The 72,089-nt window shown below is 42.4% G+C and overlaps 1 protein-coding gene and 4 non-coding genes across 5 annotated transcripts; 1 reads left to right on the top strand and 4 right to left on the bottom strand.

The window, feature by feature from the left end:
* Positions 1-9,665: 9,665 nt before the first annotated feature.
* Positions 9,666-9,771, bottom strand: LOC120264056. Its single transcript, XR_005537237.1, has one exon. It is a non-coding gene; the product is annotated as a small nucleolar RNA R71 (small nucleolar RNA).
* An 8,445-nt stretch (positions 9,772-18,216) lies between these two features.
* Positions 18,217-18,323, bottom strand: LOC120264050. Its single transcript, XR_005537231.1, has one exon. It is a non-coding gene; the product is annotated as a small nucleolar RNA R71 (small nucleolar RNA).
* Positions 18,324-36,707: 18,384 nt separating this feature from the next.
* On the top strand, positions 36,708-37,673 carry LOC120263169. The gene is made up of 2 exons (XM_039271058.1): positions 36,708-37,127; positions 37,557-37,673. The coding sequence occupies exons 1-2, from the start codon at positions 36,708-36,710 to the stop codon at positions 37,671-37,673; spliced, it is 537 nt and encodes a 178-aa protein (XP_039126992.1).
* A 17,773-nt stretch (positions 37,674-55,446) lies between these two features.
* On the bottom strand, positions 55,447-55,553 carry LOC120264177. Its single transcript, XR_005537349.1, has one exon. It is a non-coding gene; the product is annotated as a small nucleolar RNA R71 (small nucleolar RNA).
* Positions 55,554-64,957: 9,404 nt separating this feature from the next.
* Positions 64,958-65,064, bottom strand: LOC120264017. Its single transcript, XR_005537201.1, has one exon. It is a non-coding gene; the product is annotated as a small nucleolar RNA R71 (small nucleolar RNA).
* Positions 65,065-72,089: the final 7,025 nt, after the last annotated feature.

Genomic DNA, 72,089 nt, shown 5'->3' with positions numbered 1-72,089 from the left:
AATCCCAGATGAGCGGGTATCGTATCCACAGGGAGTAGGGAATAAAACCACTCAATTCACTTCTTAGCTATATGAAAGATGAATAGTGATATGTGTGACAATGATTCAATTCTCAAAAGTAAAAACAACAAGTAAGAGAGCACAAGTAAAGGAGAAGGTAAGGCAATCGATAAAGATGGGTTACCCGGATATTGCTCCGCCTAAGACAATCATTTCAAGTGCAAGAACCCTCTATTATGCTTCCTAATCAATGAAAGTGAGTTGTGGAAATCCTTAATTACATAGTCCCAAATCTAAGGTCAACTATACCTAACTCTATACATGTCCCGGAGGAGAGATTGAATAACCTCTCAACCTCGCACTCGTATAGAATTGCAATAAGTTCTAGGGATTCTAAGTGATAAATCTATTCCTAATCGTAGACCTAATCCTTTGGTCTAGGTGGAAGGTCCCTAACCACAATTAAGCCCTAGATACTAAGATCATTTCTGCGCTTCACTCTGTTGCACCCGCAACTAAGTCCCAGCAGAAGGTCATCCCTTATACCATTCACTCTATTGTAGCTGCAAAAAACTCAAGGAATAGAGGTAGAATCTTACACATCGGAGGGGAAAAGAGATGCTCCTGTACCTCTCGACTTACCCTCTCAACCCTCTCCAACCTAGTTTTGTCTAACACTCGTGGTGTGTCACTCACTCACAAGGTTACCAACAAGAACTCTCAACCCTAGTGTCACTCTAGGGGAGTATTCACACAATCAAGCATTCAAAGTTGGAACTCACAATAAACATCAATTAATTGAAAGCATAATAAAGAGATTCAAAGAAATGAATACATCCTAGGGTTCACAAATACCCAAGTACCCACTAGGGGTTTAGCTCTCCATGGAGCTAAGCACAATCAAAGAAATAGAATGTAAAAGCAATGAATCTATAGAAAACTACCTCGATAGTCATGCCGATGGTCTTGTGGAAAGTCCTCTACTCGTCGTCCAAAGATACCCTTGTCCGGTATAGGATACGCCTCAACGGAAGCTCCCCTACCAACCTTCTTCCAAAGAGATGATGATGTCGGAGCCGTAGAACCTTTCCAAAACCCTAGCCAATACCTCTCAAAACCCTAGCCGAAACCCTTTCTCAAGTTGGGGAAAAGATGGAGAAAAGAATATTGAAATCAGGGCTAAATCAGCTTTAAATAGGGCTGGAATCGGGGATCCACACGCCCATGTGTACGCCCCTGTTGATTTTTCACACGGACGTGTGGAATTTCCACACGCCCATGTGGATTCTCTATTCTGCAGCTTTTCTCGGCCAGCTGTGAACTGTGTTGCTACAGTACTTTGCATAAAAGTAACATAAAAACTCACATATTAGTGTAAAAACCCGAGAAAGGTAATGCTTAACATAAGGAAAGAATGCTTCGCATTCATATCGCACAAGCACTTATCATGGTCCCAAGCCTAATAACTCTCCCTCTACCCTCAAGAGACTTTTGCTCATCATGCTTTCAAGCCATGGGTAAGAGGGAAACATTCATCTATGAGCCCCCGTGAGGTAAGGACGAGGTACATCAAGCTTAGTAATGTAAAACAAGCGCTTCTTGGGAGGCAACCCAAGTGTTTACTATTTTTCTTAGTTGTTAGTTTAGTTTTCGCATGAATAACTTGTTGAGTGTTGGTGTATTGATTTTTAGATGCTTCTACTGTGTATTATATTGTGGATTTTGATGTCATCATGTGTATTCATGAGGATTTGGCGAAGTTTAAGTCGCTTGAGCTTGTTTTTAATGTTTTCCACTGGTGTATTTTGTATAAAAGAGCAGGCTCTCAATGTGTAAACATGTTCAAGAAATTTCTGCAGAGCCTGCACGGCCGTGGAGTTGTATTGCTTGCTCATCCAGAGAAAGCACAGGGGCGTGGACTCATCCCTGTGAGCAACCTTGAGATTTTCGCGCACCCGTGGGTAAATTCCGCACGGGCGTGTCTTTTTCTTCAGAGATTTGGCAAATTATCCCGAGAGCACATAGTGGTGTGGACTCGCCCCTGTGGGCGAACCTGTAAAAAATGCACGGGCGTAGGAATTTTCCGCACGCCCGTGCGAATCTCTGCAGATGAGCTCTTCCGATACCAAGAAGACACAGGGGCGTGCGGCTGCTCCTGTGAGTTGGGCTTGCGAATGTCCACACCCATGCAGAATTTCCGCACAGAGCGTGTGAATCACTTAGTGATTCTTCTTGGTTTGACAGAGAAGCCACAGGGGCATGCTGCTATCCCTGTTGGTCGGGCGCACAGGTGCGGATATTTTCCGCACGGCCGTGTGGTTGCGTTCAGAGAGGTTGAAGTGTTTTCCCGAGAGCGCACAGGGGCATGCGTCCGCTCCTGTGAATCTCTCATGTGAAAGGACACGGGCGTGTGTAATTTTGGAACACCCATGTGGATGTGCAGGTATCATGAAGCTGCGTGCCTTCTTTTATAAATCTTATAAGCCTATCTCCTTAGCACACCTTCGACCACTTAGAAAACACTCTCCAGCATTCTCCCAACCTCTCAACATTGATTTTGAGTCGATAATTTCAGATTTTCGCCGATTTTAAAGACTTTTAGTTTCATCTCATCAGTAAACCCTTGTTTTATCTTGAGGACACCCTTATTTGATTCTAATTGATTTTTTTCGATTAAACTAGCAAATATGCCTCGGTTTCATGCTAAAATGGTTGTGATATGTTTTTCAATAAGCTCTTGGAGTGAGGGAGAGTTGCATTCGTGGGTTTTCCTCACAAGGGCCGTGAGGTTTTCATGCCCCGTGAATCCACACGGGCGCGTGGAATTTCCATACGATCGTGTGGAATCCTACAGTATTAGACTATTTATGAATTTGATGGATCTCCTCTCCAATACATGCAGGTATGCCCCTCGATCAAAAAGAACATCTGGTTAGTGTCCTAGAGAGCCTACCCCTGAACTGAAAGCATGGAATTTACCCTTCCTGAACATCAAACTCGATTTGAGCGACTAGCGAAGCTTAAGTTCGGTCAGACACGATTCTCAGACGTGAGTTCACTTAGGGAAGTGCAGGTAGCAGATGACATGGCCGATGAGGTTGAGGAATTACTATCGGTGGATAGTTGGTGCAAGCTATTGATTATTCATTGCCCTGCTATCCGCCTGCTTACATTAGAGGTGCTAGCCTCTTTTGAGTTTGACCGCTCTTATGCTGATTTTGATAGTGTCGGTACAATTCAGTTCCGAGCTTTTGGGCAGTATCATAGTATGAGCCTCACACTGTTTTCCATTTAACTTGGGTTATATGATGAGGAGTTCACTAAGACAGAGGAGTATGATAAGGTGCCGACTGGCTATTGTGGAAGCTTGACTCCCCAGAAGGCCTATAGTGTACTATGTGGTAAGGGTCGGTATGAGCCAGGAGTATCCAAGGCTACGTGTCTTTCTAGACCTAGTTACAGATATCTTCACGCGATCCTGAGTAAATCATTGAACGGTCGTGGTGACGACACGGGAGTCCTTAGCAAGCATGAACTTTTATATTTATACTCTATGGTGCGGAATGATCCGATTCATTTGGGACACATTTTAGCGGAGTATCTGAGGCATCAGGGACATTATTCCAGGCTTGCTGTCATTTTTTCAGGTCCATACATCACTAGACTCATCCTTAGGATGGGCTACTAGATACGATTAGAGGGGATGAGAAAATGATAATACCAGCATCTCTTTGGTTAGAGAAAATGAGGCTCATGGGTATGATCAGGAAATATCGGGATGGTGTTTATGTGTTGAACATGCATCCACTAGAGCGATCTATGTCCGAGGAAGTTGCAGTAGAGGGTTCCCAGCTAGCTTTAGAGATACAGCCGGAGCGAGAATAGACAGAGGCGACCCTTCTAGCGCATAAGCCCCCACCAGTGCTGGTTTTCTCTCCGACTCGAGACCATGATCATCTTGAGAGGCTCGAGAGAGCTGTAGGGATATTGCAGCAGGATGTGGATAAGATTCGTGCTACACAGATCACGAACCACACAGAATTCATGGCACGGTTTAACGTCATACATCAGTTGCTGGAGCGAGACACGAGATTACCATTTGAGATGCGACCCCGCCCCTCTCAAGCACCTCCAGCATCACCATCACCACCTCTACCGGCTCCCCTTGATCTAGCACCAGTATCAGTAGCGAAGCAGAGACCTGATGACACCGACACTTGATTTCATTTTTCATTTCTTTACTTTTTACAGTTCATTTTGGACTTGTATACTCAGAAAGGACTTTCCTTCTGAGTTTATGTTTCGTTTTGTTGTCTCGAGTTGTATTCATTTCTCTATCTTTTATTTACTCAAGTTGTTTTTGTTTTATGGAGCTTTATTGAACCCCCTTGTGTATGTGTGCAGATGGTCTTGTTATCATGGGAATTGAGAACTTATCATAGATACGCCCAAGATGCTTCGGCACTTGGTCGTGTATGCTTCACAACCGATTGGGACACCACTCCTAATGAATTAGCTCCAACGAATGCAACACTAGGAGTCAGGGGAGTATTGCTTTGATTGCATCTCTCACATTTATTCTTGACTGATTTACATTTTGAGTGAGCTTGTACATTGAGGACAATGTACAACTTAACTGTGGTGGGTGGGGGAGTTTCATAGTGCACATACCTTTTATATTAGTCTTGATTGTTATATATGCTCACATAGCCAATGGCGGTTTACCTTAGTTGCAATGATTGTATTCTTGAGTATAGAAGAATTTTATTGTTGAATGTCTTCATGCTCTAGTTCTTGCTTAAATGTTTAGGAATTTTTGCCCGATTGACATTTGTGGACTACTCACTCTCTAAACGTTGTTTGAAATTCAAGTTTGATGTTAAAGGGACTAGTTTTAGTTTTGTTTCTTATGTTATTTTGCTAAAAAAAATTAAAAGAAAGAACAAAATAGTTTTGATGTGTAGTTGTGCTTGTTGGATGGAAAGAGTGATAAGTGCTTGTGTACTTTTTTAAAGGTTGGGTTGTGAGGCCGATTATTTGTGAAAGAAGCCATTGTAGATCATTTTATGCATTATTTGGAGGAGATCTTGAGAAAGCTCAAACGCGGAGACATGAGTCGTGTGTAGAATGCTAGAATATATGCCAACCTCCTTGTATTTGAGCTAAGGCAATGATTCGGAGGGACACGAAGGCAGTTACATCCCAGTATTTTGGCTTGTGGATATTTAGCAAGATCTCCACCAACATGACCGTTTATTGAAGAACCAAGAAGATCTACGATGTGAACGTGTGCCCGTTTATGTTACCTCAATGAAAGCATGGATTCGAGAGTATTTCGGGCTGTCACTGTAGTAGGTACTGTTCCATCCGGCCGAAGAAGGAGCAAAACAGAGGAGCCAAATGGGCGTGTGGAAATTCCGCACGCCCATGCGTTAATTCCACAGGCCTGTGTCGAATATCCACAGGGGCGTGTGGAATCCCGATTCCTGCCGTATTTAAAGCCGATTTTAGCCCCAATTTCAACATTCTTTTCCCCATCTTTTCCCCAACTTGAGAGATGGCTGCGGCTAGGGTTTTGAGATTTATTGGCTAGGGATTTAGATAGGTTCTACGGCTCCGACATCGTCATCTCTTTGGAAGAAGATTGGTAAGGGAGCCTCCGTTGGATTGATTCGGCGAGGAGTATCTTATACCGGACAAGGGGATCTTGCGACGAGTAGAGGACTCTCCACAAGACCATCGCCATGACTATTGAGGATATTTTTCCTACGGATTGCATTCTTTTACATTTGATTTCATTATCGTTTGTATTGTGCTCCATGGAGAGCTAAACCCCTAATGAGTACTTGGGTATTTGTAAACCCTAGGATGTATTAGTTTCGTTGAATCTCTTTATTATGCTTTCAATTAATTGATGTTTTTGTGAGTTCCAATCTTGAATGTTTGAATGTTGAATACTCCCTTAGAGTGACACTAAGGTTGAGAGTTCATGTGGTAACCCTTATGAGTGAGTGACACACCACGAGAGTTAGACAAAGCTTGATTGGAGAGGGTTGAGAGGGTGAGTCGAGAGGTACAGGAGCGTCCCCTTTCTCCTCCAGTGTGATAGATTCTACCTCCGTTCCTCGAGTTCTTTGTGACCATAATAGAGCTAATGAGCTAAGGGATGACCCTCCGCTGGGGCTTAGTTGCGAGTGCAACGGAGTGAAGCGTTGAGGTGATTTTAGCATCTAGGCTTAATTGTGGTTAGGGACCTTTCTTATCGACCAAAGGGTTAGGTCTAAAATTAGGAAGAGATTTATCACTTTGGAATCCCCAGAGCTTAATGCAATCCTTCTTATGAGTGCGAGGTTGAGAGGTTGTTCAACCTCTCCTCCGGGACTAGTAGAGGATTAGGCTTGGTTAACCCTAGATTCGGGACTATGCATTAAAAGGATGCCGCTGACTCACCATTGCATTAGTTAAGAAGCATAATAGAGAGTTCTTGCACTTGAAACGACTTTCCTAGGCGGATCGATACCCGGGTACCCCATTTTTATCGATTGCCTTACCTTCTCCTTTACTTTTGCTCTCTTTCGGGTTGCTTTACTTTTGAGAATTGAATCTTGTCACACATATCACTATCCATCTTTTATATAGTTAAGAAACAAATTAAGTATTATTATTCCCTTTTCCTTGTGGATAAGATACCCCACTCACGTGGGATCTATTACTTCGACAAACAAGTGCACTTGCGGGGAGCATTGTCAAAGAGCTACCACTAATGATGTATGAAGCTACTCTTATAAGTCGGATACTAGTTATGCCCTAATGAGAGAAAGAGCTATTTGATGGGATGTGTGAAAGAACCCACCCCGGTAGAAAGAGCTACCACCTTGAAAGTGTGAAAGCCACCTTAACGGTCTCTTTGGAAAAGGCTGCCTTAGAGGATGTGTGAAGCTACTACCCTTGCTTTTGAATTTTTGTTACCTCTTGTAGATAACTAAGTCCCTTTTACGTAGAACTTTGAGGAGTATAATTTTGGTTGACTTGAGTGAGTTCACATACTTACAAGATTTCGGGTTTGTTGTCCTTTTTTATTCAAGTTTTTAGCTAGAGCATTGATTTTCCATATTTAGTGTTGAAATTTCCCTTACTTGTAAAATGCTCTCTTTGCATGCTTTGGTGAACCTAAGGCCAAGCACTTCCAATATTTCCTTCATATATGCGTACAATGTTATAAGTTTTGCTTGAGGACAAGCAAAAGCTTAAGTGTGGGGAGTTTGATAAGTGTTTGTGTGATAAGAATGAGAAGTATTCTTTCCTTATGATAAGCATTACTTTTATCGGGTTTTAACACTAATATGTGTGTATTTATGTTACTTTCATGCATATACAGTTGTGAAGCCGAATCTTAGAGAAAGAAGCCAATGTAGATTGTGAGTGCACCATTTGGAGGAAATCTTCAGAAAGTTCAAAGGCGAAGATATAAGTCGAGTTCAAGATGCTAGAATGTGTGCCAACCTCCGTGTATTAAAGCTAGCGCAATGATTTGGAGGGGCACAAAGGCAATCACATTCTAGGTATTCCAGCTTGTGCATGTGGAACAAGATCTCCACCAACGCGGTTGTTCATTGAAGAAGCAAAGCTATCTACGACGTAAACGTGTGCCCGTTTATGTTACCTCGATGAAAGCATGGTTTCATGATTGTAATGGACCGGTACTGTAGTAGAGCATTGTAGCAATATCGTGGCAAAATACTATAGCAGGTATTACTCACAGTCGGCTGAAGAAGGTGTTTTCTAGAGAAGCCAAAAGGGTGTCTGGAAATTCCACGCACCCATGCGTTAATTCCACACGGGCCGTGTGAAATATTCACACGGGCATTTGGAAGAAGGTTAGTGGGAGAGCTTTCATCGGCACCGATCCGGTGAGGTGGATCCTAGGCCAGACAAAGGGACCTTTGGACGAGTAGAGGACTCTCCATAAGACCGTCATCATGACTATGGAGGGGGTTTTCTATGGAGTTATTACTTTTACATTCGATTTCATTGATTGTAATTAGCTCCATGGAGAGCTAAACCCCCTAGTGGGTACTTGGATTATGAACTCTAGGATGTATTCGTCTCATTGAACCTTGTTATTATGCTTTCATTAATTGATGTTTTTATAGAGTTCCAATCTTGAATGCTTTAACTGTATGAATACTTCCTTAGAGTGACACTGGGTTGTTAGTTCTTGTTGTTAACCCTTGTGAGTGAGTGACACACTACAAGAGTTAGACAAATCTAGATTGGAGAGGGTTGAGAGGGTGAGTCGAGAGGTAGCGGAGCATCCCCTTTTTCCTCTGGTGTGATTTATTCTACATCCAATTCCTCATGTTCTTTATTGTCATAGTAGAGTGAATGGGCTAAGGGATGACCTTCCGTTGGGGCTTAGTTGTGAGTGCAATGGAGTGAAGCGTTTAAGTGATTTTAGCATCTAGGGCTTGATTGTGGCTAGGGACCTTCCGCCTTGACCAAAGGGTTAGGTCTACATATAGGATGAGAATTTATTATTTGGAATCCCTAGAACTCATTGCAATTCTATATGAGTGTGAGGTAGAGAGATTGTTCAATTTCTCATCCAAGACATGTATAGGGTTAGGCATGGTTGACCTTAGATTTGGGACCATGTATTAAAGGATCTCCATGACTCATTAATGCATTAGTTAGGAAGCATAATAGAGGGTTTTTGCACTTGAATCGATTATTCTAGGCGGATCAATATCCGAGTACCCCATCTATATCGATTGCCTTACATCTCCTTTACTTGTCCTCTTTCTCTTGTCTCTTTTACTTTTGTTTTGCATTACATCTGGTCACACAAATCACTATTTATATTTCACTTAGTTAAGAAATAATTTAAGTGTTTTTTACTCCCTACTCCCTGTGGATACGATACACACTCACCTGGGTTTTTATTACTTTGACATACCCATGCAATTGCGGTTTACACGCATATTCGGTCGTGTCAAGTTTTTGGCGCCGTTACTGGGGAATTAGGCGTTTAGAGATATTTTGCACTGTGTTTTCTTAGCTATTCATTTATTCATTCTATTGCACAATTTCTTTTCTGTCATCATTTTGATTTGTTTTCTCTATTTTTGTGCAGCTCCAGGTTCATGACCCGAGGGAACCCCTACATATTGAATGAAAGTGACCCCGAGCTCGAACGTACACTTAGAAGAAAAGGGAAAGTACTTGTGCAAGAACAGTCTAATCTATCTGATTTAGAGGTTGAAGGGTCGGATAATATGGCGGAACAAAATGAGCAATAGAGGACATTATCCGATTATACTAGACCTTCCATATTGGGGAGACAATTGAGTATTGTGCATCCTCCGATTACAGCTCAGAATTTTTAGCTGAAGCCAGTATTCATCCACATGTTGCAGCAATCCACACAGTTCAATGGCTTGTCCAATGAGGATCCAAACAGTCATATAGAGAACTTTCTCGAGGTGTGTGATATACTCAAGATAAACGGGGTGACGGATGATGCCGTCAAGTTGAGAGCCTTCCCATTTTCCTTAAAGGGGAGAGCAAAGCAGTGGCTATACTCATTACCTAGAGCATCAATTACCATATGGGAGGAGATGGTAGAAGATTTTATAGCCCGTTATTTCCCTCCCGGGATATCTGCAAAGCTTAAGAATGAGATCTCGTCCTTTGTACAGTTGAAATTGGAGTCTCTATTTGAGACGTGGGAAAGGTTCAAGGAGCTCCTAAGAAAGTGCCGCAACATGGATTCTCGGAGTGGATGATTGTTCAGACCTTTTACAATGGGTTGAATTTGAGCACAAGGCAACTTTTGGATGCGGCAGCAGGAGGTACCTTAGGTAGCAAGACCCCCGGTGAGGCCCGCCAACTAATTGAAGAAATGGCATGAAATAGCTACCAATTGAATGCTAGGGAGAAGAAGAAGGTGGCCGGGCTTCATGAGATAGATGCAGTAACTTCATTGGCGGCTCAAGTGGAATCATTGAGTAAGAAGTTAGATGTTCTAACTTTGAATAGAGTGGCAGCCGTGACTACTTGCAGCAGGTGTGGTGGAGGACATGCTCCCTCCGATTGTTTGATCTTCATTGGTGATGCATCTTCTGATGAGAATATGGATTTTGTGGGTAATGTAATGAGGAATCAAGGGAATTCATATAGTAACACCTACAATCCGGGTTGGAAGAATTATCCCAATTTCTCGTGGAGTAACCAAGTTCCCCAAAGAGGCCATGGGGCCACCGGGTTTCCAACAACAATCCCCAAACATGGAGAACCAAGTTTCCGATTTGGAGACTCGAATGACCGATTTGGAGAAGGCCTTGACTAGATTCGTGCAATCATCGGATACAAGGTTTCAATCAGTTGAGGCTACACTTTGAAACCATACCACTTCTTTACACAACCTTGAGAATCAAGTGGGGCAAATTGCGAAGTTTCTATCATAGAGACCACAAGGAATCTTGCCAAGCAATACTGAGACCAATCGTAGAGATCATGTGAAAGTGATCACTTTGAGAAGTGGTCGTGAGGTTGAAGGTAGGTTTTCGAGTAAGAAGCCCATTGAACATGCACCCGAGGTCATAGAGGTTGAAGAGGGAACAAGCAAAGAGAAGAGGGTGGCATCCTCACCTTTCAAACCAAGAAACCCCTATCCCTCTAGGTTGAAGAATAACCAAGTGGATGAACAATACAAGAAATTCCTGAGTTTATTCAAGCAACTCCACATCAACATTCCTTTTGTTGAGGCATTGGCTCAAATGCCTAAGTATGCAAAATTCTTGAAAGATTTATTTACTAACAAGAGGAAGTTAGAGGAGAGTGCTTCAGTCATCCCAGATGCTTCTTGCTCGGCGGTTTTGCAAAAGAACATGCTGAACAAGAGGAAAGACCCAGGAAGCTTCATCATTCCGTCCAACATTGGCAATTTAGGTGAAGAAATGGGATTGGTGGACTTAGGGGCCAGTATTAACGTCATGCCATACACCTTCTTTCAGAAGCTAGGCTTGGGCGAGCCAAGGCCTACTTGGATGACTTTGCAATTGGCGGACCGAACAGTGAGACATCCGAGAGGTATCATTGAAGATGTGCTTATCAAGGTGGACAAGTACATATTTCCTGTAGATTTTTTGGTGCTAGACATCGATGAGGATGCAGATGCACCCTTGATACTTGGGAGGTTGTTCTTGCGGACTTCGAAGGCATTGATTGACATGGATGGCGGGGAGCTAACTTTGAGAGTTGGAGATGACAAGCTCACAAAATGCCTTGCTGAAGCAATGCAGCATTATCTTGATTTCGATGATACTTTGTATTTTCTAGACATTACTGATGAGATTGTTGATGAATATATGCAGGAAATGTTCAATCTGGACCCCTACGAGGGTTTGTTCAACCAAGAGGAGGAAAATGATGAAGTAATGATGCTTGGTTCGAAGGAAGAAGTACCGTCTACTCAGGGGATCCTGAAGAAGGTGCTTCAGAAGATGAAGAGGGTGAGGAGATGCCACCGGAAATGCTCCAAGGCTGTTGGAGATGAGCATGAACTGAACAAGTTGGATGAACCATTGCTAGGTGGTCCCAAGCCCGATAACTCTCCCTCTACCCTCAAGAGACTTTGGTCGTCATGCTTTCAAGCCATGGGTAAGAGGGCAATATTCATCTATGAGCCCCTGTGAGGTAAGGATGAGGTATGTCAAGCTTAGTGACGTAAAACAAGCGCTTCTTGGTAGGCAACCCAAGTGTTATTGTTTTTCTTTGTTGTTAGTTTAGTTTTTGCATGAATAACTTGTTGAGTGTTAGTGTCTTGATTTTTAGATGCTTATGCTGTGTATTATATTGTGGATTTTGATGTCATCATGTGTATTCATGAGGATTTGGTGAAGTTTAAGTCGCTTTAGCTTATTTTTAATGTTTTCTGTTAGTGTATTTTGCATAAAAGAATATGTTCTTAATGCGTAAACATGTTCAGGAAATTTCTGCAGAGCTTGTAGAGTTTTCTATGTCATCCAGATGAAACACATGGGCATGTGCAATTTTCGCACGCCCATGGAGTTGTATTGCGAGCTCATCTAGAGAAGGCACAGGGGCGTGGACTCGCCCCTGTGAGCGACCTTGTGATTTTCGCACGCTCGTGGGTAAATTCCGCACGGGCGTGTGTTTTTCTGCAGACATTTGGCTAATTATCCCGAGAGCACACAGGGGCGTGGACTCGACCATGTGTGCGAACTTGTGAAAAACGCACGGGCGTGGGAATTTTCCACACGCCCGTGTGAATCTTTGCAGATATGCTCTCCCCATTCCGAGAAAACACCGGGGCATGCAGCTGCCCCTGTGAGTTGGGCCTGTGAATGTCCACGCCCGTGCGGAATTTTCACATAGGCATGTAAAACACTTATCGATTCTTCTCGGTTGGACAGAGAAGAAAACACAGGGGCATGTGGCTGGCCTTGTAAGTCAGGCACACGGGCATGGGTATTTGCCGCATGCCCCTGTGGTTGTATTCAGAGAGATTGAAGTGTTTTACCGAGAGCGCACAGGGGCGTGTGTCCGCTCCTGTGAATTTCTCGTGTGAAGGCACAAGGGCGTATGTAATTTTGACAAGCCCGTGTGGATGTGCAGGTATCATAAAGCTACGTATCTTCTTTATAAATCTTATAAGCCTCTCTCCTTAACACACCTTCAACTGCTTAGAAAACACTCTCCAGAATTCTCTCGACCTCTCAACATTGATTTTGAGTGGATAATTTGATATTTTCGCCGATTTCAAAGATTTTTAGTTTCATCTCATCGGTAAACCCTTGTTTTATCTTGAGGACACCCTTATTTGATTCTAATTGATTTTCTTCAATTAAACTGGCAAATATGCCTTGGTTTCATGCGAAAATGGTTGTGATATGTTTTTATTGAGCTCTAGGATTGAGGGAGAGTTGCATTCGTGGGTTTTCCTCACCGGGCCGTGTGGTTTTCACGCCCCGTGAATCCACATGGGCACGTGGAATTTCCACACAACCGTGTGGAATCCTACAGTGTTAGACTATTTATGAATCCGATCGATCTCCTCTCCAATACATGTAGGTATGGCCCCTCGATCGAAGAGAACAGCTGGTAAGCGTCCTAGAGAGCCTACTCCTAAACCGAAAAGCATGGAATTTACCCTTCCTGAATATCAAACTCGATTTGAGCGACTAGCGAAGCTTAAGTTCGGTCAGACACAATTCCCGGATGTGAGTTCACTTAGGGAAGTGCAGGGAGCAGAAAACATGGCCGATGGGGTTGAGGAATTACTATCGGTGGGTAGTTGGCGTAAGTTATTGATTATTTGTGACCCTGCTATCTACCTGATCACTTTGGAGGTGCTCGCCTCTTTTGAGTTTGACTGCTTTTATGCTGATTTTGATAGTGTCTGTACCATTCAGTTCTGAGCTTTTGGGCAGTATCACAGTATGAGTCTCACATAGTTTTCTGTTTGACTTGGGTTATATGATGAGGAGTTCACTAAGAAGGAGGAGTATGGTGAGGTGCCAATTAACTATTGTAGAAGGTTGACTCCCCAGAAGGCCTACAGAATACTATGTGGTCAGGGTCGGTACGAGCCAGGAGTATCCAAGGCTATGTGTCTTTCTAGACCTAGTTACAGATATCTTCACGCGATCCTGAGTAGATCAGTAAACGGTCGAGCTGATAGCACGGGCGTCCTTCGCAAAAAGGAACTTTTATATTTATACTCTATGGTACAAAATGATCTGATTCATTTAGGACACATCTTAGCGGATTATCTGAGGTATCCGGGACATTATCCCAGGCTTGGTCTCATTTTCTCAAGATATTGCAGCAGGATAGACAGAGGTGATCCTTCTAGCGCTAAGCCCCCACTAGTGCGGGTTTTCTCTCCGACTCGAGCCCATGATAATTTTGAGAGGATCGAGAGTGCTGTAGGGATATTACAGCAGGATATGGCTGAGATTCTTGCTATACAGATCGAAAACCACACAGAGTTCATGGCATAGTTCGACGTCATACAGTAGTTGCTGGAGCGGGACACGAGATTAACATTTGAGATGCGACCCCGCACCTCTTAGGCACTTCCAGCATGACCACAACCACCTCCAACGACACCCTTTGATATAGCACCAGCATTAGCAGTAGAGCAGAGACCTGACAACACCGACACTTGATTTCATTTTTCATTTCTTTACTTTTTACAGTTCATTTTGGACTTGTATACTCAGAAAGGACTTTTCTTCTGAGTTTATGTTTCGTTTTGTTGTCACGATTTGTATTCATTTCTCTATCTTTTATTTACTCGAGCTATTTTTGTTTTATGGAGCTTTACTGAACCCCCTCGTATATGCATGCAGATGGTCTTGTTATCATGGGAATTAAGAACTTGTCATAGACACGGCCAAGGTGCTTCAGCATTTGGTAGTGTATGCTTCATAACCCGTTGGAACACCACTCCCAATGAATTAGCTCCATCAAATGCAACACTAGGAATCAGGGGAATATTGTTTTGATTTCTTCTCCCACATTTATTCTTGATTGATTTACATTTAGAGTGAGGTTGCATGTGTACATTGAGGACAATGTACAACTTAAGTGTGTGGGGGGAGGGTGGAGTTTCATAGTGCACATACCTTTTATATTAGTCTTGATTGTTATATATGCTCACATAGCCAATGGCAGTTTACCTTACTTGCAATGATTGTATTCTTGAGTATAGGAGAATCTTTAATGTTGAATGTCATTATGCTCTAGTTCTTGCTTGAATGTTTAGGAATTTTTGCCCGATTGACATTTGTGCACTACTCACTCTTTAAACTCTTTTGTAAATTCAAGTTTGATGTTAAAGGGACTAGTTTTAGTTTTGTTTCTTATGTTATTTTGCTAAAAAAATGAAAAGAAAGAACAAAATAGTTTTGTTGTGTAGTTGTGCTTGTTGCATGGAAAGAGCTACCACCTATGATGTATGAAGCTACTCTCATAAGTCGGATACTAGTTATGCCCTAATGAGAGAAAGAGATATCTCATGGGATGTGTGAAAGCTACCACCCTGGTAGAAAGAGCTAACACCTTGAAAGTATGAAAGCCAGCTTAGCGGCCACTTTGGAAAGGGTTACCTTAGAGGATGTGTGAAGCTACTACCCTTGTTTTTGAATTTTTGTTACCATTTGTAGATAAAATAAGTCCCTTTTATGTAGAACTTTGAGGAGTATAATTTGGGTTGACTTGAGTGAGTTCACACACTTACACAATTTCGGGTTTATTGTCCTTTTTGATTTCTAGTTTGTAGCTAGAGCATTAATTTTTCGTATATAGTGTTGAAATTTCCCTTATTTGTAGAATGCTCTCTTTGTATGCTTTGGTGAACCTAAGGCCAAGCACTTCCAATATTTCCTTCATATATGCATACAATGTTATAAGTTTTGCTTGAGGACAAGCAAAAGCTTAAGTGTGGGGAGTTTGATAAGTGCTTGTGTGATAAGAATGAGAAGTATTCTTTCCTTATGATAAGCATTACTTTTATCGGGTTTTAACACTAATATGTGTGTATTTATGTTACTTTCATGCATATAGAAAAAGAAGCCAATGTAGATTGTGAGTGCACCATTTGGAGGAAATCTTCAGAAAGTTCAAAGGCGAAGATATAAGTCGAGTTCAAGATGCTAGAATGTGTGCCAACCTCCGTGTATTAAAGCTAGCGCAATGATTTGGAGGGGCACAAAGGCAATCACATTCTAAATATTCCGGCTTGTGCATGTGGAATGATAAGTGCTTATGCGATATGAATGCGAAGCGTTCATTCCTTATGTTGAGCATTACTTTTCTCAGGTTTTTACATTAATATGTGTGTTTTTATGTTACTTTTACGCAGGTAGGGCTGTGAAGCCGAGTATGGAGGAAATAGGCCAATGTGGATCATAATGCACTTATTTTGGAGGAGATCTTACTAAAGTTCAAACGCGAAGACATAGGACAAGTGTGAGATGCTAGAGTGTGTGCCAACCTCCTCGCATTCGAGTGAGCACATCCATTTGGAGGGGTACAAAGGCTGTCACACTCGAGCGGTCTGTCTTATGCATACAAGAACAGGAGCTCCACCAACATATATATCGTTGAGAAAGCAAGTGATTCACGATGTGAACGTGTGCCCGTTTGCGTTACCCCGATGAAAGTATGGAATTGGGAAGTTATTCAGGTCGAAGACTGTAGGAGACCAATGAAGCAAGTACTATAGCAGCACTGTTCACAGGCGGCCGAGAAACCAGAGAAACAGAGAATCCACACGGGTGTGTGGAAATTATCCACGCCCGTGTGGAAATTCCGCACGGGCGCATGTATCATCCACGCCCGTGGAGTTGCCCGATTCCAGCCCTATTTAAAGCCGATTCAGCCCCGATTTTGGTATTTTTTTCTCCATCTTTTCCCCAACTTGCGAGAGGGCTTCGGCTAGGGTTTCGAGGGGTATTGGCCAAGGTTTTGGAGAGGTTCTATGGCTCCGACATCGTGATTCAATTAGGAAGAAGGTTGGTAGGGGAGCTTTGATCGAGGCGTATCCTATACCGGACGAAGGTATCCTTGGATGACGAGTAGAGGACTTTCCACAAGACCATCGACACGACCATCGAGGGGGTTTCTTTATGGATTCATTGCTTTTACATTCGATTTCTTTGATTGTACTTAGCTCCATCGAGAGCTAAACCCCTAGTGGGTACTTGGGGGATTGTGAACCCTAGGATGTATTCGCTTCATTGAACTTCTTTATTATGCTTTCAATAAATTGATGTTTATTGTGAGTTCCAACCTTGAATGCTTGATTATATGAACATTTCCCCTAGAGTGACACTAGGGTTGAGAATTCTTGTTGGTAACCTTGTGAGTGAGTGACACACCATGAGCGCTAGACAAATCTAGGTTGGAGAGGCTTGAGAGGGTAAGTCGAGAGGTACAGGAGCATCCCCTTTCCCCTCTGACGTGATAGATTCTACCTCCATTCCTCGAGTTCTTTGACGCCATAATAGAGTGAATGGTCTAAGGGATGAACCTCCGCTGGGACCTAGTTGCGCGTGGAATGGAGTGAAGCGTTGAGATGATTGCAACTCTATGCAAGTCCGAGGTGTTGAGATTGTTCGATTTCTTCTCCGGGACATGTATAGAGTTAGGCATAGTTGACCTTAGATTTGGGACTATGTATGTAAGGATTTCCACGACTCACCATTGCATTGATTAGGAAGCATAATAGAGAGTTCTTGCACTTGAAGCGATTATCCTAGGTGAAGCATCATCCGAGTACCCCATCTTTATCGATTGCCTTGCCTCCTCCTTACTTTTGCTCTCATACTTATTGCTTTTAATTTCTGAGAATTGAATCATTACCACACTTATCATTGTTGATACTCCACATAGCTAAGAATCAAATTAAGTGTCTTTACTCCCTACTCCCTCTGGATTCGACCCCGCTAACCCGGGATTATTACTTCGACAAACTCATGCACTTGCGGGATATACGCAAGTGGACCTTGTCAAGTTTTTGGTGCCGTTGCCGGGGAGCTAGGCGTTTAGAGATACTTTGCACTTTGTTTTCTTAGCTATTTTACAACACAGTCTAATTCATATCTTCTTATTCTATCATCATTCTGATTTTCTTTTTCTTTATTTTTCGTGCAGCTCCAGGTTATGACCCAAGGGAATCCATCAATATTGATTGAAGGAGACCCTGAGCTTGAACGTACACTTCGAAGGAAAGGGAAAGAACCTGTACACGAACAACCTAATCCAGCTGATTTGGAAGTAGAAGGATCTGAAAACTTGGCAGAACAAAATGAGCAACAACGAACACTATCCGATTATGCCAGACCTTCAGTGTTTGGGACACAATCGAGTATTGTGGGTCTACCAATTACATCTCAAAACTTCGAGCTAAAGCCGGCATTCATCCATATGTTGCAGCAGTCCGCACAATTCAACAGTTTGGCCGATAAGGATCCAAACAGTCACATAGAGAGCTTCCTCGAGGTGTGTGACATGCTGAAGATAAATGGTGTGACGGATGATGCCATCAAATTGAGAGCCTTCCCATTTTCCTTAAAGGGGAAAGCGAAGCAGTGGCTACACTCATTACCTAGAGCATCAATCACTACATGGGAGAAGATGGTAAAAGCTTTTCTAGCCCGTTATTTCCCTCCCGGAAAATCAGCAAAGCTTAGGAATGAGATCTCATCCTTTATGCAGCTGGAATTGGAGTCTCTATTTGAGACATAGGAAAGGTTCAAGGAACTCCTGCGAAAGTGTCCGCAACACGGATTCCCGGAGTGGATGATTGTTCAAACCTTCTACAATGGTTTGAACCCGAGTACAAGGCAACTCATGGATGCTGCGGCAGGAGGTACCTTAGGTAGCAAAACCCCCGATGAAGCACGTCAATTGATTAAAGAAATGGGGTTAAATAGCTACCAGTGGAACGCTAGGCAGAAGAAAAAGGTGGCCGGTCTCCATGAAATTGATGCGGTAACTTCATGGGCGGCCAAAGTGGAGAGTTTGAGTAAGAAGCTAGATCTTATAGCTTCGAATAGAGTTGCGGCCTGACCAATTGCACTGGTTGTGGTGGAGGACATGCTCCCTCCGATTGCCCAATCATCGTAGGTGATGTTTCTTCAGTTGAAAATGTTGACTTTGTAGGTAATGGCATGAGACCTCAAGGGAATCCATACAGCAACACCTACAATTTAGGTTGGAAGAATCACCCCAACTTTTCATGGAGTAATCAAGGACCACAAAAGACCATGGGGCCATCGGGGTTCCAACAACAACAACAAGCCCCTCAAGTGGAAAACAGAATTTCAGGCTTGGAAAGCCGAATGACGGATTTGGAGAACCACTTGGCTAGATTTGTTTAATCGGCAAATACAAGGTTTGAATCAGTCGAGGCTACACTTCTCAATCACACTGCCTCCTTGCACAATCTTGAAAATCAAGTGGGGCAAATTGCGAAATCTCTTTCCGAAAGGCCACATGGAAGTTTACCAAGCAACACGGAAACCAACCCTAGAGAACATGTGAAGGCCATTACTTTGAGAAGTGGTCATGAGGTTGAAGGGAGGCTTCCGAGTGAGATACCGAAAGAACACGCACCCGAGGTTATAGAGGTTGAGGAGGGAGCAAACAAAGAGAAAGAGGTGCACCCCCACCTTTCAAGCCAAGAATCCCTTATCCCTCTAGATTGAAGAATAACCAAGGAGATGAACAGTATAAGAAGTTCCTGAGTTTGTTCAAGCAACTCCATATCAACATTCCTTTTGTTGAGGCTTTGGCTCAAATGCTTAAGTATGCGAAGTTCCTGAAAGACCTATTGACCAACAAGAGGAAATTGGAGGAGAGTACTTCAGTGGTGCTTGATGCTTCATGCTCGGCGGTGTTGCAAAAGAACATGCCGAACAAGAAGAAGGACCCGGGAAGTTTGATTATTTCGTGTAACATTGGCAACTTAGGTGAGGAAATGGCATTGGCGGATTCAGGGGCAAGTATCAATGTCATGCCATATACTTTCTTCCAAAAGCTAGGCTTGGGTGAGCCTAGGCCTACTCGGATGACTTTACAATTGGCGGACCGAACGGTACGACATCCGAGAGGCATCATTGAAGACGTGCTTGTCAAGGTGGACAAGTACATTTTTCCGGTTGACTTTGTAGTGCTAGATGTCGATGAGCATGTAGATGTACCCTTGATACTTGGGAGACCTTTCTTGCGGACTTCCAAAGCATTGATTGACATGGACGGCGGAGAGCTCACATTGAGAGTCGGAGACGATAAGCTCACTTACCGCCTTGCTAAAGCCATGCGGCATTCTCTCAATTTTGATGACACTTTGTATTTTTTAGACACTACTGATGAGATTGTTGATGAATATATACAGGAAATGTTCAACTGGATCCGTATGAAGGTTTGTTCAACCAAGAGGAGAGCAATGAAGAAGTAATGATGCTTGGTTCGAATGGAGAGGAAACATTTACCCCGGGGATCTTGAAGAATGTGCTCTGAAAAATGAAGAGGGCTAGGAGATGCCACCGAAAATGCCCCAAGACTGTTGGAGATGTACATGAGCCAAGGAAGTTGGACGAACGATTGCTAGGTGGTCCGAAGCCTGATAGTACACCCTCTACCCTCAAGAGACTTTGCTCATCATGCTTTCAAGTTATGGGTAAGAGGGCAACCTTCATTCATGAACCCCCGTGAGGTAAGAAAGATACGTCAAGCTTAGTGACGTTAAACAAGCGCTTCTTGGGAGGCAACCCAAGTGTTTACTATTTTTGTACCTTTTAGTTTAGTTTGTTTGCATGAATAAATTGTTAAGTGTTGGTGTTTCAATTGTTGAGTGCTTGTACTGCGATTTTATTGTGGGTTTTTAAAAGAATTCATTGTGTGTTTTGTTGCAAATTGGCGAAGTTTGGTCGTTTGAGTTCTATTTCATATTTTTTTCGGGTAAATTTTGCATAATAGGGCAGGCTTTGAGTGTGTAGACATGTTCAGACTTGTTCTGTAGAGCCAGTAGGTTTTTCTAAGTCATCTAGAGAAAACACACGGGCGTGTGGAATTTCCGCACGCCCGTGGATGTGTACTGTGAACACATCCAGAGAGGTCACAGGGGCGTGCGACCGCCCCTGTGGACGACCATGCGACTGGCGCACGCCCGTGGATAATTTCCGCACGGGCGTGTGCCTTCTTGCAGAGTTGGGCAGATTTTCCCGAGAACACACAGGGGCGTGGACTCGCTCCTGTGGGTGACCTTGTGAACCACACACGGGTGTGGGTAATTTCCTCACACCCGTGCGAAACTCTGCAGGTTGCTCCCTCCATCCCGATAAAACACAGGGGCGTACGGCTGCCCCTGTGAGTTGGGCATGTGAATGTCCACGCCCGTGGGGAATTTCCGCACGGGCGTGCGTAAAACTTGATATTTTTCTCAGAAGTCCAGGGAATCCACAGGGGCGTGCGTCTTCCCCTGTGGGTCTGGCGCACGGGCATGAATATTTTCCGCACACCCGTGGGAGATCGTTCTAAGTCAGTGAGAGTTTTTCGCGAGAGCGCACGCCCCTGTGGAGTTTTTGAAGTGAGGCGCACGGGCGTGGGGAATTTCCACACGCCCGTGTGGATGCACAGAACGTCAAAAGTCACGAGTTCTGTTTAAAGAGGATGATTTCTCTCCTTCCTCACAACTCCTTTTCACTTGAAAACACTCTCACACTACTCTCCGAGTCTATAGCGTCAGTTTAGTGGGATTATAGCGAAGTTTTCCGGCTGGCTCTTCATTTTCTTACTCCTCCTCATCGGTAAATCCTTTTTCATTATCTTCTTCGTCAATTCATGATTTCTATTGATTAATTTGGTTAATAATGCTTCGTTTCTTCAATTGGAACAATGATTTATGTTTAGAACGAAGTTAGAGATATTATTGAGTTGTATTATTGGATTGTTGATGCCTGGCCGTGCGGTTCTCACGCCCCGTGAATCCACACGGGTGTGCGGAAATTCCACGTGACCATGTGGATTTCTGCAGTACTGTTTTATCAACTTGTTTGGCTAATTTTGTTTAAATTTGGCAGATCATGGCACCTAGGTCAAAGAAGCAAGATGATAAGAGGTCACGTGAGTCATCCTCTGAGCCCGAGGGCATGCGATTTGCGATTCCCGAACATCAGGTCCATTATGAGCGCTTATCGCGACTCCGCTTTGGACAGACTCGATTCCTGGACACGACTATACTGCGAGATCTTCAGCAAGGAGATGAGTTCACTAATGAGGTTGAGGACCTTGTTTCAGAGGGTGGTTGGCGGCAGTTGTTGATGATTAGAGAGCCAGCTATACGAGAGTTTACACTGGAGGTGCTGTCCTCGTTCGAGTTTGATAGAGCATATGTGAGTTTCCACAGTTTGGGCACCATTCAGTTCAGAGTATTTGGACGCCACCATAGCTTGAGCATTACGCAGTTTTCCGTACTACTTGGCCTATACGAGGAGGCATTCACAGCTACAGAGGAGTATGCACAGTTGCCTACTGATTATCTTGGAACCTTGACCCCGCAGAGAGCTTAAAGAGTGCTATGTGGTCAAGGTCAGTACGAGCCGGGGGTGTCCAAGGCCACGTGCCTTTCTCGACCTACCTACAGATATTTGCACGCCATCATGAGTAGGTCGGTGAATGGCCGTGGTGATAGTACTGGTGTCTTGAGCCATCAGGAGTTGCTGTACTTGTACTCGATGGTAGAGCGCGTACCGATCCACTTAGGGCACATCCTGGCTGATTACATCAGACATCAGGGATAGTATGCTAGACTGGAAGTGATCTTCTCAGGCCCTTACATTACGAGATTAGTGCTGGGCATGGGTCTCTTGGATTTGATTCACGGGGCCGAGAAGATGAGTGTACCCGCCTCCCACGGGTCTAGAGGCGATGACGGTTGATGGGCATGGTCCGCAGGGGTTCGGACGGGGTTTTTGCTTTAGTCCTACCAGCCCTAGAGATAGCTGAGGATGAAGTTGATGAAGCCGGAGTATCTCAGCCCGCCCCCGAGCCTCAGCTAGCATCAATGGAGACCGAGGCACCTCCAGCAGCCGAGGAACCACCCCCCAGTGCGTATGTTTTCTCCTTCTCAAGCCAATGATCGCTTTGAGAGGCTCAAGAATGCTATAGGAGTGGTCCAAGCCGAGGTTGCCGAGATTAGGGCTACGCAGGCTACTCAGTACACAGAGTTCATGGCACATTTTGACATATTACAGCAGATCCTAGAGCGAGACATTGCCTCATCATTTGTCCTACAGCCGAGGACTCTTTAGGCCCCATCAGTTTTTCCAGCACCTCCATCCTCGACCCCAGCACCGGAGGACCCACTATATGCTTCCACTTTAGTAGCAGCAGCGGAGCCCGAGAGCGACTCCGACACTTGACCTTTCTTTTACTTTCATGCATTTTACTTTCTCTTATTATCTTGTTTTTAGACTTCTTCACTCAGAAAGGATTTTTTTTTTGAGTTTATGTTATTTTGCATTATCGAGTTGTATTCATTGCTTCATTTTTATACACTCGAATTATTTTTGTTTTTCTTGAGCTTCAGTGAACCCCATCATGTATGCGTGCAGATGGTCTTGTCTTCTTGGAAATTGAGACTTAGTCATGGGCATGGTCAAGGTGCTTTGGCACTTGGCCATGTGAGCTTCACAACCCGTTGGAACACTACTCCCATGGAATTTGCTTCATCAAACGCAAAACTAGGAGTCAGGTGAGTATTGTTTTGATTGCTTCTCCCACAAATATTTCTGAATGATATATTTTAAGTGAGCTTGCATGAGTACATTGAGGACAATGTACAACTTAAGTATGGGGGGAAGTTTCATAGTGCACACATCTTTCCTATTGTTCTTGATTGTTATATGCTCACATAGCCAATGGCGGTTCACCTTAGTTGCAATGTTTGTATTCTTAAGTCTAGGAGAATTGTTAACATTGAATGTTTTCATGCTCTAGTTCTTGCTTGAATTTGTAGGAATTTTTGCCCGATTTACACTTAATGCACTACTCACTCTTTGAACTCTATTGGAAACTCGTGTTTGATGTTAAAGGGACTAGTTAGGTTTACTTCTTTTGCTAAATTGAAAACAAAAATGGAAAATGAAAAGAAGGAACAAAATAGTTTTATTGTTTATTTGTGTTCGTTGGGTGGAAAGAGTTACCACCTATGAAGTATGAAGCTACTCTCACAAGTCGGATACTAGTTATGCCCTAATAAGAGAAAGAGCTATCTCATAGGATGAGTGAAAGATACCACTCGGGTAGAAAGAGCTACCACTTCGAAAGTGTGAAAGCTACCTTAGCTGCTGCTTTGAAAGGGCTACCTTAGAGGATGTGTGAAGCTACTACCATTGTTTAAAATTTTTATCACTTTTGTAGATAAATAAGTCCCTTGTACTTAGAACTTTGAGGAGTATAACTTGGGTTGTTTTGAGTGAGTTCACACATTTACATGAAATTCGGGTTTGTTGTCCTTTTTGATTCAAGTTTTTAGCTAGAGCATTGATTTTCCGTATTTAGTGTTGAAATTTTCCTTACTTGTAGAATGCTATCTTTGTACACTTTGGTGAACCTAAGGCCAAGCACTTTCAATATTTTCTTCATTGATGCACAGAATGTTTAATTTTTGCTTGAGGACAAGCAAAAGCTTAAGTGTGGGGGAGTTTGATAAGTGCTTGTGCGATATGAATGCGAAGCGTTCATTCCTTATGTTGAGCATTACTTTTCTCAGGTTTTTACATTAATATGTGTGTTTTTATGTTACTTTTACGCAGGTAGGGCTGTGAAGCCGAGTATGAAGGAAATAGGCCAATGTGGATCATAATGCAATTATTTTGGAGGAGATCTTGCTAAAGTTCAAACGCGAAGACATAGGACAGGTGTGAGATGCTAGAGTGTGTGCCAACCTCCTCGCATTCGAGTGAGCACATCCATTTGGAGGGGCACAAAGGCTGTCACACTCGAGCGTTCAGTCTTATGCATACAAGAACAGGAGCTCCACCAACATATATATTATTGAGGAAGCAAGTGATTCACGATGTGAACGTGTGCCCATTTGCGTTACCGCAATGAAAGTATGGAATTGGGAAGTTATTCAGGTCGAAGGCTGTAGCAGACCAATGCAGCAAGTACTGTAGCAGCACTGTTCACAGCTGGCCGAGAAACCAGAGAAACAGAGAATCCACACGGACGTGTGGAAATTATCCACGCCCGTGTGGAAATTCCGCACGGGCGCATGTATCATCCACGCCCGTGGAGTTGCCCGATTCCAGCCTTATTTAAAGCCGATTCAACACCGATTTTGGTATTTTTTTCTACATCTTTTCCCCAACTTGGGAGAGGGCTTCGGCTAAATTTCGAGGGATATTGGCCAAGGTTTTGGAGAGGTTCTATGGCTCTGACATCGTGATTCTATTAGGAAGAAGGTTGGTAGGGGAGCTTCGATCGAGACGTATCCTATACCGGACGAAGGAATCCTTGGACGATGAGTAGAGGACTTTCCACAAGACCATCGGCACGACCATCGAGGGGGTTTCTTTATGGATTCATTGCTTTTACATTCGATTTCTTTGATTGTACTTAGCTCCATGGAGAGCTAAACCCCTAGTGGGTACTTGGGTGATTGTGAACCCTAGGATGTATTCGCTTCTTTGAACTTCTTTATTATGCTTTCAATAAATTGATGTTTATTGTGAGTTCCAAACTTAAATGCTTGATTGTATGAACATTTCCCCTAGAGCGACACTAGGGTTGAGTGTTCTTGTTGGTAACCTTGTGAGTGAGTGACACACCATGAGCGTTAGACAAATCTAGGTTGGAGAGGGTTGAGAGGGTGAGTCGAGAGGTACAGGAGCGTCCCCTTTCCCCTTCGATGTGATAGATTCTACCTCTGTTCCTCGAGTTCTTTGCGGCCATAATAGAGTGAATGGTCTAAGGGATGAACCTCCGCTGGGGCCTAGTTGCATGTGCAATGGAGTGAAGCGTTGAGATGATCTTAGTATCTAGGGCTTGATTGTGGCTAGGGACCTTCCGCCTGGACCAAAGGGTTAGGTCTAAATCTAGGAAGAGATTTATCACTTGGAATCCCTAGAGCTCATTGCAACTCTATGCGAGTGCGAGGTGTTGAGATTGTTCGATTTCTCCTCCGGGACATGTATAGAGTTTGGCATAGTTGACCTTAGATTTGGGACTATGTATGTAAGGATTTCCATGACTCACCATTGCATTGATTAGGAAGCATAATAGAGAGTTCTTGCACTTGAAGCGATTATCCTAGTTGAAGCATCATCTGAGTACCCAATCTTTATCGATTGCCTTGCCTCCTCCTTACTTTTGCTCTCTTACTTGTTGCTTTTAATTTCTGAGAATTGAATCATTACCACACTTATCATTGTTGATACTCCACATAGCTAAGAATCGAATTAAGTGTCTTTACTCCCTACTCCCTATGGATTCGACCACGCTCACCCGGGATTATTACTTCGACAAACCCGTGCACTTGCGGGATATACGCAAGGGGACCTTGTCATGGAACAAGATCTCCACCAACGCGGCAGTATATTGAAGAAGTAAAGCGATCTAGAAAGTAAACATGTGCCCGTTTACCGTAGCTCAATGAAAGCATGGTTTCAGGAGTGTTTCGGACCGGTATTGTAGCAGAACATTATAGGAAAATACTTTAGCAGGTAATGTTCATAGCCGGCCGAAGAAGGAGTTTTCCAGAGAAGCCACATGGGCGTTTGGAAATTCCACAAGACTATGTGTTAATTCCACACGGGCCGTGTGAAATATTCATGGGGCATGTGGATTCCCGATTCCAACCCTTTAAAAGCCGATTTCAGCCCTGATTTCAGGATTCTCTTTTCCATCTTTTCCCCAACTTGGGAGAGGGCTACAACTAGGGTTTTGATGGGTATTGGCTAGGGATTGGGAAAGGTTCTATGGCTCCGACATCGTGCATCCATTTGGAAGAAAGGTTAGTGGGAGAGCTTTCGTCGGCACTGATAAGTGCTTGTGCGATATGAATGCGAAGCATTCATTCTTTATGTTGAGCATTACTTTTCTCAGGCATTTACACTAATATGTGTGTTTTTATGTTACTTTCATGCAGGTAGGGTTGTGAGGCCAAGTATGAAGGGAAGAAGCCAATGTGGATTACAATGCACCGATGTTGGAGGAAATCTTGCTAAGGTTCAAACGTGAAGACATAGGTTGATGTGAGATGCTAGAGTGTGTGCCAACCACCTCTTATTCGAGTTTGGCACATCCATTTGGAGGGGCACAAGGCAGTCGCACTCGAGCATTCTGACTTATGCACATAGAACAAGAGCTCCACCAATGTACCTATCATTGAAGAAGCAAGTGATCCACGACGTGAACGTGTGCCCGTTTGCGTTACTCCGATGAAAGTATGGATTCGGGAAGCTATTCAAGCAAGATGCTGTAGCAGCACTGTTCACAACGATCGAGAAAACAGGAGCTCAGAGAATCCACACGGGCGTGTGGAAATTATCCATGCCCGTGAGGAAATTCCGCATGAGCACGTGAAGCATCCACGCCCGTGTAGTCGCCCGATTCCATCTTTATTTAAAGCCAAATCAGCCCCGATTTTAGTATTCTTTTCTCCATCTTTTCCCCAACTTGAGAGAGGGCTTCGGCTAGGGTTTTGAGGGGTATTGGCCAAGGTTTTTGAGAGGTTCTACAGCTCCGACATCGTGATTCCTGAGGAAGAAGGTTGGTAGGGGAGCTTCCGTTGAGGCGTATCCTATACCGGACGAGGGAATCCTTGAACGATGAGTAGAGGACTTTCCACAAGACCATCGACATAACTATCGAGGGGGTTTCTTTATGGATTCATTGCTTTTACATTCTATTTCTTTGATTGTACTTAGCTCCATGGAGAGCTAAACCCCTAGTGGGTACTCGGGCATTTGTGAACCCTAGGATGTATTCGTTTCTTTGAATCTCTTTATTATGCTTTCAATAAATTGATGTTTATTGTGAGTTCCAACCTTGAATGCTTGATTGTATGAACATTTCCCCTTGAGTGACAATAGGGTTGAGAGTTCTTGTTGGTAACCTTGTGAGTGAGTGACACACCACGAGCGTTAGACAAAGCTAGGTTGGAGAGGATTGAGAGGGTGAGTCAAGAAGTATAGGAGCGACCCCTTTCCTCTCTGACGTGATAGATTCTACCTCTGTTCCTTGAGTTCTTTGCGGTCATAATAGAGTGAATGGTCTAAGGGATGAACTTCCGCTATGGCTTAGTTGCGCGTGCAACGGAGTGAAGCGTTGAGGTGATCTTAGTATCTAGGGCTCAATTGTGGTCAGGGACCTTCCACTGGACCAAAGGGTTAGGTCTATAATTAGGAAGAGATTTATCATTTGGAATCCCTAGAGCTCATTGCAACTATATACGAGTGTGAGGTGTTGAAATTGTTCGATTTCTCCTTCGAGACATGTATAGAGTTAGGCATAGTTGACCTTAGATTTGGGATTATGTAATTAAGAATTTCCACGACTAACCATTGCATTGATTAGGAAGCATAATAGAGGGTTCTTGCACCTAAAACAATTATCCTAGGTGGAGCATTATCCGGGTAGCCCATCTTTATCGATTGCCTTATCCCCTTCTTTACTTTTGCTCTCTTATTTGTTGCTTTTATTGTTGAGAATTGAATCATTGTCAGACTCATCATCATTGATCTTTCACATAGCTAAGAATCGAATTAAGTATTTTTATTCCCTACTCCCTGTGGATTCGATACCCGCTCACCCGGGATTATTACTTCGACAAACCAGTGCACTTGCGGGATATACTCGAGAGGTAGCAGAGCATCCCCTTTCCCCTATGGTGTGATTTATTTTACATCTAATTCCTCAAGTTCTTTGTGGTCATAGTAGAGTGAATGGGCTTAGGGATGACCTTCTTGCTGGGGCTTAGTTGCGAGTATAATGGAGTGAATCATTGAAGTGATTTTAGTATTTAGGGCTTAATTGTGGCTAGGGACTTTCCGCCTGGACCAAAGGGTTAGGTCTATATATAAGAAGAGGATTTATCACTTGGAATCCCTAGAACTCATTGTAATTCTATACAAGTGCGAGGTTGAGAGATTGTTTAATTTCTCCTCCGGGACATGTATAGGGTTAGGCATGGTTAACCTTAGATTTGGGACCATGTATTAAAGGATATCCACGAATCATTAATGCATTAGTTAGGAAGCATAATAGAGGGTTTTTGCATTTGAAACGATTGTCCTAGGCGGATCAATATCCAAGTACCCCATCTATATCAATTGCCTTACCTCTCCTTTACTTGTGCTCTCTCTCTTGTCTCTTTTACTTTTGTTTGCATTACATCTAGTCACACAAATCACTATTCATATTTCACTTAGTTAAGAAACAATTTAAGTGTTTTTACTCCCTACTCCCTGTGGATATGATACCCACTCACCTGGGATTTTATTACTTTGACATACCTATGCACTTACGGTTTACACGCATATTCGGTCATGGTAGGCAATCAATAGAAAGTGGGCCACTCAGACATTGTTCCCCCTAGGACCATTGTTCTAAGTGTAATACCAACCATTATACCTCCTAACTGATGTCTAATGAGTCATGGAGATCCTTAAACACATGGTCCTAAAACTTAAGGTCGACCGTGACTAACCCTACACTATGCCACGGTAGAGAAAGCTCTCAGTCTCAACACCTCACACTATGCTAGGTTGCCTTAGGCTCTAGGGATTCCAAGTGATAAAACCTATTCCCTAATGAAGATCTAACTTTTTGGTGCAGGCGAAAGACCCCTAATCATAATTATGCCCCAGATACTAAAGATTACTTCAACGCTTCACTCTGTTACTCATGCAATAAAGCCCACAGCGGAGTTCGTCTCTTACCACTTCACTCTATTGTGACCAAAGAGAGCTCTTGGAATGTGGAGGTAGAGTAAATCACACTTCAGGGGAAAGGAGACGCTCCGTTACCTCTCGACTCAACCTCTCAATCCTCTCCAATCTAGCATTGTCTAACCCTCATGGTGTGTCACTTATCCACAAGGATTACCAAGATGGATTCTCAATCCTAGTGTCACTCTAACGGAAAATCAATACAACAGGCATTCAAGATTGGAACTCAATTTAAAACATCAATTAAGTAAAGCATAATAAGAGGTTAAGGAGACAATATCATCTTAGGGATTTACAAGTCCAAGCACCCACTAAGGGTTTAGCTCTCCATGGAACAAAATACAATCAACAACGAAGTCAAAAGTAAAGAGATGGAATCCATGAATAAAACCCCTTATTATTCGTGTCGAAAGTCTTGTGGAGTAGCTTCGGCCTCTTCAAAGGTGCCCTCGTCAAGCCTAGGGTACACCTCACCGAATCGATGTTTATGAAAGCTCCCCCAATAAATATCTTTCGATGGAACGTGGAGCTAAAAGGCATAGACCTATTCCAAAAACCTTGCCAAAGCCTCTCAAAACCCTAGCCGCCGGCCTCTCTAAAGTTGGGGAAAAGATGGAAAAAAGATAGAAAAGTGGATCCCCAAATCGGTACAAGTGGTAGCTTTATAAAGGGATGGAATCAAGAATCCACATGGGCATGTGTAATTTCCACATGCCCGTGTAAATCTACAAGGAATCTGTTTTTGGCAGTTTGTGAATAGTAACTGAGACATTAAATTGCTACAGTGATTTGCTATATTATCTTCTACAGTACTCAACTAAAATACTCCCGAATCCACACTTTTCATCAAGGCAACAAAAACGTGCACACGGCTATACTGTAGATCATGTTGCATATTCGAGTAAAAGCACATTTGACAGGAATCTTGTTATCCTTCACAAGTCAGAACACATGAGTGTGACTACCATTGTGCCCCTCCAATTTACATATTCCATCAAGCATAATGGAGGTTGGCACACACTCATATGTCTTCGAGCACAAATTGCATCTTCTCGTGCGTCCACTTCAAGATTCCATCAACATAATTCATTAGCAATCTACTTTGGCTCTTTTCTTCTGTATTTAGCTCCATAACCCTATATGCGCAAAAGAACATAAAAACACATGTATTAGCTGATAAAACTAGATAAAAGTAATGCTCATCGTAAAAAAAACACTTGGTATTCTTAGTAGATAAGCACTTATCAGTGATTTTGATTCTTGAGTTTGTGGTCTTCCTTTTGTTCATATTGCTTATTTTTCTGTGTTGATTGCCTTTATGTTTGTATGCCGCTAGCCTTATACCAATAGCCGCGTGAGCATTGATTTTTCGTTGATATTTCTGATAAACGTCTAAAAGTACTCATTTTGCATGTATTTGTTTTGTATCATTCATTACATTTATTTGTTGAACCGATGCCCTTTTGGTCTAAATTGTGTTATTTTTGCATTTCAGGCCTAATAGAAGGCTGGGGAACTCCGATGACGTGATTGGCGATGAATTTGGTATCAAAATGGCATTTCCGGGCATAATTACTGTATAGTTACTGTAGCTCATCACGGGCTTCTCAGCAGAAAATTAGAAATCTCGAGGGATCTCCATACGGCAGGTATATTAACCTATTGACCTATTGACCTATTTACTTATAGGGACCTGAGGGTTTAAAAGGCTTTGAGAGCTTCCTTTCTGGGATCATCATTTTCTTTGGGCAAGAGACGGCTAGGGTTAGGGAAGCACTTCCACACCACCTTGAACACAAGCTTGAGGAGGGCAAAAAGGGAGAAAATTCAAGCATTTCTCAGTGGGGAAAGCAAGAATTAGGATGATCTACTTCTAGGGCTGCATTTCTTGGAGGTTGAAGACAACGGGAAGCCACCCCCTGCAAGTGGCGCCTTCGGAAGTTTTTCTCCGGGGATTCAAGCGTCATTCGGCCTTCACCATTTGAGTGACTGTTGCTCATGTTTATTTTAGTTGTTTGTATGGATTGTTTGGTTTCTTTGTTGAACATGAACAACTAAACCGCTAGGTCATCGGACGTAGGTGAACCTTGGCGGTGAACTTGTGATGTTTTGGTTTATTTGAGTAGTTTATGCATGTTTGGCTTGTTGTGATTCTTGTTTGGTATTTTTTATTGTTTTGGTACATTTGATTGAGTGATGTATCAATTTCTAGGTAGCATTTTGTAGCATGACCATTGCCTTAGTGCTAGACTTCACCAAACTAGGATGGGCTAATTGTATAAGTATGCCGTGACCATCGGGTATTTTTACCCCTCCATTTGTTGGGTTGAAAACTACTTGTGTTTTATCCTAACTTGTGAAAACCATCTTTCTCCTTGCAACCATGTGGGAAGTTGGGTGGAAGAAATTCTGTACTCAACACTTGCACTGGGTTAGGGGTCAATTGCCATGACCATCGGGTTGACCTAAGTTTTGGTTTTATCGGTTCAACTAGCCACGTGCTTAACTACAATTTCCTACTCACTTAAGTAACCTCCTTGGGGATCCTCATCCGTGACCGTTTTCTAGCCTTGAGCTTCTCTCGTGTTTTGATCGTATCATATTTCTTAAGATTTTCTCTTACTTTTCACTTTGCTTTCTTTTCTTCTTTTCTCTTGAATTGGAATCAGTGAGCTAAACAACATGTAAGAAGTGACTAAAGTAGCTCCTCAGGCCCCTTGGGAATACGACCCACTCGTGCGTGCATGAGTGGTTTATTACTTGACGACCCCATGCGCTTGTGGGTGCTCACACTCTGTGCAGATCAAGTTTTTGGTGCCGTTGCTGGGGATGTTTCACTGAGGAATATTTTGGAAAGCTTTAAACTTGTTGATTCATAGTTGTTAAACCTTTGTAAACAGTACATCTTTGTATTTCTTTCTTATCTTTTTACTTTAATCATGTGTATAACTAATAGCTATTTTAATACCCCCTACCTGCAGTATCCTTAGCCTCTCTACTCAGATGAACCAGTTCAGGGGGACAACATGGACTTCAATGATAATCAATGGAAGGAAAGCTTTTGTGAAGACTCACTTATGCAATTTGTTCAAAATCAAGGTACTCAATCGATCTTCAACAATTTTCTTGAATCAAAATGGCGAAAGTTGGCAGAAGACATTCTTTCATCCAGTGGTCAGTACCAGTATCTTCATAAAGAACTAGACCATAGACTGAATAGACCACCCGAGTTAACCTGTTTAAATGATGAGGAGGTTATTCAATCAACACTCAAAAGCATAGAAGAGGTGAACTACGCCAAGAGAGAAGATTTGAATACAATTGAGGCAGAACTTCAAATGAAAGGAATATAGCTTCAGCAGTGATGGTGACATAGAAGAAATGGGGGAGATTGAGGGACGCAATTTTAAAAACTAGGGAAGGGTAAAGTCATCAATTGAAGAACCCCAGAGCTAGAATTGAAACCTCTCCTTGAGCACTTAGAATATGTCTTCCTAGGGGAAGAATTGACACTCCCTGTTGTCATCGCTTCGGATTTAACAAGGGAACATAAGGACCAACTCTTGAGCATGCTAAGAAGGCACAAGAAGGCAATTGCTTGGAAGATTTCTGACATTAGAGGGATCAGCCCATCTTTTTGTACTCATAAAATACTTATGGAGGATAATCACAAACCCACAACAATTCCCCAACGAAGACTCAACCCCAACATGAAGGAGGTCGTGAAGAATGAAGTCATAAAGTTGCTTGATGTGGGCATTATCTACCCGATCTCTGATAGCGCTTGGGTGAGCCAAATGCAAGTGGTCCCAAAGAAGGAGGGGATGACGGTCATTACTAATGAAAAAAATGAGCTTATTCCCACAAGAACCGTCACAGGTTGGAGAGTCTGTATTGACTATAGGAAACTCAATGATGCTACGAGGAAAGATCATTTCCCTTTACTGTTCATTGACGAAATGCTTGACAGACTTGTGGGACACTCTTATTACTGTTTCTTAGATGGTTTTACGAGGTACTTTCAGATTCCTATAGCTTTAGAAGATCCAGAGAAGACTATTTTTACTTGCCCTTACGGGACATTTGCGTATCGCCGAATGCCCTTTGGGCTGTGTAATGCACCGGCTACATTCCAAAGATGCATGCTTGCAATCTTCGAGAATATGGTGGAAGACATTATGGAGGTGTTTATGGATGATTTCTCGGTCTTCGGGGATTCATTCGAGTTATGCCTTAAAAATCTTGAGCAAGTGTTAAAAAGATGTGAGGAGACTAATTTGGTTCTTAGCTAGGAGAAGTGCCACTTTATGGTCAAGGAGGGCATCATACTCGGTCATAAGATTTCAAGGAGAGGAATTGAAGTTGATAGAGCAAAAGTTTCCACCATTGAGAAACTACCTCTCCCGAGCTCAGTAAAGACAATCAGAAGCTTTTTGGGACATGCAGGGTTTTATAGAAGGTTCATCAAAGACTTTTCTGCAATTGCCCAACCATTGACAAAGCTCTTAGAAAAAGACGTTCATTTTGAGTTTAACGAATATTGCATGAAGGCCTTCCTTTGTTTGAAGAAGAAACATATTAAAGCACCAATAGTGGTTTCCCTCGATTGGAGTTTACCTTTTGAGGTGATGTGTGATGCAAGTGACTATGCAGTGGGTGCAATATTAGGGCAAAGATGGGATAAACTTTTCCATCCTCTCTATTATGAAAGTAAGACTTTGAATGATGCACAGGAGAACTACACTACCACGGAGAGAGAACTACTAGTGGTGGTCTTTGTTTTTGATAAATTTAGGTCATATTTGGTGCTATCCAAGGTAATTGTTTATACTGATCACTCTGCACTCAAATACCTTCTGAATAAGTCAGAGGCCAAACCTCGATTGATCTGTTGGGTCCTTCTACTACAAGAGTTCGATTTAGAGATAAGTGATAAAAAGGGGGCAGAAAATGTGGCTGTTGATCACTTATCACGCCTTGAAGGGCCTATTGATGAGGAGTTGAAGAGAGAAGGGATAATTGACACATTCCCTGTGGAACAACTATGTAGCATTCAAATAGTGACAGAGGGTGAGACTCCGTGGTTCACTGACATTGCCAATTATCTTGCAGCAAAGATCCCACCCAAGTGGCTTACTCATCAATAAAGAAAAAAATTCTTCAATGATTTGTAGCACTATATATGGGAAGACCCCAGACAAGGTCCCTTTGCGTATATCCCGCAAGTGCACAGGTTTGTCGAAGTAATAATCCCTAGTGAGCGGGGCCGAATCCACAGGGAGTAGGATGTAAAAACACTTAATTTGATTCTTAGCTATGTGAAAAATCAATGATAAGGAGTGTGATAATGATTCAATTCTCAACAATAAAAGCAATAAGAAAGAGAGCAAAAGTAAAGAAGGGGGTAAGGCAATCGATAAAGATGGGGTACCCGGATAATGCTCCACCTAGGATAATTGTTTCAAGTGCAAGAACCCTCTATTATGCTTCCTAATCAATGCAATGGTGAGTTGTGGAAATCCTTAATTACATAGTCCCAAATCTAAGGTCAACTATGCCTAACTCTATACATGTCCCGGAGGAGAAATCGAACAATCTCAACACCTCACACTCGCATATAGTTGCAATGAGCTCTAGGGATTCCAAGTGATAAATATCTTTCTTATAATAAACCTAACCCTTTGGTCCAGGTGGAAGGTCCCTAACCACAATTGAGCCCTAGATACTAAGATCACCTCAACGCTTCACTCCGTTGCACGCGCAACTAAGCCCCAGCGGAAGTTCATCCCTTAGACCATTCACTCTATTATGGCAGCAAAGAACTCGAGGAACGGAGGTAGAATCTATCACGCCGGTGGGGAAAGGGGACACTCCTGTACATCTCGACTCACCCTCTCAACCCTCTCCAACCTAGCTTTGTCTAACGCTCGTGGTGTGTCACTCACTCAAAAGGGTACCGACAAGAACTCTCAACCCTAGTGTCACTCTAGGAAAAATGTTCATACAATCAAGAATTCAAGGTTGGAACTCACAATAAACATCAATTTATTGAAAGCATAATAAAGAGGTTCAAAGAAACAAATACATCCTAGGGTTTACAATACCCGAGTACCCACTAGGAGTTTAGCTCTCCATGGAGCTAAGTACAATCAAAGAAATAGAATGTAAAATCAATGAATCCATAAAGAAACCCCCTCGATGGTCGTGTCAATGGTCTTGTGGAGAGTCCTCTACTTGTCGCAAGGGATCCTTTGTCCGGCCTAGGATACACCTCGCCGGATCGGTGCCGATGAAAGCTCTCCCAATAACCTTCTTCCAAATGACACACGATGTTAGAGCCATAGAATCTCTCCAAAAACTTGGCCAATACCCCTCAAAACCCAAGCCAAAGCCCTCTCGCAAGTTGGGGAAAAGATGGAGAAAATAATACCAAAATCGGGGCTGAATCGGCTTTAAATAGGGCTCGAATCGGGCGACTCCACGGGCGTGGATGCTCCACGCGCCCGTGCGGAATTTCCACACGGGCGTGGATAATTTCCACACGCCTGTGTGGATTCTCTGTTTCTCTGGTTTCTCGATCGACTGTGAAGAGTGCTTCGCAACCCCTATTTGTTTAGAGTTTGCGCTGATCACATTGCCAGGAGATGTGTTTCGGTGAAGGAAGGAAATGATATTCTGCTACATTGTTACTCAGGCCCGACTAGGGGACATTACAGTGGAAGCAGAACGGCTAAGAAGGTTCTTGATGCAGGGTTTTACTGGCCCACAATTTTTCAAGATGCTAAAACGATGGTGCAGCATTGTGATAAGTTCCAAAGAGTCGGTAATATCTCAAAAAGAAATGAAATGCCACAATCGTGGAACCAGGCTTGTGAGATATTTGATGTTTGGGGGATAGATTTCATGGGACCATTTCCTTGTTCTCACGGTAACAAATTCATCCTTGTAGCAGTGGATTATGTCTGTAAATGGGTGGAGGCACAAGCATTTCCATCTTGCGATGCAAGGGTCGTGGTGAAATTCCTCAAGAAATTCTTCTCACTATTTGGCACTCCAAGCAATCATTAGTGACCGGGGCAATTACTTCTGCAACTCCCAGCTCAAGAAAATCTTGAAATGATATGGGGTATGACATAGAATCTCAACTGCATATCACCCCAAACAAATAGTCAAGTTGAGGTATCTGATAGGGAATTGAAGGGAAACTTGTAGAAAATGGTAAGTCATCACCGTAAGGACTGGGCAGATCAACTTGATGATGCACTCTGGGCGTATAGAATGGCATTTAAGACACCTATTGGATCAACTCCATATAGGTTGGTCTATGTGAAAGCTTGTCACTTGCCCATCGAATTAGAGCATAAGGCCAATTGGGCTATAAAGCAACTAAACTTTAACTCTCATATAATCGGCCACAAGCGAAAGTTCCAGTTAAATGAGTTGGATGAATGGCGAGCCATGGCATATGATAGCTCTGTGCATTATAAAGAAAAGACAAAGGAATACCACGACCGACACGTAAGACGAGCTAAGCAATTTCATGTCGGTGATCAAGTGCTTCTCTTCAATTCAAGACTGAGGCTTTTCCTGGGAAAATTGAAGTTGAGATGGTATGGGCCATATACAGTATTACAGGTATTTCCTCATGGCGTTGTGGAAATTTTTCACCTAACAAAAGGTGTGTTTAAAGTCAACGGCCATAGGTTGAAACATTATTTTCCAAGTGGCAACACAGCCCTAAAGGTTCTAGTTAACTTCCCTCGATTTGTTCCACCATGATTGTTTGAGGTAATGCACATCAAGCTAATGACGTTAAATAAGTGCTTCTTGGGAGGCAACCCAAGTTCATTTCATTTCTCGTATTCTTGTTCTCATTTGTGTTTTTGTGCTTAACTTGTACTCTTTGTGTGGATTGGTTGTAATTGCATTTTCATCATTTTTCTTAGTTCTTTAGCCTTTGTGTTTTCTTGTTTTGTCATGTTGTCTTTGAGTAATTCTTGTTTTTGATGCAAGCTTGATGATGTTTTGAGTGTTTTATTGATGTTTCTGGCTTTATTTTTCAAGGTTTTAATCATAAACGAAGTGTGCAATGTGTGGAGAATCAATGTGCGTCAGGAAAATCCCGAGGACCATCCTTGTGGCCACAAGGATGCCTCTCGGGACTCATCCAGTGAGTCTTGAGGACCATCCTTGCGGCCGCAAGGATGGTCGGCAAGACCACCCGAGTAGGGGTCTTTTTAGCGGCTTTTTGGGGTTTCACTATTTACTCATCTTCCCTACTCTTCTAACCTTTTCTTCCTCATTTCTCCACCGTTTTCCTTCATTTTTTTCTCTAGTTTGCTCTCCTCCTCCTCTTTTCCATTTTAGTGACAAAAATTTGGAGTTTGAGCAAGCTTTGGCCGGATCCAACCATTAAATTCACTCATCTTACTCTGGGGCAACGTTTTGTTCTCTCACTCAAAACGTTGAGCTCTTCTTGCTTTTGTGGGTGGAATTTCTTGGATTTTTGTTTTTGTGTGAATTCTCAGTGATGATAAAAGTGTTTTCCTTGATTTTTAAACTTTTTGGCTACTTTTACAAGTAAAGTTCTTGAAAAGTTTTTCCGAAATTACTGGAGCAGTGGGCATTTTCTTGACTTTCTTCATTCTTTTGGTGCTTACTTTGCTTGTAACCTAGTTGGATGATCTCCACTATGTTTGTGCAGGTTGCCCATCAAGAGATTTGTTTCCAAGAGAGCTAGGAGAGAACCTTCTCCTCCTGTGTAAGAACCAAGGTTTTCTGAAGAAGAACATAAAACACGTTATGCACTCCTATCACGCAAGGTGTTCGGCATGGTTAGAAATTTTGATTGAGAAGCTTTGAACACATGGGATTAGATGGCATGGTGTTGGAGCTCATTTCACATGATACTTTGGACAAATTATTTTCAATTGAAGAAGTCACATTCAAGGAACTTAGCTTGGAGGTCCTTACCTCCATCAAAATGGTCAAGGAATACCCATTCACTCACCAGTCTAACCACATCACTTTCCTAGCTTTTAGGAAGAAACGTCGTGTTTCTGAGGATGATATTGGTGTGCATTTGGGGTTATATACGGAAGCTTACCTAAGATCATTCGTGTTCAAGCAATCAGTTGATGAAGCTCCACAGTTGAAGGCGAATGCATCTTATTGGAGTTCCATCTCAGCTAACTCTCAAATATGAAAGGCCTCCCAACTCACCAATCCTGCTCACCGATATATTCATGCTCTTTTGACTAGGAGTATTGGGGGCAAAAATGACTCTACTGGGGTAGTGACGCGCCATGATCTGATTATGTTGTACAGCATCGTTGAGCTTCGGCCTATCCATATGGGACACTTCGTGGCAGAGACTCTGTCCCATCAAGGCAAGTTCGTTCGTTTGGGAGCTATTTTCGCAGGACATTACATTACTCGACTCATCCGCGGCATGGAATTGATTAAGCACACTAGAGGCATGACTGTGGTGGGATCTATTGCCTCCTTAGGGATTCTGACCCTTTTCTCCATCAGGATTGTTGAAAAGCGGGGAAGTATTTATCGCCCTGCCCAGCAGCAAGGATCATGCTCACAGGACCCCGGCACTTCACGTGACACTGAGACTGAGTCAGAGTCTGACCGGGATGATAGAGAGGGTTCACCATCTTTGGCAGCTAGGTTTGAGTTATTTTGCATTGAGGTCCAACAGCGGTTCTAGTGCCTTAAGAGTGGACAAAGGGAGATCATCACGGCACAACAACGGATTGAGCACAACTTAGCTGAACTCCTGACCATTGCTCGCAGCTCATCTTCATCGACCTCTGTTGCCACTACTTGTCCTGCATCCTCATTTCCTCCATCCTCTTAGACCCGTGACATACCTTTGTTTATTTTGTATCTGTTTTTCTTTCATGTTTTGTTTGTTGTGTGTTATTCAGACTTGTACTTTTGAGTTAGTTAGGGTCTTTCCCATACTATGGTCCTCTTTTATTTATGTTGGTGCTCTCCTCCCCGTATTTTATTTCCATTTCCTCTTTATAAATTGTGAATAATGATAGGCTCCTTGTGCTTTGTAGGGTTATTGATTTTGAGGAGCTTGCACTTATCGTCCTCATTGTGTGGTATGCCCCTGAACCATGTGTAGCAACTAGGAATCACACCATGGAATCAGGGACGTTTCTTTACTCTAATTCTGTGTTTATTATTTTTTTTTCATTCCCCACTTTTCTGCGCTGACTTAGGTACATTGAGGGCAATGTACGACTTTAGGTGGGGATGGTTTTCTTACTTGGAGTATTTTATTCTTATGCATGGTTACTACCTATGATGGCTATGATTGTCTAGTTAAGAACTTCCTGGCTTGGTAGAATGATAGTTGTGAGCCGTACATCGCATGTGCTTGAATGTAGCTCTGTTTCATCTTTAGTACACCTGCATACATGTTCACGATCACTCTCACCTTTTACGCTCTAGCCAACCCATCATGATGACTTTGGCATTAATTTGTTAAATTCTATATTCAATGCACTTTTAAAAGCTTTTGAGTTCGTCAACTGTTTTCTCTAACCTTAAGTGAAGTTTGTAGCAGGTAGTCTATCAGGGATCATGAGATATTAAAAAAAAAGGGGGTCTATGTCAGTATTCCTCTGCATTGTAGGCATGAATGCATCTATGTAGACTGTAATCGAGTAAGAGGGTGACTTTTGTGCCCTGCCAGCATGTGCATCCATATGAAAGATTCTTTTTTGTGCAGACTATGTTAGGCCGACCCAAAAAAACGAGAAATTGTGTACATATGTGTGGGAAGGAAATAACGTATCTCTTGTCATCTCTTGGAACCTGTTTCATAATCACTCAAGATTTAGAATTGTGTTGAGGAACCAAAAGACTTTTAACTGAGTATTGAAGAGCTCTTTAGCACTTTAATGCCATCTTAATTATGTGTGAGGTGAAAGGGCATCCTCGGGTGATCCAGGGTGTAGAGGTCAAGATGAGAGTTTGCACACAATCACAGGGGCATTTTAGATGAGGCAGAGCTAATATCACTTCACTATTCATTAACCAGCGCACTCCTTGATTTCTGTCCATTTGTGCTTGTGAGGTCCTTTACTTTTTAGCTTGAGGTTGCACTTTTAGCCATTTATCTTCTTTCTCTTAGTTCTTCATGTTTGTTTGCTTGGGGACAAGCAAACGCTAAGGTGTGGGGATGGGGGGGCAGGATTACTGTAGCATAGTACTCTAGCAGTGTTACTGCAGTAGTTTCACTGTAGCAATTACTGTAGCTCATCATGGGCTTCTCGCCAGAAAACTGGAAATCCTGAGGGGTCGGGATATGCCCGGTATATTGACACGTTTACCTATGAGGACCTGAGGGTTCAAAAGGCTTTGAGAGCTTCCTTTTGGGGATCATCATCTTCTTTGGGCAAGAGACAGCTAGTGTTAGGGACGCACTTCCACACCACCTTGAACCCGAGCTTGAGGAGGGAAAAAAGGGTGGAATTTCGAGTATTTCTTGGCGGGGAGAGCAAGAATTAGGAGGATCTACTTCTAGGGCTACATTTCTTGGAGGTTGAAGACAACGGGAAGCCACCACCTGCAAGTGGCGCCTTCGGAAGGTTTTCTCCGGGGATTCAAGCGTCATTCGGCCTTCACCATTTGAGGGAGTGTTCCTCATGTTTATTTTAGTTGTTTGTATGGATTGTTTGGTTTCTTTGTTGAACATGAACAACTAAACCCCTAGGTCACCGAATGTAGGTGAACCTTGGGGGTGAACTTGTGATGTTTTGGTTTATTTGAGTAGTTAATGCATGTTTGGCTTGTTGTGATTCCTGTTTGGTGTTCTTGATTGTTTTGGTACATTTGATTGAGTGATGTATCAATTTCTTGGTAGCATTTTGTAGCATGACCATTGCCTTAGTGCTAGACTTCACTAAACTAGGAAGGGATTATTGTATAAGTACGCCGTGACCATCGGGTATTTGTACCCCTCCATTCCTAGGGTTGAAAACTACTTGTGTTTCTACCCTAACTTGTGAAAACCATCTTTCTCCTTGCAACCGTGTGGGAAGTTGGGCGGAAGAAATTCTGTACTCAACACTTACACCGGGTTAAGGGTCAATTGCCGTGACCATCGGGTTGACCTAAGTTTTGGTTTTCTCGGTCCAACTAGCCACATGCTTAACTACTCAATTTTCTACTCACTTAAGTAACCTCCTTGGGGATCCACATCCGTGACCATTTTCCAACCTTGATCTTCTCCTGTGTTTTGATTGTATCATATTTCTTAATAATTTCTCTTAATTTTCACTTTGCTTTCTTTTCTTCTTTTCTCTTGAATTGGAATCGATGAGCTAAACAAACAGGTAAGAAGTGAGTAAAGTAGCTCCTCAGGCCCCTTGGGAATATGACCCACTCGTGCGTGCGTGAGTGGTTTATTACTTGATGACCCCGTGCGCTTGCGGGTGCTCACACTCTGTGTCAATCAATTTCCCTGATTGGTTTCCATTGCATTTTAAGTTGCTATTTAACCTTAGATTGATTCACTGTCTAGAGGGTAATCTCTGCTTGTATAGCTAGGGCACTCATCAAGAAAGGGGTTCAGTCCATTCTGAGCCTTGGGCAAGGAAGTACGTTATCAAAGCCTCCATAGCTATTTACCATGCTCCAAGAAGAAACTCTTGAATCATTGCCTAGTCATTGCATTTGTCAATGGAATTAGTTTGGGGAACTTTTCTATCTATATCATCCTGATAAAGACTAAATTTTGTGTATTTTATATGTATTCTTGTTGTATTACTTATGTATAGATCAATGATTTGTTGTCGTTTGTATGGTTTAATTGGTCTTTGACACACCCCTTCCGTGTGACCCCCAAGTGCACAGGTTTATCGAAGTAATAATACCCCGGTGAGTGGGTAGTCGAATCCACATGGAATATTGAACAAAAACACAAAGATTGCTATTTAACTAAAGTGAAGATGAATCAATAGTGGTCTAAACAAAATCAATATGAAAAGAACTAAACCAAATAAGAAAGAGAGGCACAATAAAATGAGAGAGAAGGCAATCGATAGAAAGTGGGGCACTCAGACATTGCTCCCCATAGGACTATTGTTCCAAGTGTAATACCAATCATTATACCTCCTAACTGATGTCTAATGAGTCATGGAGTTACTTAAACACACGGTCTCAAAAGTTAAGGTAAACCGTGACTAACCCTACACTATGCTCCAGTGGAGAAATTTCTCAGTCTCGACATCTCATACTATGCTAGGTTGCTTTAGGCTCTTGGGATTCCAACTAATAAACCCTATTCCCTAATAGAGATCTAACCTTTTGGTCCATGTGAAAGACCTCTAATCACAGTTAAGCCCCAAATACTAAGGATTACTTCAATGTTTCGCTCTATTGCTCGTGCACCTAAGCCCTAGCGGAGTTTATCTCTTAGCACTTCACTCCATTGTGACCGCAAAGAGCTCTTGTAACGTGGAGGTAGAGTAAATCACACTGGAAGAAAAAAGGGATGCTCCGCTATCTCTCGACTCACCCTCTCAACCCTTTCCAACCTAGTATTATCTAACCCTCATGGTGTGTCACTTATACACAAGGATTACCAAGATGGATTATCAACCCTATTGTCACTCTAATGGAAAATCAACACAACAAGTATTCAAGATTGGAACCCAATTAAAAACATCAATTAAGGAAAGCATAATAAGAGGTTCAATAAACAATATCATCCTAGGGTTTACAAGTCCAAGCACCCACTAAGGGTTTAGCTCTCCGTGGAGCAAAATACAATAAACAATGAAGTCAACAGTAAAGAGATGCAATCCATGAATAAAACCCCCATGGTATTCATGTCGATGGTTTTATGGAGTAGGCTCGGCCTCTTCAAAGGTTCTCTCTTCAAGCCTAGGGCACACCTCGCCAAATCGATGTTGACAAAAGCTCCCCTAATAATTATCTTCCGACAGAACACGGTGTCAAAAGGTATAGAACCACTCTAAAAACCTTGCCAAAGCCTCTCTAAACCCTATCCACCAGCCTCTCCAAAGTTGGGGAAAAGATGGAAAAAAGGATCCCCAAATCGGTATAAGTGGCGGCTTTATAAAGGGCTGGAATCGAGAATCCACATGGGAGTGTGGAATTTACACACACTGTGTAAATCTACAGGAAATCTATTTTCGGCTCTCCACGAACAGTAACTGCAACATTAAATTGTTGCAATGATTTGCTACAGTGCTCCACGAAAATATTACTGAATCCACACTTTTTATCAAGGCAACAAAAATGGGCACACGTCTATGCTGTAGATCGCGTTGCATCTTTGAGTAAAAGCAAATTTGAAGGGAATTTTGCTAGCCTTGTACAAGTTGGAATACATGAGTGTGACTGCCTTTGTGCCCCTCTAATTTACATATTCTTTCAAGCTTAATGGAGATTGGCACACACTCATATGTCTTCAAGCACAACTTGTGTCTTCTCGTGTGTCCACTTCAAGATTCCATTAGCATAATGCATTCGCAATCTAATTTGGCTCCTTTCTTCCCTATTTAGCTCCACAAAACTATATGCGCAAAAGAACACAAAAACACATGTATTAGTGATAAAACCTGATAAAAGTAATACTCATCATAACAAAAGAATACTTCGTATTCTTAGTTGACATGTTCCCCTTGCTTATATCTCGCAAGTGCACGGGCTTGTCGAAGTAATAATCCCGGGTGACCGGGGTCGAATCCACAGGGAGTAGGGAGTGAAAATACTTAATTTGATTCTTAGCTATGTGGAAGATCAATTGTGATAGGTGTGAAATTGATTCAATTCTCAACAATAAAATCAACAAGTGAAAGAGCAAAAGTAAGAAGAGGGTAAGGCAATCGATAAAGATGGGGTACTCGGATAATGCTTCACCTAGGATAATCGCTTCAAGTGCAAGAACTCTCTATTATGCTTCCTAATCAATGCAATGGTGAGTCATGGAAATCCTTACATACATAGTCCCAAATCTAAGGTCAACTATGCCTAACTCTATACATGTCCCGGAGGAGAAATCGAACAATCTCAACACCTCGCACTAACATAGAGTTGCAATGAACTCTAGGGATTCCAAGTGTTAAATCTCTTCCTAAATATAGACCTAACCCTTTTGTCCAGGCGTAAGGTCCCTAGCCATAATTAAGCCCTAGATACTAAGATCCTCTCAACGCTTCACTCCATTGCACGCGCAACTAGGCCCCAGCGGAGGTTCATCCCTTAGACCACTCACTCTATTATGGCCGCAAAGAACTCAAGGAACGGAGGTAGAATCTATCACACCGGAGGGAAAGGGGACGCTCCTGTACCTCTCTACTCACCCTCTCCAACCTAGCTTTGTCTAACGCTCGTGGTGTGTCACTCACTCACAAGGTTAGCAACAAGAACTCTCAACCCTAGTGTCACTCTAGGGGAAATGTTCATACAATCAAGCATTCAAGGTTGGAACTCACAATAAACATCAATTTATTGAAAGCATAATAAAGAAGTTCAATGAAAACGAATACATCCTAGGGTTCACAATCATCCAAGTACCCACTAGGGGTTTAGCTCTCCATGGAGCTTAATACAATCAACGAAATCGAATGTAAAAGCAATGAATCCATAAAGAAACCCCCTCGATGGTCGTGTCGATGGTCTTGTGGGGAGTCCTCTACTCGTCGTCCAAAGATTCCTTCGTCCGGTATAGGATACACCTCGATCGAAGCTCCCCAACCAACCTTCTTCCTAATGGAATCACGATGTCAGAGCCATAGAACTTCTCCAAAATCTTGGCCAATACCCCTCGAAACCCTAGCCGAAGTCCTCTCATAAGTTGGGGAAAAGATGGAGAAATGAATACAAAAATCGGGGCTGAAATCGGCTTTAAATAGGGCTGGAATCGGGCGACTGCACGGGCGTGTATGATGTCACATGCCCCTGTGTAATTTCCACACGGGCGTGGATAATTTCCACAATCTCATGTGGATTCTCTGTTTCTCTGATTTGTCGGCCGGGCTGCTACAATACTTGCTACAGTTTTTATTGCAGTAACCTGCTGCAGTACTATGCCGAAAATACTCCCGAATTCCATGCTTTCATTAGGGTAACGCAAACGGGCACACGTTTACATCGTGAATCACTTGCCTCTTCAATGATGTGCACGTTGGTGGATCTCTTGTTCTTATATGCATAAATCAGAATGTTCGAGTGTGACTGCCTTTGTGCCCCTCCAAATGAATGTGCTCACTCGAATACGAGGAGGTTGGCACACACTCTAGCATCTCACACCTGACCTATGTCTTCGCGTTTGAACCTTAGCAAGATCTCCTCCAAAATAGGTGCATTATGATCCACATTGGCCTATTTCCTTCGTACTCGGGCTCACAACCCTACCTGCATAAAAGTAACATAAAAAACACACATATTAATGTAAAAACCTGAGAAAAGTAATGCTTAACATAAGGAATGAACGCTTCGCATTCATATCGCACAAGCACTTACCATTAGTATACAAGCATTTATCAGTCTTATTCATGTTATAGGTCATGAGAATACCCAGGTGAGCTCGACAATGCAAAAGAGAAGAAAAATGACACCATAAATGGCATTTTAGAGCCATGGTACTGTAGCAACATTGCAGCAGCTACTGTGGCATGAAGAACTTGAGAAACGGGAAGGTCTCAGGTTTCGTTGATGGATTTTGATGACCGTGAACCGAATGAAGAATGTATAGTTTTACTATAGCAATTTTACTATTGTTGTTACTGTAGCACTTCACGGATTTTCAGCATATTCCCAAGACTCTAACGACCTCCTTCACACCCGTGAAAAAGGCCGTGAAGCCAATCCGAGAACACTTTAAAAATGGGGTTAGAGACCTCTTTGAGAGGTTCTTTGGCCACCCTTTCTCCACCATCATCTTCTAATGCTTCAAGGGACTGGCGAAGGCAGATCTAAGAAGCAAGATCAAGGGTGAGAAGAAGGTTGCTATTAAGGAGATCATCAAGGAGCTTGTCAGTGTGGTTCAACAAGTTCTCATCACCATCTTCTAGTCGATGAATCTAAGGGAGTTTGTCTATGATTCTGCTCATACTTGCTTTGTATCTTAAGATCTCACTTTTATTCATGTTGAACTAGACTCCCATGGTCACCCTGCATCTGGTGAATGTTGGGATGAACTCGTTTGTATGGATGTTGTGATTTATATTTACAACATTTGGTTTAGTTTGTGGTTTAAGCTTTGTGTTCATTGATGTGTTGTATTGTATGAGAACTTTGTGATCCATGATAAGTGTCTAAATGTACATTTTTTGGTACATGTATTTTATTCACACTTACCATGTATTTTTGTAAGAATGGATGTCCATTTTGTGCTTAATCGTGTATTATTTGCATTGCAGTACACTAAGGAGCAATGGAGAACATGAGGATATGATTTCAGTGAAAAAAGAGAAGAAAACCAGGTCTCACAGTATATTGGCGTATTTTACTGTAGTAGATTACTGTAGATGAAGTACTGTAGAAGATGTACTGTTGCTGAATCTCTGTAGTAGTCACTATAGCACCTAGATTATTTTCGGGACAAAAAAGTGTTTAGGGTTTAGGGTTTAGTAGATTACTATTGATAAAGTACTGTAGAAGATGTACTGTAGCTGGATTATTGTAGTAGTCACTATAGCACCTAGAAAATTTTCAGGTCAGAAAGTGTTCTAGTTCATACGGCCTCAATACAGCCCTGGATTGACCCCTGGATTAACATTGTAGTGCCTTGAGGCAAAAGATTTGGCCGAAGCTATACGGCCTTAATGACCTTGGGATTGACCCTTTTATGCCTCAGGTTTTGATGATCTTATGCCCGGTTTGACATTTATACAGCCCCCATACGGACTGCATACTTTGGGGGTAAAAAAAGACACTTCTAGGGCAAAGCAAGGTTACTTCTTCTTGGCTTTTTGGGCCGCCGCCACCACACTTCCTTGAGGTATTCCGGCCATCTTCCAGTGATGATCCTTGTGGTAAATAAGCACACATTATCTTCAAGAGGGAGATGAGCAAAGGAGAAGGAGTTGGAGTGAAGTTCTAAGCCACCATTGCATCACCATTCGAAGCTTCATCGATTCAACGAGATCATGACCTAGAGGGGGTTTTCTCATTACCTCTTTTATGTTTTTATCTTCCTTGTATGTTTTATAAGTTTCCCTTATCATGAAGGATTAACTTATTGTTGTGTTTGGATTTGGATGAATCCTAGGGTTCATCTTGGCTAAGAACTTGGGATGTTGTTCTTCATTTAATTTGATGGTTGTTTGAGATTCAATCTTTCATGCTTTGATGCTTAGAATTACATTTATGGAGAAATCCGTAATTCAATATTGAGTTGTGTATGTAGATGTGACCTACTCATGTGCACTAGATCTAGGAGAGATTGAAAGGGGATGCTTGTGCCGACACGTCGAGAGAACGGGTGTTGGTAGCCATCCATTGCTAGGTTTAAGCCGAAGAAGTATAGGTTTACTCCTATTTAGAGAACTCCTATAACTTAATGCGATCATAGGTGTGTTTATCCGGAAGAGATTTGGATTGACACTCATATGGGATAAGGGGTTAGTCACCGAGAGATTAGGGCTAATCTACTCACGAGGTCTCTAGATCTCAACTATCATCAATGCATCCTTAAACCATCCTAGTTTGGCCCTTAATGACAATCCTAGGTGGATTCTTATCCAAACACTCTCTTCTCATTCTTGATACTCCCTTGTTTGTTTACATCAGTGTGTTAGTTACCCAGCCATAGGATTAGCTTAGGTTAGTGTATTTGTTTTAATTCTTCTTCACTTATATTAATTTCTAGGCTAGAAAATAGATGAAAGTGAGTAATAATACTTCCTTAGCCAATGGAATACGACCCCTGTGTCACTCACAGGTTATTACTTGGTGATCTCGTACACTTGTTGGGAAGCAATCAATCCAACTTCTAGATTGTACTCAGTTACGTGACTATCACCCTTATTGATAAGTGATTATGTGTTAAGAATGAGAAGTGTTCTTTCCTTATGATGAGCATTACTATTATCAGGTTTAAGTGCTAATACATGTGTATTTGTGTTCTTTTGCGGATGTAGGGTTGTGAAGCTAAGTATTAAGAAAAGAAGCCAAAAGTTGATTGTCAATGCACTATTTGATGGAATCTTGGAAGGAACAAAAGCAAAGACACAAGTGGGGCTCTAAGATATTTGAATATGTGCCAACCTCCATGTATTCAAGCCATTATAATGAGTTGGAGGGGCACGAAGGCAGTCACATTTGCGTATCCCGACTTGTGCATTGATAGCAAGATCTTCATCAACGAGGCTTTTGACTGAAGAAGAGTCGCGATCTACAGTATAAATGTGTGCCCATTTATGTTGCCTAGATGAAAAATGTGGAATTGGTAGTGTTTCATCGGAGTATTGTGGCAGGTTACCCTAGTAAATCACTATAGCAAGACACTGTAGTAGTTATTATTCACAGCCTGCCAAAAATCAGATTTCCATAGAATCCACACGGGCGTGTGGAAATTATCCATGCCCATATGGAAATTCCACAGGCCCATGTTGAAAATCCATAGGGGCGTGTGGATGCCCAATTCTAGCCCTATTTAAGCCGCGATTCAACCCTATTTTAGGGATCTTCTTTCCCCCTTCTCTCCAACTTTTCTCCATCTATTGAGAGGCCATCTTTTGGCACATCTTTAGAGTGGTTCTCCAGATTTGACACTGTATTTCTCTTGGAATAAGGTTTTTGGGGGAGCTTTCACCGGCACCGATCCGACGATGTGTGCCCTAGGCCGGACAAGGGGACCTTCGGAGAAGACAAGGCTACTCCACAAGATAATGAACATGAATACAGAGAGAGTTTTCCTATGGATTGCTTATCTTTACTTTTGATTTCATTTTTGATTGTATTGTATTCCATAGAGAGATAAACCCCCTAGTGGGTACTTGGATTTTGTAAACCCTAGGATATTATTGTTAATTTAACTTTCCATTGTGCTTTCCTTAATTGATGATTTTGTTTGTGTTCCAATCTTGAATGCTTGTGGAATGATTTCTCCCTTAGAGTGATACTAGGGATGAGAGTCAATATTGGTAATCTTTGTGGATGGATGACACGCCATGTGGGTTAGACAAAGCTAGATTGGAGAGGGTTGAGAAGGTGAGTCAAGAGGTAGCGGAGCGTCCCCTTTCTCCTTTGGTGTGATTTATCCTACCTCCATTTCCTAGAGTTCTTTGCGGTTACAATAGAGTGAAGTGCTAATGGGATGAACTTCGCTAGAGTTTAGTTGCGTGAGCAATAGAATAAAGCGTTAAAGTGACCTTAGTATCTGGGTTTTAATTGTAATTAGGAGTCTTTCGCCTGGATCAAAGGGTTAGATCTACACATAGGAATACGATATATCACTTGGAATCCTTAGAACTCCATGCAACTTTGTGCAGTGTGAGGTGTTGAAACTGAGCTATTTCTCCCCCGGGACACAGTTTAGGGTTAGTCACGGTTGACCTTAGGTTTGGGACCATGTGTTTTAGGATTTCCACGACTCATTGAGTATTAATTAGGAAGTATAATGGTAGTTCTTGCATTTGAAACATAAGTCTTAGGGGAAGCATTGTCTGAGTACCCCATTTCTATCGATTTCCTTACATCTCACTTACTTGTGCCTCTCATTCCTGTTCCTTTTATTTCTGTTTACATCACATCTTATCAGCACAATCATTATTCATCTTCACTTGGTTAAGTAGAAATTTAGGTATTTTTATTCTCTACTCTATGTGGATACGATACCCACTCACTTGGGATTTATTACTTTGACAAAAACATGCACTTGCGGGTCACACGCAAGGGCCATTGTCACTTATACAAGACTCACTTAGCTTAATGGGGATTCATGTATGAATAAGCCTTGACCAGTTGGTATTTAATTACACTTCAACCATTGGGCCTGGATCTAGGAATTAACTGTTGGCCCTAATTAGAGATTTCCCTAAGCGTAATACAATCATAGGAGGATTTGAGCAGAAGTAATTCCGATCCAATACTTGTACGGGATTAGAGGTTACCACCATGACCATTGGGGTAACCTACTTTAGGATGTCTCTTGGCCCAAAAGAACCATTGCCTATGTAATTCTAGCATCCCTCTAGCCTTAGTAGTCCCGAGGGGATCCTCGCCTGGGGACCTCGCTCTTTCTTTATTAATTACATCCTTAATGAGTTTATGTGGTGTGCCTTAGTCCAATTGTTTATAGTTGTGCCTTTTTGATAGTTGTCTTAGTTCTTTTAAACTTATATTGGGTAGATTAGACAGTGTATGCCATTATGAGCAGGTTGGTGAACAGCCATAGTGACAGTACCGGCGTCCTTAGCTAGCAGGAGCTTTTATACCTCTATTTGATGATTCAGAGCACACTGATTCATCTGGTACACATTGTAGCCGAGTACCTGAGGCATCAGGCATAGAACACCAGGGCAGGAGCGCTTTTCTCAGGCCCATACATCATGAGACTTATCTTGGGGATGGGTGTACTAGACACGATTCGAGGTGTTGAGAAGGCGAGCGTACCTGCCCCCTAAGTATATAGACACTAAGATTGATGGGATTGGTGCGTAGGTACAGAAATGGGGTGTATATATTGGCTACGGCTACTCCAGAGGTAGTAAAGGAAGTAGATGATGATATAAAGGGTTCTCCACCTATCCCTGAGCCTCAGTCCGCTCCGATGGAGGCTAAGGCATCTCCTGCCGCACAGGAGCCGCCCTAAGTATGTATGTTCTCTCCTTCTCAAGCTCACGATCATTTTGAGAGGCTGGAGAGTGTGGTAGGGGTGCTAAGGACTGAGATTGGTGAGGTTCGCATGACGCAGGCTGCGTGACACGCAGAGGTGATGGCGCGTTTCGACATCTTACAGCAGTTACTCGAGCGCGACACTCCCTCACCTTTCATTATGAGATCGAGGACCCCTGTAGGTCCTCCAGCATCACCATCACCAGATTTACTAAAACCAACACCAGCAGCAGAAGAGCCGACACCAGATGACACCAACTCTTGAAGCGTCTTTTTGTTTTTTTCTCTTACGTATTTTATATTTTGCACTATCTTTTGGACTTGTACACTCAGAAAGGATTCTGCTTCAGAGTTTATCTTTATTTTTTCTAGAGTTTATTTGGTTTCTGTTTATTGAGCTTCACTGAATCCCTTTGTGTTTGGTTCCAGATGGTCTTGTCAGTATCGGAATTGAGAACTAGTCATAGACAAGGGCCAAGGTGTTATACACTTGGCCGTGTGTGCATTACAACCCATTGGAACATCACTTCCACAATTTAGCTCCATCAAATGCAATAGTAGGTGTCAGGGGAGTACTATTTCAATTGCTACTACCACGTATTTGCTTGATTGCTATATTTTCTATTGTGCTTGCATGTGTACATTGAGGACAATATACATCTTAAGTGTTGGGGGAGTTCACTTTGCACATTCCTTTACATAAGTTTTGATTGACATACATGCTCGTGTAGCCAATAATGGTTCACCTTAGTTGCAATGATTGTATTCTTGAGTTTAGGAGAATTTTTAACGTTGAATATTCTCATGCTCTAGTTTTTTCTTGAACTTCTAGGAATTTTTGCCTGACTGACACTTGTTGTACGATTCGCTCATGAAACTCGTTTGGAAACTCAAGTTTGGTGTTTAAGAGACTAAGTAGTTTTATTTCTGGTGTTTTTCTTGTTAAAAAAACTGATATATCATTTAGTTGTGCATTTTGGGTGGAAAGAGCTACCACATATGAAGTATGAAGCTACTCTCATAAATTGGATACAAGTTATGCCCTAACGAGAGAAAGAGCTACCTCATGGGATGAGTGAAAGCTACCACCCTGGTAGAAAGAGCGACCACCTTGAAAGTGTGAAAGACACCTTAGCGGCCGCTTCGGAAAGGGCTATCTTAGAGGACGTGTGAAGCTACTACCATCTCTTTGTTTGTTATGTATTGTAGATAAATAAGTCCCTTATACTTAGAACTTTGAGGAGTATACTTTGGGTTGAATTGAGTGAGTTTACACAAACTTACACGATTATATGTTTGTTGTCCTTTTTTATTTAAGTTTTTAGGTAGAGCATTGATTTTTTGTATTTAGCGTTGAAATTTCCCTTACTTGTAGAATGTTCTCCTTGCATATTTTGGTGAACCTAAGGCCAAGCACTTTCAGTGTTTCCTTCTTCTATACTTCAATGTTTTATTTTTGCTTGAGGATAAGCAAAAGCTAAAGTGTTGGGGAGTTTGAAAAGTGCTTGTGTATTAGTAATACAAAATATTCTTTTCTTACTATGAGCATGACTTTTATCAGGTTTTAGCGCTAATACATGTGTATTTGTGATACTTTCGTGGATATAGGTTAGTAAAGCTAAGTATTAAGAAAAAAAGCCCAAGTAGATAGTGAATGCGATATTTGGTGGAAACGTGGAAGGAACAAACACGAAGACACAAGTTAGGTTCAAAGATACGTGAATGTATGCCAACCTCCATGTATTCAAGCAATTATAATGAGTTGGAGGGGCACGAAAGATGTCGTATTTGCATATCCCGACTTGTGTATTGATAGAAAGATCATCACCAGTGGGGCTTTTTATTAAAAAGGCATCGTGATATACGGCATAGACGTGTGCCTGCTGATAAGTACCTGTGTGATAATAATAAGAAGTGTTCTTTTCTTATGATGAGCATTACTTTTATCGGATTTTAACGTTAATATGTGTGTATTTATGTTACTTTTATGCATATAGGGTTGTGAAGCTGAATCTTATAGAAAGAAAACAATGTAGATCGTGAGTGCACCATTTGGAGGAAATCTTGAGAAGGTTCAAACGCGAAGACATAGGTCGGGTTCAAGATGCTAGAATGTGTGCCAACCTCCTTGTATTTGAGCTAGCACAATGATTTGAAGGGGCACAGAGGTCGTGTGAAATATTCCACACGCCCGTGCATTAATTCCACACGCCTGTTCGTTAATTCCACACGCCCGGGGGTTAATTCTACACGGGCCGTGTGAAATATTCACATGGGCGTATGGATTCCTGATTCGAGCCCTATTTAAGGCCGATTTCAGCCGCGATTTCAGGATTCTTTTCTCAATCTTTTCCCCAACTTGAGAGTGGGTTGCGACTAGGGTTTTGAGAGGTATTGGCTATGGATTAGGAGAGGTTCTACGGCTCTGACATCGTGCTCCGCTTGGAAGAAGGTTAGTGGGAGAGCTTTCATCGGCACCGATCCGGTGAGGTGTATCATAGGAAGGACAAATGGACTCTTGGACGAGTAGAGGACTCTCCACAAGAACATCATCACGACCAATGAGGGGTTTTCTATGGATTTTTTGGTTTTACATTCGATTTCATTGATTGTAATTGGCTCCATGGAGAGCTAAACCCCCTAGTGGGTACTTGGATTGTGAACCCTAGGAAGTAATTCTTTCTTTGAACCTTTTTATTATACTTCCATTAATTGATGTTTTTATTGAGTTCCAATCTTGAATGCATTGATTATATGAATACTCCCTTATAGTGACACTAGGGTTGATAGTTTTTGTTGGTAACTCTTGTGAGTGAGTGACACATCACGAAAGTTATACAAAGCTATATTGGAGAACGTTGAGACGGTGAGTCGAGAGATAGCGGAGCGTCCCCTCTCCCCTCCGGTGTGATTTATTTTACCTCCAATTTCTTGACTTCTTTATGGTCATAGTAGAGTAAATGGGCTAAGGGATGACCTTCCGCTGGGGCTTAGTTGCGAGTGTAATGGAGTGAAGCGTTGAAGTGATTTTAGCATCTAGGTCTTAATTGGGACAAGGGACTTTCCGCCTAGACCAAAGGGTTAAGTCTAAATATAGGAAGATGATTTATCACTTAGAATCCCTAGAACTCCTTGCAATTCTATACGAGTGCGAGGTTAAGAGATTGTTCAATTTCTCCTCCGGGACATGTATAGGGTTAGGCATGGTTGACATTAGATTTGGGACCATGTATTAAAGGATCTCCACGACACATTAATACATTAGTTAGGAAGTATATTAGAGGGTTTTTGCACTTGAAATAATTGTCCTAGGCGGATCAATATCCGAGTACCCCATTTATATCAATTGCCTTATCTCTCCTTTACTTGCTCTCTCTCTCTCTCTCTCTCTCTCTCTCTCTCTTGTCTCTCTTACTTTTGTTTGCATTACATCTTGTCAGACAAATCACTATTTCATACTTCACTAGTTAAGAAACAATTTAAGTATTTTTTACTCCATACTCCCTGAGGATACGATACCCACTCACTAGGGATTTTATTACTTCGACAAAGCCATGCACTTGCATGACATACGCAAGGGGCATTGTCACCCGTTTATGTTACCTCGATGAAAAGTGTTGAATCAAGAGACCCTGATCTCAAACATACACTTAGAAGAAAAGGGAAAGAACCTGTATAAAAACAGTCTAATCTAGCTGATTTGGAAGTTGAAGGGTCAAACAATATGGCGGAACAAAATGAGCAACAGAGGACATTATCCGATTATGCCAGACCTTCAGTATTGGGGACAAAATCGAGTATTGTGCGTCCTCCAATTATAGCTCAGAACATCAAGCTGAAGCTGGCATTCATCCACTTGTTGCAGAAATCCACACAGTTCAATGGTTTAGCCGATGAGGATCCAAATAGTCATATAGAGAACTTTCCCGAGGTGTGTGATATGCTCAAGATAAACGGGGTGACGGATGATGGCATCAAGTTGAGAGCCTTCCCATTTTCCTTAAAGGGGAGAGCGAAGCAATGGCTACACTCATTACCTAGAGCATCAATTACCACATGGGAGGTGATGGTAGAAGCTTTTCATGCCCGATATTTCCCTCCTGAAAAATCTACAAAGCTTAGGAATGAGATCTCATCCTTTGTACAGTTGGAATTGGAGTCTCTATTTGAGTCATGGGAAAGGTTCAAGGAGCTCCTAAGAAACTGCCCGCAACACGGATTCCCGGAGTGGATGATTGTTCAGACCTTTTACAATGGGTTGATTCCCGGAGTCTCTATTTGAGTCGTGGGAAAGGTTCAAGGAGCTCCATGAGATGAATGCAGTAATTTCATTGGCGGCTCAAGTGGAATTATTGAGTAAGAAGTTAGATATTCTAATATCGAATTGAGTGGCGGCCGTGACTATTTACACCGGGTGTGGTGGAGGACATGCTCCCTCTGATGGCCCAATCTCCATTGGTGATGCATCTTCATTTGAGAATGTGGATTTTGTGGGTAATGTGATGAGAAATCAAGGGAATCCATATAGCAAACACCAACAATCTGGGTTGGAAGAATCATCCCAATTTATTGTGGAGTAACCAAGGTCCATAAAAGGACATGGGGCCACCGGGTTTCCAACAACAACCCCCAAACATGGAGAATCGAGTTTCCGGTTTGGAGACCTGGATGACCGATTTGGAGAAGGCGTTGACTACATTCATACAATCATCAGATACAAGGTTTCAATCAGTTGAGGCTACACTTCGCAACCACACCGCTTCTTTGCACAACCTTGAGAATCAAGTGGTACAAATTACGAAGTCTCTATCGGAGAGACCACAAGAAATACTGAGACCAATCCTAGAGAGCATGTGAAGGCGATCACTTTGAGAATTAGTCGTGAGGTTGAAGGCAGGTTTCTGAGTGAGAAGCCCAATGAAAATGCACTCGAGGTCATAGAGGTTGAAACGGGAACAAGCAAAGAGAAGGAGGTGGCACCCCCACCTTTCAGGCCAAGAATCCCTTATCTTTCTCGGTTGTGAATGACCAAGAAAATGAATAGTACAAGAAGTTCCTGAGCTTGTTCAAGCAACTCCACATCAATATTCCTTTTATTGAGGCATTGTCTTAAATGCCTAAGTATGCAAAATTCTTGAAGGACTTTTTGACTAACAAGAGGAAGTTAGAGAAGAGTGCTTTAGTGATCTTAGATGCTTCTTGCTCGGCGGTTTAGCAAAAGAAGATGCCAAACAAGAGGAAAGACCAGGGAAGCTTCATCATTCTTTACAACATTGCCAATTTAGGTGAAGAAATGGGATTGCTGGACTCAGGGGCCAGTATCATTATCATGCTATACACCGAGGGGTATTATCGTAGATGTGCTTGTCAAGGTAGACAAGTACATATTTCCTGTAGATTTTGTGGTGCTAGACGTCGATGAGGATGCGGATGTACCCTTGATATTTGGGAGGACGTTCTTGCGGACATCCAAGGCATTGATTGGCATGGATGGCGAGGACCTAACTTTGAGAGTTGGAGATGACAAACTCACATACCGCCTTGTTGAAGCCATACGGCATTTTCATGATTTCGATGGTACTTTGTATTTTCTAGACACTACTGATGAGATTGTTGATGAATATATACAGGAAATGTTCAATCCGGACCCGTACAAGGGTTTATTCGACCAAGAGGAGAAAAATGAAGAAGTAATGATGCTTGGCTCAATGGAAGAAGTATCGTCTACTCTGGGGTTCATGAAAAAGGTGCTTCGGAAGATGAAGAGTGCCAAGAGACACCATCGGAAACCCTCCAAGGCTGTTGGAGATGTGCGTGAACCGAACAAGTTGGATGAACCATTACTAGGTAGTCCCAAGCCCAATAACTCTCTTTCTACCTTCAAGAGACTTTGCTCATCATGCTATCAAGCCATGGGTAAGAGGGCAACATTCATCTATGAGCCCCCATGAGGTAAGGAAGAGGTACTTCAAGCTTAGTGACATAAAACAAGCGCTTCTTGGGAGGCAACCCAAGTGTTTGCTGTTTTCTTAGGTTGTAGTTTAGTTTTGTGTGAATAAAGTGTTGAGTGTTGGTGTCTTGATTTTTAGATGCTTTTGCTTTGTTTTAATGTGGATTTTTAATGTCATCATTTGTTTTCATGTGGATATGGTGAAGTTTAGGTCGTTGAGCTTATTTTTCATGTTTTTTCTGGTTAAAGTTGCCTTGTAAAGCAAGATCTGAGTGTATAGTTGTGTTTAGAAATTTTCTGTAGTGCTTGCAAAGTTCTCTAAGTGTCAAGAGACAACATACGGTCATGTGGAATTACCGCACGGGTGTGCGTTTTTGTTCAGAGCTCATCCAAAGATGGCACAGAGGCGTGGACTCACCCCTGTGAGCGACCTTGTGATGGTCCACGCCCGTGGGTAATTTCCACACCGGTGTACGCCTTCCTGCAGAGACTTGACGAATTATCCGGAGAGCACACAGGGGCGTGGACTCACCCCTATGAGCGACCCTGTGAAAAATGCACGGGCGTGGGACTTTTCTGAGAAGACAAGCTTTCTCCATCCTGAGAAGACACAGGGGCGTGCTGTTGCCCCTGTGAGTTGGGCTTTTGAATGTCCACACCCCTGTGCAATTTCTCTACGGGCATGTGAAACACTTAGAGATTCTTCTCGGTTGGACAGAGAAGCCACGAGGGCATGTGGCTACCCCTGTGGGTCGGGCGCACGAGCGTGGGTATTTTCCACACGCCAGTGCATTTACATTTAGAGACAATGAGGGTTTTCCCGTGAACACACAGTGGCGTGCATCAGCCCCTGTGAAGCTCTCCTGTAGAGGCGAACGAGCGTGGGTAATTTCCATAAGCCCGTGTGGATGCACAGAATTCCAAGAGACACGAGTTTTTCTTTAAAATCTTTGTGAATTCTCCTCTTCTTCACTTCTAACCATCTAAAAACCTTTCCTAATCAGTTTCCTGGCCTCTCACCGCTATTTTACAGGGTTTTTCAGAAAATTTTCATGCCGAATTCAAAGTGTTCATATTCATTTCATCGGTAAACCTCTTAATTTCTCTTCTATTTGCCATTTCTTGTTTTTAGTGGATTAAAAGTCTTGAGTTGGAATAATTTTCACTTTATAATGGTTTGTGCATGTTTAGCTAGCGTTTAAACATGGTTGGAAGTTATTTTTTGGAGAATTGGCATAGAACAGTGCGGCTTTCACACCCCGCAGATCCACACGGGCGTGGGCAATTTTCACAAGCCTATGTGGAATTTTACAGTATTTTATTTATGAGTTTATTTGATCGTTTCTTCCTCATTTATTGTAGGAATGGCATCGCACTCAAGGAGACAAGAAGGGAAGCGCCCTAGAGAACCTTCACCCGAGTTGGCACATATTGAATTCTCAAATCTCGAGCATCAGGCTCATTTCGAACGGTTATCGGGAATTAGGTTTGGCCAATTACGGTTCATGGACTTGAGTGTGCTTACTGGGGTCCAGCGGGGTGATGAGTTAGTTAGGGAACTTGACACACTGACGGTCGTGGAAAGCTGGCGAAGATTATTGTCTATACGGGAGCTAGTTTTCCGGGCACTAACACCGGAGATACTGGCATATTTTGAGTTTGCTCAGCAGTATGGGAGTTTTGACATCACTGATGGCATACAGTTTATAGTGTTTGGACATCAATTTGCCATGAGTGTCACGGAATTTTCGGTTCGCATGGGCTTGTACTACGAGACATACACAGAAACCGAGGAGTATAGTCACTTGCCAACAGATTACCTTGGCATCTTGACCCAACAGCAGGCTTACCAGGTCTTGTGCGGATAGGGACAGCATGAACCAAGAGTATCCAAGGCCACATGTTTGTCTCGGCTGAGCTATAGATATTCATTCGCCGTCATTAGTAGATCTGTGGATGGCCAAGGTGATAACACTAGTACTCTGAGCTGATAGAGTTTACTTTATATGTATTCCATGGCTAGGTCCGTGCCTATTCATCTGGGGCATGTTGTGGTAAATTACATGCGATACCAGGGTCGCAATGGGAGAGTGGGAGTATTATTTGTTGGTCCCTACATTACTAGACTTATTCTGGGGATGGGTCTCAGTGATGCTCTTCGGGATACCGATTAGACAGTTATTCCCTCCCAGCTTGGACTCGATACTCTCAGGATGATAGGAGTGGTGTGCAGATATGTGTATGGAGCTTACATTTTTGCCACTTCCACCACTGAGATCACCGAGGCCGGTAGGGATGCAGCTGAGGGTTCCACCATCATCTACTCCAGCACCAGCTGATCCACCATGTACCCAAGTTGATCCACCAACATCGTCATCTTCACCAGTAGCAGTAGAGAAACCAGAGCGTGGCACCGACACTTGATTTCGTGTTTCATTTCTTTACTTTTTACATTTTCTTTTGAACTTGTATACTCAGAAAGGATTTTCCTTCTGAGTTTATATTTTCATTTTGTTGTCTCCAGTTGTATTCATTTCTCTATCCTTTATATACTCGAGCTATTTTTGTTTTATTGAGTTTCACTGAACCCCCTTGTGTATGCGTGCTGATGGTCTTATCATCGTGGAAATTGAGAACTTGTCATAGACACGGCCAAGGTGCTTCGGCACTTGGCCATGTGTGCTTCATAACCCATTGGAACACCATTCCCAATGAATTAGCTCCATCAAATGTAACACTAGCAGTCAGGGGAGTATTGTTTCAATTGCTTCTCCCACATTTATTCTTGATTTATATACATCATGAGTGAGCTTGCATGTGTACATTGGGGACAATGTACAACTTAAGTATGGGGGGGGGGGAGTTTCATAGTGCACACATCTCTTTTATATTAGTCTTGATTGCTATACATGATCACATAGCCAATGGTAGTTCACCTTAGTTGCAATGATTGTATTCTTGGGTTTAGGAGGAGAATTTTTAACATTGAATGTCTTCATGCTCTAGTTTTTGCTTGAATTTGTAGGAATTTTTGCCCGATTGACACTTGTTGCACTACTCACTCTTTAAAATCTTTTGGAAACTCATGTTCGATGTTAAAGGGTCTAATTATTGTTATTTCTTTTGTTATTTGTGAAGAAAAAGAAAGAACAAAATAGTTTTGTTGTGCTTGTTGGATGGAAAAAGCTATCACCTATGATGTATGAAGCTACTCTCATAAGTCGGATACTAGTTGTGTCCCTAATGAGAGAAAGAGCTATCATATGGGATGTGTGAAAGCTACCACCCCGGTTGAAAGAGCTACCACCTCGAGAGTGTGAAAGCCTCCTTAGCGTCCGCTTTGGAAAGGGCTACCATAGAGGATGTGTGAAGCTACTACCCTTTTTGAATTTTTGTTACCTTTTGTAGATAAATAAGTCCTTATATGTAGAACTTTGAGGAGTATACTTTGGGTTGACTTGAGTGAGTTCACACACTTACACAATTTCGGGTTTGTTGTCCTTTTTTATTCAAGTTTTTAGCTAGAGCATTGATTTTTCGTATTTAGTGTTGAAATCTCCCTTACTTGTAGAATGCTCTCTTTGCATGCTTTGGTGAACCTAAGGCCAAGCACTTCCAATATTTCCTTCATCTATGCATACAATGTTTTAATTGTTGCTTGAGTACAAGTAAAAGCTTAAGTGTGGGAGAGTTTGATAAGTGCTTGTGTGATAAGAATCCGAAGTGTTCTTTCCTTATGATCAGCATTACCTTTATTGGGTTTTAACGCTAATATGTGTGTATATATGTTACTTTCATGCATATAGGGTTGTGAAGCCGAATCTTATAGAAAGAAGCCAATGTAGATCGTGAGTGCACCATTTGGAGGAAATCTTGAGAATGTTCAAACGCGAAGACATAAGTCGGGTTCAAGATGCTAGAATGTGTGCCAACCTCCTTGTATTCAAGCTAGCACAATGATTTGCAGGGGCACAGAGGCAGTCACATTCTAAGTATTCCAGCTTGTGCATGTGTAACAAGATCTCCACCAACTCGGCCGTTCAGTGAAGAAGCAAAGCGATCTACGACGTAAACGAGTGCCCGTTTAAGTTACCTCGATGAAAGCATGGTTTCGGGAGTGGTTCAGACTAGTACTATAGCAGGGCACTGTAGCAACATTGTAGCAAAATACTGTAGTAGGTACTATCCACGGCCGGCCAAAGAAGGAATTATCTAGAGAAGCCACACGGGCGTGTGGAAATTCCAGACGCCCGTGCATTAATTCCACACGGGCCATGTGAATCATTCACATGGGCATGTGGATTCCCGATTCCAGCTCTATTTAAGGCCGATTTGAGCACTGATTTCATAATTCTTTTCTCCATCTTTTCCCCAACTTGAGAGAGGGATGCAGCTAGGGTTTTGAGAGGTATTGTCTAGCGATTGGGAGAGGTTCTATGGCTCTGACATCACGCTCCATTTGGAAGAAGGTTAGTGGGAGAGCTTTCGTCGGCACCGATCTGGCGAGGTGTATCCTATGTCGGACAAAGAGACCCTTGGACGAGTAGAGGACTCTCCACAAGACCATCGTCATGACCATCGAGAGGGTTTTCTATGGATACTGTGTTTTTACATTCGATTTCATTGATTGTAATTAGCTCCATGGAGAGCTAAACATCCCTAGTGGGTACTTGGATTGTGAACCCTAGGATGTAATTGTTTCTTTGAACCTTTTTATTATGCTTCCAATAATTTATGTTTTTATTGAGTTCCAATCTTAAATGCATTGATTGTATGAATACTCCGTTAGAGTGACACTAGGGTTGAGAGTTCTTGTTGGTAACTCTTGTGAGTGAGTGACACAGCGCGAGAGTTATACAAAGCTAGATTGGAGAGGGTTGAGAGGGTGAGTCAAGAGGTAGCGGAGCATCCCCTTTGTCATTTGGTGTGTTATTTTACCTCCAATTACTCGAGTTCTTTGCGGTCATAGTAGAGTGAATAGGCTAAGGGATGACCTTCCACTGGGGCTTAGTTGCGAGTGCAATGGAGTGAAGCGTTGAAGTGATTTTAGCTTCTAGGGCATAATTGTGACTAGGGACTTTCCACCTGGACCAAAGGGTTAAAGTCTAAATATAGGAAGATGATTTATCACTTGGAATCTCTAGAACTCCTTGCAATTCTATACGAGTGCGAGGTTGAGAGATTGTTCAATTTCTCCTCCGGGACATGTATAGCGTTACACATGGTTGACATTGGATTTGGGACCATGTATTAAAGGATCTCCACAACTCATTAATATATTAGTTAGGAAGCATATTAGAGGGTTTTTGCACTTGAAATGATTGTCCTAGGTGGATCAATATAAGAGTACCCCATTTATATTGATTGCCTTATCTCTCCTTTACTTGCTCTCTCTTTCTCTTGTCTCTCTTACTTTTGTTTGCATGACATCTTGTCACATAAATCACTATTCATACTTCACTAGTTAAGAAACAATTTAAGTATTTTTTACTCTCTACTCCTTGTGGATACAATACCCACTCACCTGGGATTTTATTACTTCGATAAACCAGTGCACTTGCGGAACATACGCAAGGGGCGTTGTCACTTGTTTATGTTACCTTGATGAAAAGTGTGGAATCAGGAGTTTTTTTGGCAAGGTACTGTAGGAGGTATTGTAGCAAATCACTGCAGTAATTACTGTTCATAGCCGCCAGAAAATAAGGATTATAGAGAATCCACACGGGCATATGGAAATTCCACATGCGCATGTGGAAATTCCATAGGGGCGTGTGTAAAATCCACAGGCCCGTGTGAGCGCTCGATTCCAGCCCTATTTAAGCCGCGATTCAGCCCAATTTTGGGTGCCATTTTTCATCGTTTTTCCTAACTTTCTCCAACTTTTGAGAGGCCGGTGGCTAGGGTTTAGAGAGGCTTTGGCAAGCCTTTTGGAGTGGTTCTAGGCTTGACAAGGGGACCTTTGAAGAGGATGAGGCCGCTCCGTAAGACCATCGACATGAATACCAAGGGGGTTTTACTATGGATTGCCTGTTTTTACTTTCAATTTCATTATTAATTGTATCTTGCTCCATGGAGAGCTAAAACCGCTAGTGGGTACTTGGATTTATGAACCCTAGGATGTATTTGTTTCATTAACCTTTTATTATGCTTTCCTTAATTGATGTCTTTAATTGAGTTCCAATCTTGAATGCTTGTTGAATAATTTCTCACTTATAGTGACACTAGGATTGAGAGTCTACATTGGTAATCCTTGTGAGTGAGTGACACACCATGAGGGTTAGACAAAGCAAGATTGGATAGGTTCGAGAGGGTGAGTCATGAGGTAGTGAAGCATCCCATTTCCCCTCCAGTGTGATTTATCCTACCTCCAGATTCCAAGATTTCTTTACAATCATAGGAGAGTGAAGGGCTAAGAGATGAACACCACTGGGGCTTGGTTGTGCGATCAACAGAGTGAAGCGTTGAAGTGACTTTAGCACCTGGGGCTTAATTATGACTAGGGATCTTTCGCCTGGACCAAAGGGTTAGATATATACACAGGAATAGGGTTTATCAACTGGAATCCCTAGAGCATCTTACAACTTTACACAGTGTGAGGTGTTGAGATTGTTTGATTTCTTAGCCAGGCATAGTGTAGATTTAGTCACGATTGACCTTAGGGTTGGGACCGTGTATTCAAGGATGTTCACAACTCATTAAGCATTAATAAGGAGATATAGTAGTTGGTCTTGCACTTGAAACATTAGTCTTAGGGGAGCATTGTTCGAGTACCCCACTTCTATTGACTGCCTTTCTTCTTACATATTTGTCCCTCTCGTTCTTGTTTCTTTTATTTCTGTTTATATTACATTTCATTAACATAATCATTGTTCATCTTCACTTGGTTAAGTAGCAATCTTAGTATTTTTATTCCCTACTCCCTGTGGATACAATACCCCGCTCACCTGGGATTTATTACTTTGACAAAGCCGCGCACTTACGGGTAACACGCAAAGGCTATTCTCAAGTTTTTTGGCGCCCTTACTGGGGAGTAGGTCTTTATAGATACTTTACACTTTTCTATCTTAGATATTCTTCATTCATTCTATTCCATATCTTCTTATTCTATCATCATTCTGATTTTGTTTTCTTTTTTTTTTGTGCAGCTCCAGGTTATGACCCGAGGGAACCCCTTGATAATTGTTGAAGGAGATCCTCAACTTAAATTTACACTCATAAGAAAGAAAAAGAACCTACATAAGAGCTGTCAAATCTAGCTGAGGTTGAAGGTGAAGAGTCAAAAAACATGGTAGAACAGAATGAGCAACAGAGAACGCTTTCCGATTATGCCATACACTCAATTTTGGGCACACAATCTAGCATTGTGCGGCCCCCAATTACAGTTCAAAATTTTTAGCTAAAGCCTATATTCATCTAGATGATAAAGCAGTCAGCACAGTTTAATAGTTTGGATAATGAGGATCCACACAACCACATAGAGAACTTTTTGGAGGTGTGCGACATGCTCAAGATCAATGGAGTTATGGATGATGCTATCAGATTGAGGGCCTTCCCATTTTCCTTGAAGGGGAGAGCGAAGCAGTGGCTACACTCATTACCTAGAGCATCAATCACTACATGAGAGGAGATCGTGTAAGCTTTTCTTGCCCGATATTTCCCTCCCAGCAAATCTGCAAAACTTAGGAATAAGATTTCTTCCTTCATGCAAATGGAATTAGAGTCTCTATTTGAGACATGGGAAAGGATCAAGGAACTCCTGTGAAAATGTCCTCGACATGGGTTTCCAGAGTGGATGATCATTCAGACTTTTTACAATGGTTTGAACCCAAGTATAAGATAGTTACTTGATGCAGCACGAGGAGGTACCTTAGTTAGCAAGACCCCCAGAGAAGCTAGGTAGTTAATTGAAGAACTGGGTTTGAATAGCTATCAATGGAATGCAAGGGAGAAGAAGAAAGTGGCCTGCATCCACGAGATTGATGTGGTTACATCATTGGCGGCCCAAGTGGAGGCATTGAGTAAGAACTTAGACACTCTAACTTCTCTTAGATTGGCGGACGTAACGAGTTATAATGGATGTGGAGGGGGACATGCCCCTTCAGATTGCCCAATATTCATTGGTGGTACATCGCTTCTTTGGCAAAGTTGACTTTGTGGGTAATGCGATGAGAAACCAAGGCAATCCTTATGGCAACACCTATAATCCAAGTTGGAGGAACCACCCAAATCTTTCTTGGAACAACCAAGGGCAACAAAAGGCTACAACACCATCGGGTTTCCAACAACAAGCCCCGAACATGGAGAAAACCTTGAATTGATTTGTGTAATTATCGGATACACGGTTTCAATCGTTAGAGGCTACACTTCACAACCACACCGCTTCATTGCACAATTTGGAAAATCAAGTGGGGCAAATTGTGAAGTCTCTATCGAAGAGACCACAAGGAAGCTTGCCGAGTAACACTGAGACTAACCCGAGCGAACATGTGAAGGTGATCACTTTGAGAAGTGGTCATGAGTTCGAGGGTAGGCTTCCAAGTGAGAAGACAAATGTTGAAGCATCCATGGTCATGGAGTTTGAGGAAAGAGCTAACAAAGAGAAAGCACCCCTACGTTACAAGCCAAGAATCCCTTATGCTTCATGATTGACTAATTACCAAAATAATGAGCAATACAAGAAGTTCTTGGGTCTATGCAAACAATTGCACATCAGCATTCCTTTTGTGGAGGTGTTGTCTCAAATGCCTCTGTATGCAAAGTTCTTTAAGGAGATTTTGACCAACAAGAGGAAGTTAGAGGAGAGTGCATCGGTGATCTTAGATGTCTCTTGTTCGGTGGTGTTGCAAAAGAATATACCAAAGAAGAGGAAAGACCCCAGAAGCTTTGTGATTTCTTGCAACATTGGCAATTCAAGTGAAGAGGTGGCATCGGCGGATTCAGCGGCAAGTATCAATGTTATGCCATACTCTTTCTCTTAGAAGCTAGGCTTGGGAGAGCATAGGCCTACTCGGATGACATTGTAAATGGCGGACCGAACGGTGAGACATCTGAAGGCCATCATTGAAAACGTGCTTGTCAAGGTAGACATGTACATATTTCCTTTAGACTTCGTAGTGTTGGATGTCGATGAGGATGTAGATATTCCTTTTGATACTTCGGAGGCCATTCTTGTGCACTTCCAACGCACTTATCGACATGGACGGCGGAGAGTTAACACTGACAGTTGGAGATGACAAGCTTACATACCGCCTTACCGAAGCCTTGCGACATTCTCTTGACTTTGATGATACTTTGTATTTTCTTGACACTACTGATGAACTAATCAATGAATCTGTATAGGAAATGATGATCCGGACCCATACGAGGGGTTGCTAGAACAAGAAGTGGGCAACGAAGAGGTGATGATTCTTGGTCTAGAGGAGAAGATACCATCTACTCCAGGGATCATGAAGAAAATACTACGGAAGATGAAGAGGGCAAGGAGACGCCACAAGAAATGCCCCAAGGCTATTGGCGATGCCCAAGAATGGAACAGGGGTAATGATCCCTCATGTGGTAACAAGCTCGACAACTCTCCCTCTACCGTCAGAAGACTATGTTCATCATGCTTCCAAGTCATGAGTAAGAGGGAAACTTTCATCTATGAGCCCTTGTGATGTAAGACAAAGTACGTCAAGCTAAGTGATGTAGAACAAGCGTTTCTTGGGAGGCAACCCAAGTTTTTACTGTTTTCAAGTGTTTAGTTTAGTGTTTGCACGAATAAGATTTTAAGTATTGGTGTCTTAATGTGTAGATGCTATTGCTGGAATTTTCTTATGGTTTATTTAGTGTTGTTATATACTTAAATGTGTATGGTGAAATTTCTGGTTGTTTGAGCATGTTGTGCATGTTTCTCTGCTATATTTTGCATCATAGTGGCAGGCTCTGAGTATATTAACTTCTTCAGGAATTTTTTTCAGAGTCTACAGATTTTTCTAAGTCATCCAGAGAAAAAGCACAGCCGTGTGAAATTTCCACACGCATGTGGATCTCTACTGTGAGCTCATCGTGACAGGACACAGGGGCGTGGACTCGCCCCTGTGAGAGACCTTGTGACGATCACACGCCCATGGGTAATTTCTACACGGGTATGTGTCTTCCTCTAAAGACTTAGAGACACAGGGTTATGGACTCACCCCTGTGATGACCCTGTGATAACCACACAGACATGGATAATTTCCACACACCTGTGTGGATCTCTGTATAAGAGATCTCCTCCATCCCGAGAATACACAGGGGCATGTGGGTGTCCCTATGAACTGGCCCTGTGAATGTCCACGCCCGTGGGGAATTTCCGCAAAGACTTGTGAAACACTTAGAGTTTTTCTCAGGCTGGATATAGTACAAGGGAGTGCGTTTGCCCCTGTGGCCCCGTGCGTGTGACCCACAAATGCACGAATTTGTCAAAGTAATAAATCCCAAGTGAGTAGGATATCATATCCACAGAGACTAGGGAATAAAAATATCCAATGAAAGGTATAAGTAAGTGAAAGGTAAGTCAATTGATTGAAGTGGGATACTCCGACAACGCTCCCCCTAGGACTTATGCTTCAATTACAAGACCTACCATTATACTTCCTAATTAATGCTTAATGAGTCATGGAAATCCTAACACAGACGGTTCCAAACCTAAGGTCAACCATTACTAACCCTACACTATATCCCGGTGGAGAAATCGCTCAGTCTCAACACCTCACACTGCATAAGGTTGCATGAAGTTCTAGGGATTCCAAGTGATAAATCCTATTCCTATGTGTAGATCTAACCCTTTGGTCCAGGCTGAAAGATCCCTAGTTACAATTAAGCCCCAGATACTAAAGTCAGTTTAATGCTTCACGCTGTTACTCGCGTAACTAAGCCCAGTGGAGTTCATCCCTTAGCACTTCACTCTATTGTAACTGCAAAGAGCTCTAGGAAGTGGAGGTAGGATAAATCGCACTGGAGGGAAAAAGGGACACTCCGTTACCTCTCGACCCACCCTCTCAACCATCTCCAATCTAGCTTTGTCTAACCCTCATGGCGTGTTACCCATCCACAAAGATTACCAATATTGACTCTCAATCCTAGTGTCACCCTAGTGGAGAAATCATTCAACAAGCATTCAAGATTGAAACTCAATTAAAAACATCAATTAAGGAAAGCATAATGGAAGGTCAAAGAAACAATAACATCCTAGGGTTTACAAAATCCAAGTACCCACTAGGGGGTTTAGCTTTCCATGGAGCACAATACAGCCAACAATAAAATCAAAGATAAATATAAGCAATCTATAGGAAAACCCCCTCGGTATTGGTGTCGATGGTCTTGTGGAGTAGCCTCATCTTCTCCAAAGGTCATCTTGTCCAGCCTAGGACACACATCGCCTGATTGGTACTGACGAAAACTCTCCCAATAACCTTCTTCCAAGTGAAGCACTGAGTAGAATCCAGAGAACCACTTCAAAGACGTGCCAAAAGCCTCTCAAAACCCTAGCATACGGCCTCTCAAAAGATGGAGAAAAGTTGGAGAGAAGGAAGAAAGAAGATTCCCAAAATTAGGCTGAATTGCAGCTTAAACATGGCTGGAATCGGTCATCGACACGCCCCTATGGATCTGCCACACGGGCCTGTGGAATTTCCACATGGGTGCCGGGAATTTCCTCATGCCCGTATGGATTCTCTAGAAATCTGATTTTCAGCCGGATGTGAACAGTAACTGATACAATGTCTTGCTACAGTGATTTGTTGTTGGCTTTTTCTCTTAAAACTGACAAGGTCCCCTTGCATATATCCCGCAAGTGCACGGGTTTGTCGAAGTAATAATCCCGAGTGAGCGGGTATCGAATCCACAGGGAGTAGGGAATAAAAATACTTAATTCGATTCTTAGCTATGTAAAAGATCAATGATAATGAGTGTGACAATGATTCAATTCTCAACAGTAAAAGCAACGAGTAAGAGAGCAAAAGTAAAGAAGGGGGTAAGGCAATCGATAAAGATGGAGTACCCGGATAATGCTCCACCTAGGATAATTGTTTCAAGTGCAAGAACCCTCTATTATGCTTCCCAATCAATGTAATGGTGAGTCGTGGTAATCCTTAATTACATAGTCCCAAATCTAAGGTCAACTATGCCTAACTCTAGACATGTCCCGGAGAAGAAATCGAACAATCTCAACACCTCGCACTCGCATAGAGTTGTAATAAGCTCTAGGGATTCCAAGTGATAAATCTCTTCCTTATTATAGACCTAACCCTTTGGTCTAGGTGGAAAGTACCTAACCACAATTGAGCCCTAGATACTAAGATCACCTCAACGCTTCACTCCGTTGCACGCGCAACTAAGCCCCAGCGGAAGTTCATCTCTTAGACCATTCACTCTATTATGACCGCAAAGAACTCAAGGAACGGAGGTAGAATCTATCATGCCGGAGGGGAAAGTGGACGCTCCTGTACCTCTCGACTCACCCTCTCAACCCTCTCCAACCTAGCTTTGTCTTACGCTCGTGGTGTGTCACTCACTCACAGGGTTACCAACAAGAACTCTCAACCCGAGTGTCACTCTAGGGGAAATATTCATACAATCAAGCATTTAAGGTTGGAACTCACAATAAACATCAATTTATTGAAAGCATAATAAAGAGGTTCAAAGAAACAAATACATCCTAGGGTTCACAATACCCGACTACCCACTAGGGGATTAGCTCTCCATGGAGCTAAGTACAATCAAAGAAATAGAATGTAAAAGCAACGAATCCATAAAGAAACCCCCTCGATAGTCATGTCGATGGTCTTGTGGAAAGTCCTCTACTCGTCGTCCAAGGATTCCCTTGTCCGGTATAGGATACGCCTCGACGGAAGCTCCCCTACCAACCTTCTTCCTAAGAAATGACGATGTCAGAGCCGTAGAACCTCTCCAAAACCTTGGCCAATACCCCTCGAAACCCTAGCGAAAGCCTTCTCTCAAGTTGGGGAAAAGATGGAGAAAAAGAATACTAAAATCGGGGATTATTCGGCTTTAAATAGGGCTGGAATCGGGTGACTACAAGGGCGTGGATGCTTCACGGGCCCGTGGGGAATTTCCACATGGGCGTGGATAATTTCCACATGCCCGTGTGGATCCTCTGAACTCCTATTTTCTCGGACGGCTGTGAACAGTGTTGCTACAGCACTTTCTACCGTGTTGCTGCATCGCTCTGCTACAGTATTCGGCCTGAATAGCTTCCCAAATCCATACTTTCATCAGAGTAACGCAAACGGGCACACGTTCATGTCGTGGATCACTTGCATCTTCAATGATAGGTACGTTGGTGAAGCTCTTGTTCTATGTGCATAAGTCGGAATGCTCGAGTGTGACTGCCTTTGTGCCCCTCCAAATGGATGTGCCAACTCGAATAGGAGGAGGCTGGCACACACTCTAGCATCTCACATTGACCTATGTCTTCACATTTGAACCTTAGCAAGATTTCCTCCAAAATCGGTGCATTGTAATCCACATTGGCTTCTTTCCTTCATACTTGGCCTCACAACCCTACCTGCACGAAAGTAACATATAAACACATATATTAGTGTAAAATCCTGAGAAAAGTAATGCTCAACATAAGTAATGAATGCTTCGCATTCATATCGCACAAGCACTTATCAAAAACATAGCTTCACAACCCTACATGTGCAAAAGAACACAAATACATATGTATTAGCGCTAAAACCTGATAAAAGTAATGCTCATCGTAAGAAAAGAATACTTCGTATTACTAATACACAAGCACTTATCAAATTTCCACACGGCCGTGTGGTTGCATTAAGAAGCATGGAGTGTTATTCAAAGAGCACACAGGGGCATGCATCTGCCCCTGTGGGTCTCTCCTGTGGAGTCACACGGGCATGGGTAATTTCCACACGCCCATGTGAATGTGCAAAAATATAAGAGCCGCGGGTTTCTTTAAAATCCCTTTGTTCTTCTTCATTATCATACTCCCAATCACTCAGAGAACACTCCTAAACCCTCTCTCGATCCTCACACAATTGATTTAAATAAGTTTAATCGAGTTTTCCCGCCGAATTTACAGTTTTGACTTCATTTTCTCGGTAACCCTTAATTCTCTGTTTTCTTTGTCATATCTAATTTTAATCAAGTGTAATGGTGAATGTTGCTTCATTTCTAGAATTAGATGGTTATTGCATGTTTTGAAAGAGGTTAGAAATAATTCTAATGTGTATTGTTGGAGTTTTAGCATGCGACCGTACAGCTTTCACGCCCTGTGGATCCACATAGGTGTGTGGAATTTCCACATGACTATGTCAATTTCTGCAACATTAATCCTGTGAGCTTATTTGATCGATTTTCTTTTAATTCTTACAGATATGACACCTAGGATGTAGACCGCGGCCGGCAAACATCTCAAAGAGCACTCCCATGAGATAGAACACATAGAGTTCGCTATTCCCAAGCACCATGCTCGGTTTGAGCGATTGTCGAAGCTTAGGTTCAGGCAGACTCACTTCCTAGATACGAGTCTATTGCGAGATATAAAGTAGGGAGATGAGTTCGCAGATGAGGTAGAGGATCTAGTCTGAGTGGGAGGTTGGAGACAGTTACTATCGATTAGAAAGCCTACTATCCGTACGCTTATACTTGAGGTGCTGTTATCATTTAAGTTCGACCATTCTTATACTATATTCGATAGTGTTGATGCTATACAGTTTAGAGTATTTGGACATCACTGTAGCATGAGCATAACACATTTTTTGATCCGTTTGGGACTGTATAAGGAGGCATTTATAGATACTGAG

This window comes from Dioscorea cayenensis, chromosome 6 (assembly GCF_009730915.1).
Source record: "Dioscorea cayenensis subsp. rotundata cultivar TDr96_F1 chromosome 6, TDr96_F1_v2_PseudoChromosome.rev07_lg8_w22 25.fasta, whole genome shotgun sequence".
NCBI lineage: Eukaryota > Viridiplantae > Streptophyta > Magnoliopsida > Dioscoreales > Dioscoreaceae > Dioscorea > Dioscorea cayenensis.
The sequence above is the reverse complement of the archived record's forward strand: the minus strand, read 5'-3'. Positions and strand labels throughout refer to the sequence as shown.

Coding starts and splice junctions, on each gene's coding strand:
- LOC120263169 (XM_039271058.1), top strand. CDS start 36,708: ATGGTAAGTCATCACCGTAAGGACTGGGCAGATCAACTTGATGATGCA. Junction 37,128..37,556: donor GGCCATATACAGTATTACAG/GTATTTCCTCAT, acceptor TTATTTTTCAAG/GTTTTAATCATAAACGAAGT.